Genomic DNA, 72,089 nt, shown 5'->3' with positions numbered 1-72,089 from the left:
TGTAAGATTGTTAAAATAAAAATATCTCATGCCAGAGGTTGGGTCTTTTGTCGAGCCACCGTTGTTCCGGCCGGCCGGCCGGGGAAGCTTCCGTTCCAAGCCGAATCACTCCGAGACAAAAAGCTGTAACAACCGGTCGGTTAATCCAAAGCCACACACTCCAGGCAAGCGACCCCTCGCGTGGCTGGCTCGCGCCAGCGGCCGGTCGTAGTTTCCGACCGATGCGTACTATTCTATACGTACGTTTCTACGAACCCAGAAGAGCTTTGCAAGTAGCAGCAGGGAGGAACAGTGGCGTGACGCGATCACAGTCGCCTCATCGACGTCGATGTGAACCAGACGTACCAACACGCGCGAGACGCTTTTCTTGAGAAAGTCTTCATGTACTCCCAAGTCTCCAACAAAGTGAGAAAGTCGAGTAACCATGTGCACATGTGTACCTAGACTTCGCGGTTCGTTGTCAACTTGTTCAAAGCTATCGTGCATGTCTGTTACCTTAGGAGAGAAATAAGACAGGCTAGAGCAGATGCGCAATTTTACGGCGCCGTCTAAAAAACCGTCAATATACGATGCGGCGGGGAAAAAATCGCTTCTATAACATACGCCATATAATGTTGTGCGTCGTAAAAATAAAAGGCACGCCGAATATTGACGCAACCTACACCGTATATTTGTGGTGTCGGCTTGTGCAAATTGCCAATCACACGCGTAGCCTAACTATCATCCTGAAACCTCGTGTGTGTGGCCGCCTGATTCCCCTGCCGCCACCGTTACCGGCCAAATTCTTGACATGTCAGGCGGTTCCGTCACTCCCCAAACCTTCTCGTTACCTCCGCCCATGCAGCAGCCACCAGATTTGTCTTGGCGCCTTTAGTTACCACCCCCTCCCCCGCAGCAAAACCCTAGCGCTGATGTCTTTCGCGGGCAGATGTTTGTTGCGCCACGACCCCGCGGCGTGCCATTGAATGCCGGCGCCAACACCGACCATTGTGTGCCCATGTGGGAGGCATGAGTGCTTATATGGGATCCTATTGGAGGCATGAGTGGCTTTGGATAACCCATGGGAGGCATGGGAGCTCCAATAGGTGCTCCTATGGGAGCCATGGGTGGCATTGATGGTATGAGTGGCTTTGGATAACCCATGAGAGGCATGGGAGCTCCAATGGGTGCTCATATGGGAGCCACGGGTGGCATTGATGGTATGGGTGGCTTTGGATAACCCATGGGAGGCATGGGAGCTCCAATGGGTGCTCCTATGAGAGCCATGGGTGGTATTGATGGTATGAGTGGCTTTGGATAACCTATGGGAGGCATGTGGGAGCTCCAATGGGAGCTCCAATGGGTGCTCCAATGGGTGATCCAGTGGGTGACATGAGTGGAATCATGACTTTTATGGTAGCTTCCATTCCTTCAACAAGTGACGGCTTTGGAGCTTCGACGGGTGATGGCATGTGCTCCTTCAATGTTTTCAAGACCACCGACGTTCCTAATAAAACACACAAAATGGAGTAGCCAATGGAGAAGATTAGGCATGAGCACCATTTGCGGTGTTCATTTGTTTTTTTTGAACTTTGATTGTGTTCGTGAAATTGTTTGATTCAAACTATGCTATTCTTTTGAACTATGTGTCATGCTTTTAAAAACATGCTATGATAATGGAACTCCGATCTTAAATTTATGTGTGTTTGTGCGATGGTTTTGTACAAAATATTTGGTTCATATGTTTGTTTGTGTTTGCATTTTGTGTGTGGCAGCTAGACGATGACGCCCTAATTTATGGCATCTGAGACTTTTTTCTGTAAATACTGCATATTTGATTTTGGTGGAAATGCTCTTAGGCCGAAAGAGAGATCGATGATTATTTTCAGAATGCTCAAACAACAAAAGCCATATACCTACATCAAGATAAACAAACTAAAATTATGATAGTCCAAGAGACGTGACGAATCTTTGGAAAAAAGAAATGTCGGCCCAGTGTGAACATGCTACTACTTTGTTTAATCCGGCGCAATGCAAATCGGAAAAGGATATCTTCTCAGCGTCTTTGTGATCGTGCTTCATCACCGACCAGTTCAGATAGTGGACTTGATAACAATAAAGAAACGAAGATGATTAACATATCTTCTGGTATCTCTGAACCAATCCTGATTCCAGACATTTTATATTTAGTCCTAGAGCAGCGCTTCAGAAACATTTTTGTAATCAAACTTTTGCGTGCCGTTGTGTGGGTAACCAGTAGAAATGCGACTGAAGTTTGTGTTAGTTTCAGTGCACTGTAAAATAGACAGCCCCTTTTCTTTTGCACTTGCACAATTAGAGTCCTTGCTTAGCTTCGAAGAAGGGAACAGTCGATGTAGAAAATGAAAGCAATCCTAAGCCAAAAAACTGAAGCATCCGGCAGGATGTCAGTTGGACGGTGCGACTATCACTGAAAACGAAAGAGGCAATCCCGAGCTACAATTCAAATTAAACTTCCTCTGATGATTTCCATATTCACAAGCTGTTCCAATTACAACTGTTAGAACGAAATCTCTGCATCCCTCCTCCCCACATAAAAACAGGGGAGAAATAACACAGTGGCATTTCAGCAACTACGGCGAGAACCACAGCGTGCACCGTGCACGCGGCGGCCGCTGCAGAGCTCAGAGGTCGGCGAACCAGTCGTCGTCCTCGTGGAGGTAGCGGCGGTACCGGTCGAGGTCCTCGTCGGCGAGGCCGTAGCGGGCGCGCCAGTGCTCGAGCGTCGCCTCCGCCTCCCGCATGCTGGCCATGACCCTCTGGTACGCCACGTTGATCCTCTGGAAGTCCGCGTTGCCCTGGTCCTCGCCGCCGCCGTCGTTGTGGTGGTGGCGCGCGACGTCCGGGTGGTACTGCAGCGCGAGGCGGTGGAAGGCCTTCTTGACCTCGCGCCTGGTGGCGCCCGGCGCCAGCCTCAGCGTCCGGTAGTGGTCCTCCTCCAGCCCGCCGGCGGTCCTCGCCGCCGCCGCGCCGCACCTTATCGACGGCGCCCTTCGGCTCCGCTGCACCGGGGTTGAGGACGAGGAGGATGAGGGGACGCGGAGCTCCGGCGACGGTGGCCATGGGTTCAGAAGCGCGCAGAGAGAAGAGGATCGTGAACGGATCGATGGAGGAGAGGAGCTGGGGCGGAGTTTGCCGGAGCTTTTGGATCTGGATCTTGTTGCTTCGGTTGACTGCTCGAGATGGAATGGGAATGGATGAGGCTGCCGCGTGGGTGGTGGAGTTTATATAGGATAATAGGAGGCGGTTGCCTCCCACATTGGCGTTGCTCGCACGTTCGTGCACACGGACAAAAACCCTATCCTTTCGGTTTTCCTCACGCGGCGTGCGTGCGTGCTGGGTTCCCCATTTTCCATAGGATTTTGCTGGGAATAGGGGCGCTGTTAATTTGTGGTTCTGGAAGAAAATATGTGAAAAAATAGTTTTTAGCACTCACAGGTTCGCTGGGTGCAGATATTGCAAGCAATGACCCCGGTCAAATGTTTTAGATTTGAACATTTTTTTAGGAAAGAGTAGCAACATCATATTGGTATATTATGACTTAAGATAAAAACAGAAAATACATTTATTTGCGGATGGAGGGGCCGAGGGAGTACTCCCTCCTACCTATTTTATGTTGCGCATAATTTTTCGTGCAAGTTAAATTATGCAAACTTTGACTAAGAATATAGATAATAATACTAAAATCTACTATGGCAAATGCATATAATATGAAAATATGTTTCATAAAAATTCTAAAAATATTATTCTTTTATGTTTATATTTTTATCAATATAGATGATAACACTTTATGGAGTTTGACTTTGACCAAACCTTATATGCAACATATTTTGGGCAGGAGGGGGTACTTCACTTCTCGAAAACGGTAAAACACAAAACTCCCCTTACCACATAGTTAGACCATTTTCTTTTATCTGAATCTCAAAGTAAAATGGATAGCGATGAAAACACCTACACTCATGCGTGTAAATACAGAAGTATTTCCGTTTAAAAATGATGTCGTTGTCATGTCGTCGAATTAGCTAGATCACGTCACATATTAATTTAAGAAATATACAAAACAAAAGGTTGTAGTTTTAAAGCTTAACTATACAAAAACCCACTTTCCTCATAATTTGATATGGATAGTACGGTAAAAAATGAATTTTCTCATCATTTTTTGATAAATTCTAGAAACAATCCATCCAACCCTCCTGAACACACTTCCACAAAACTATCACCCAAATGACAATGTTTGTATTATAATCTTATCATATTTTTTAAAATCTAGAAAATCACTTATTTCTTTTCTCGTTTGACATCTCATGAATTTTATTGACTCCCTAACTATTGGCATAATACCAAGGTGATCTAGTGTGCTCAAGTCCTCCATAACCACTTTGAAATTATTTGACGATCGAATGTTGTCATCTATTGAGATTAGTGGGTTTTAGAAACGGTATCATTGTCACGTCCTCGTGTCAGCTAGATCGAAAAAGTATAAAAATAAACAACGAATTTTTTTACAGTTCAACAAGAGGCAAGTTCAACAAGAGGCAAGCGAAAGACGCCATTTCCTGCTAATTTTAATACTGAAATCGAAATCAACTTTGAAAAACAATGCAAGTATGGATTTTGGAAACACTAAGCTACTGTACCTGCGAGTGCCAAGTTCTATATCCCATTATGACCTGGATACAGATTTCCTGTGCCTATATATCCTCACCACTAGGTGGCCGGAGATGAGTCCGACGTTGCCATCCAACTAAGTTAAGATTATACGATGCACTATCTGCAAACTGGATTTTCTAGGCACCTGACAGATTGGCACGGATAGAAGCTTCCGACCCGGGCCGTATAGACATCACAGACGCAGCCACGCTGTAGCGACTGGTTAACCCAAATTAAGCGACACAGGCGACTCCTCGCGTGTCGGGTTTTGCACGCGGCAGGCAGGTCGGAGGTTGGTACATTCTCCCTGGTCCACTCCGACCGACGGGTACTATTCAATCAACGTGGCACTCCGTTGAACAGTACGTTTCTACGAACCCACGAGAGCTTGGCAAGTAGCAGCAGGAGCGCTGCCGTGACGCGATCACATTCGTGCCCGCTAGACGAAGACGTCGACGTCTATGTATATTATTCTTTTAAAAAAGGTCGTCATCTCTTCATTAGAAGATTTTATTTAACAAAGATAAAGAGCAACAAACTAATTATGTTATGTTAGTCTATGAGACGTGACGAAACGTTGGAAAAGGTAGGCGCCGTTTCAACATGTTCATTTGTTTAATACAGTGATCAGAAACGAATATTTTCTCAGTGTCTTCTGATTGTGTTTCGTCACCAACCAGTTCAGTAGAAGCGGACCCTGGTAAATAATCCGGAGTATCATATCATTTCATATCTAGAATCAATCCTGATTCCAGACATCTTCAATTTGGTCATGCAGTAATAGCCCATCAGATACATTTTAAAATTTAGTTTTACAAACTTTTTTATGTCCATTAAGTGCATGGTGTTGTATTGGTCGTCAGTAGGCACAATTACAGTCCTTGCTCAGCTTCGAAGAAAGACGTAGCAGAAATGAAAACCTGAGCCAGAAAACTGAAACATTTCACCTATAATCATCCGGCACGATGTCAGTACGAGACTGCCACTATCAGTGAAAACGAAAGAGGCAACTCTGAACCACAATATAAATTAAAATTCCTCCTACTTTTTTTTTTCTATATCCACAATGAAAAGAACCTGTTCCGAGTACATTTGGTAGAACCCTGAATGCGAGTCTTCTCCCCAGAAATACAGGGGAGAAATAATGCAGACAGTTACACTAAATTCACAAATTTACAACGCTAGCTGTCGAAGTGTCATGGCTAGAAGCACGGCCCGTCGTTTCAGGATTTCAGAGGTCGGCGAACCAGTCGTCCTCGCCGTCGTCCTCGTGGAGGTAGCGCCGGTACCGGTCGAGGTCCTCGTCGGCGAGGCCGTAGCGAGCGCGCCAGTGCTCGAGCCTCGCCTCCGCCTCCCGCATGTTGGCCATGACCCTCTGGTACGCCACGTTGATCCTCTGGAAATCCGCGTCGTCCTGGTCCTGGGCGTCGCCGTCGTTGTGGTGGTGGCGCGCGACGTCCGGGTGGTACTGCAGCGCGAGGCGGTGGAAGGCCTTCTTGACCTCGCACCTGGTGGCCCCCGGCGATAGCCTCAGCGTCCGGTAATGGTCCTCCTCCATCGCCGGCCTCGTCCCGGCCGACCCGCGCACCGCTGCGCATCTCACCGACGCCCCTCTTCGCCGCCGCACGGGCTCGAACGCCGATGACGAGGCCGACGGGACGCGCATCTGCAGCATTGCTCCTCCGGCGACTGTAGCCATGGGCGTTGATCGTGGATGAATCGGGAGGAGCTGTGATTTGGATCCGGAAGAGGGTGCAGGTTGTGTTGACCGTCGTGCGGTGGATGAAACAATGGAATGGATGAGGCTGCCGCGTGGGTGGTGGAGTTTATATAAGAGGAGGTGGCGGTTTGCTCGCACGTCTGGGCTACGCGCGGTTGCCTTGCCTGCCGGTGTTTCCCACGTTGGCGTTTGCTCGCACGTTTGGACACGGACAGCAACTTGGCGGGAGAGAGCCTCCACTATTCCTTTCGTTCCCACGTTTGGGCTGGATTTCGCTGGGAAAAAGCCGGTGCTATTCTTGTTGTTCTCCAAGAAAAAAGATATGCTTCACGTGATTACATTTTTGTAAATGAGAGATTTTTTTGCTTTTGTTTTCCAGCACTCACAGGTTGACCGGGTGGATGTATTGCAAACCTGAGCTGTAGAAATGGATATTAAACTACATCTTCGTTCTAAAAAATGGATAAATACAACCAACCCTTTCCCACGGTCTTAATCCGAAGCGGTTTAAAAAAAGGTGTCGTTGTCGCGTCGCCATGTCAATATGATCACTCCCATCATCATTTATCAAAGCTACAAAACAAAAGGTCATACTTTTAAATCCAAGTAGGAAACATTAATTGTTTTCCTCCTAATTTTGATATGAAAAGCAAAGTCATAATTCAAAAAAGGATATATTTTTTTTGACAGAAACTACTATTTAACATTTCATAAATTCTAAAATTCCACAAAAACATGCTAACTTATTTTCTCAATACTATCACTCGTAAATGGACGTGATATTGGTTTCCACTTTTCCTTTCCGAATCAAGAAGAACTTTTTCTTGTCCTGCAAATTCTTGGCTTTCTTGTTCCCCTAGCTTTTGGGACGATGCAAATGCGATCTAGCTGATATATGTGCTCAAGTCATCTAGATCCACATTGAAAAGGTCAACGTTGCTTTGAAATTGTGCGACAGATGGATGACGCCATGCTTTGGGATTTAGGTTGTTTTAAAATGGTGTCACAATCACGTCGATGTGTCAACTAGATCAGCTCCACATATTTTAAGAAGACCACACACAAAAAAATTGATATTTTTTTTAAATTCCAACGGAGGCAAACAAAAGATGTCATTTCCTCCTAATCTTAATACTTTGATTTTAAATTTTGTAAGAAATTCAGATAACAAAACTTTGATTATTAAGCTTTCTGAGAATTCTTGGAAAATAAATGAACAAATATCTTACCTATATATGCTGTTAAAATTATCAAACCAAAAAAGCACATATTTTAAGAAACTCGTAAATTTAAGCATGTTCTACTATTCAAAAAAAATAGTATGTTCCAAATGGTATTGAGTACACTATATGTCATCTGCTAGTACTTATTTTCAAGGATTCCATTAATTGTTCTAGCTACAACAATTTTAACGAACACTTAAATTTAAGAGCAGCATGTTCCAAATGGCATTGAGTACACTCAATTTTGAAGCTAGGCTCCCGGAATCTGGCTTCCGTTCCGGGTCGTATGTATCACCCATGACATATATAGCGACCGGCCGGTCAATCCAAAGCGACGCAGGCGACGACCGCTCGCGTCGCATGGCTGGCTGTTGGCTCTTGCACGGCAGCGGTATGTCGTAGGTACATCCTCGTTATTCCGACCGGCGCGTACTATTCGATCTACGGTAGATCTATACGTTTCGTTTCCACTTTCCACGAACCCACGGAGTAGCAGCAGAGCAGGAACAGTGGGGTGACGCGATCACATTCGCCCCACTCGACATCGACGTAGACGTTCGTGCGCGCTCCGTTACTGTCTGTGCTCCGCGGTACGTATGAACCGGCTCTCTGCGTCTGACGAAATCGACCAACTGTACGTGTAGTTTCGCCGGCCGTGGTGGTCCGCGGTGAGCACACGAGAAAAACTCTCCAAGTGATTCAGAACCAGAAGAGATCAGCTGTGCAGATATCTCCATTCCATAAAAAGTCATAAAAAGTAATACGTTGGCTTTTGACTAAGGACAGTGCTAGGAATCCTCGGGATTTGATTTCCCAGCCTCCTGGTTCCGTACAGACACGTGTCTTTTTGCTGCCGTAGCAAAAAAAACTCACTTTTGCTTCAGTGTAGCAAAAAACGGTTCGATCATGATATAAAATAGAAAAGATGAGCTTGTCGGAAACCTCGTTGGAACCTGGCCGGAGACCTCGTAGCAAAAAAATATGCTATTGTAGCAAAAAAAATCGTCGATGCCGGAGACCTTGCCCGAGATCCCATAGCGAACATATTGTGCAATTGTAGCAAAGACACAAAATAGTTGTAGCAAAAAATGTATTCCTATGTTGCAAACTACACAAAACGGAGACCTCAACTGACACGTCGCCAGAGACATCGTAGCACAATTTTCATACTAAAGTAGCAAAACAACGGAACAATTATAGCAAAAAAAAGTAAACTATCAAAGACGGACACCATCTTTTTACAATTATAGCGGATCTCGCTGGAGTGGCCAGTCGACGGGTGGGAGCAGACGCTCGCTTGCGTCTCCGCGAACATAGCTACCCTCCAGGCCTCCCTTAGCCACCGACACCTAGGGGTTGTGGGTTGTGTTGGCGTCAGAAACCCACCGGCGGGCAGCGACTGGCCAACACGGTAGAGCCGGGAACGACTAGGGCTGCGGCTGGCCCCAGTCCCTCAGAGCGACGGCCCGCAAAGCCTCCTGGTCGCGCGCCGTCTGCTGGGTCGCAAGGGCGTGCCACCGACCTATACACGGTCGGGAAGGTGTGGATGATGCCTCGCTTAGTTTCTGCAGGGGCACACACGTACACATTAAATACGAGCCTCGATCGGCTCTCAGGTTATCCTGTAAATCGGCTTAGGGAGCCGATTCACCCATGATTCGTCCAAGGTGGCCGAATATATGGTGGTCCTGCTTGATCGACATAAAGCGTATGAGATCCACGACGATTTAGGGTTTTCACCGCATAATCGGATCATCCTACTCACGATTGGGCCTCGCACTCACGCACGGTAAACGTAAGCCAGCCCTAGACAAGGCCTAAAAACCAACACTAGGTTGATCCTCGGAACGTCCTGTCTAGGGGCAGCAAACTACACCACTGCATGCCGCTGGATCCTCCAACCCTTTGTAAGGCCTAACTATTGCAGATATTAAACTAATCCTTGATGAATCAAGGATCGACCATAACGGATCAGATCTACTAAACAAAGATCAAGCGGGGTGCCGCCCCTGCACCCATGATGAGGCACAAGGACGGCTAGACGCGCAAGGGTTGCACTACGCGAGCATATGATGCTAAGAACGATGCTAACCCTAACGCGTCTATGATAACTACGTTGCTCGCCATCAAAAACGCTTCGGTACGAGCAACGCATGAACAACGTAGGCAGGCTCGTGCTGCCTAGATCGCGAGATGCGATCTAGGCGGCATGATGCTTACCGGAGAAACCCTCGAGACGAAGGGGTGGCGATGCGCCGAGATTGGTTTGTGTTGAACGTTGGTTGTTGTTTATTCCATAAACCCTAGGTACATATTTATAGTCCAGGGGACTTTCTAATGCGGGCGTGCACTAAACCGTGCACGAGATAAACTCTAATTTCTAAACTAAGATGCGATCTAATATGTTACAGATACACGGGCGGTTCAGCCCAACTTGGTAAACCAGGCCGATTCACGTATTTCTTCCACGTACAATCTTCACGTCCATCTTGATCGCGGCCCACCTCTGACTTGGTCAAATTCTGGTGATAACACATGCCCCCCTGGTTTTGGAAATGACATTTCCAAAATCATTATGCTTTCTTTCGTCAGGTCATGTCGTGGCAGAACTGCTGCAGCAACCGTCATCATGACGCCTTGTCTTCCCCACTCCTCTGTGAGATTTGACGACTTGACACCACTTCCTCGGAAACTGCGATGGCATTGAAACTCCACTAGGCTCCTCATTATTTAATCACGCCAATTGACCAGTCCTCTTCATCCCCTTCCTCCGTTCTAGCGGTTAACACCAAAAAACCCCCTTCTTCCGTGGCAATGTCTTCCTCTACCTCCTCCGCTTCCAGCCTCTCCATCCAATCGGCGCCGAAGAACAAGAAAGGGGACGATCCCCGCCCCGGGGCAAATCCCATTCCATCCGACAAGGAGAAGAAAGAAGAAAGAGCGGAAGGGACTGAAGTCCCTCCCTTCACCAAGCTCCCTCTGAAGAAGCGCTCCCGCATGTGGGCGGACAGCGAGGACGACGAGGACGACGAGGAAGAGGAGGATGAGGAGGAGGAAGACGATTCCTCCTCCGCGGGATATCCTCCAACGAAGCGCCTCCGCACACGGGCGGACAGCGAGGATGATGATGATGACGAGGAAGGAGAGGAAGCTCCAGCCGACAGCTGGGATAGCGATGGCGAGGAGCTTCCGGGGAGCAGCGCCGATGATGACGGCGACGATGAAGACGGCGACGACTGGTAGAGTAGGAATAGTAGTGCACTAGGCACTAGATCCCTCTTTTGGGAGCCACCGGCTCTTCTTGTAAAGCCGTATCTTTGAATTAACAAGAATCGTTCGTTCAATTTTCCTTTCATTAATTCAATCTCCATCTTCCTGCTCGCCACACCAGGGCCGATAGCAAACGAACCGGATTATCATTCTTTCCCTGACCATGGACTCTTGCAATTCCATAGCCGATAATTGTTCATCGGCTAAATCCGAAGCAACTCCAATCGGCTCTTGAAAATACCGAGCATCCACTAGATTAACTGCCCCCCGAGCCTTAGTCAAGGCGAGGACACCAGCAAGGACGCATTCCAGGGCACTCGTGAGGCCAAACTGAACACCATAATTGTTCTAGAGTCGATGGCGGCGACATCGGCTTTTGTTTTTTTTTTTTTTTTTTTATTTTTACGGCCGATTGTATCGGCCCCCACACTTTGGATCGTCCCTTTTTGCTGGCCGACTCTAATCGGCCTCCCTATTTTAGTACCTATCATCCCACATGCTTGGGAAATATTTCTTGAGGTGTTGACCATTTACGGCCACTGGGAACTTCTGTCCATCCAATTCTTCCAACATGTATGCATTACCTTTCAAGGCCTGGATGACTTTATACGGACCGTGCCAATTAGGAGACCACTTGCCATATGCCTTGTCCCTGGTTCCTAACGGCAACACAGCTTCCCATACCAGGTCACCAACCTGAAACTCCTTTGGCCTAACCTTCTTATTGTAGGCTCGAGCTACCCGGGCCTTGTTTTCCTTGATCTTTTCCAACGACCAAAGCCTCAGCTCTGTTGCGTCCTCAATGGTGTCACTCATCAAAGTCGCATATTCGTCTGCCGTCAGGTCGTCTCGAAACGTGACACGTCTAGACCCAGCTTGTAATCTCCCAAGGTAATACGGCCTCTTGCCCATAAACAAGCTGGTACGGCGAAGTTTTTATAGCTCCATGGCATGACATGCGGTAGGCCCATAACGCCTCGATAACTTCTCATGCCAATCCCTCGGGTTTTCTTCAATCTTTCTCTTGATCGGCTTGATCAAACTCTGATTAGACGCCTCGGCTTGCCCGTTTGCCTGGGCATAATACGGAGATGATCGGATCAGCTTAATCCCCATGTCATCGCAAAATCCCTCGAACTCTTTAGACACAAAGACCGAGCCTCCATCGGTCGTGATAGTTTGGGGAATCCCGAACCTATGAATCACGTGTTCTTTCACGAACTTGATCACATCTTCTGATTTCACCTTCTTCATAGGGACGGCCTCCACCCACTTGGTGAAGTAATCTGTGATGGCCAAGATAAATTCGTGCTTCTTGCTCGAAGCCGGATGGATCTTCCCGATCATGTCCATGCCCCATCCTCGGAATGGCCAAGGTTTGACGATCGGATTCATTGCCGATCTTTGGTACCATCCGAATCTTCCCGAACATCCGGCATGCCCGGCACCCCTTATAGTAATTGAAGCAATCCTCAAGCATGGTGGGCCAATAGAACCCTGAGCGTCTGATCAGCCACTTCATCTTGTGAGCCGACTGATGAGTCCCGCAAGCGCCTTCATGTACCTCGTGTAAGAGCCGATTAGACTCAGTTGGTCCTAGGCACTTGAGTAGTAACCCTTCCAACGTCCTGTAGAACATGTCGTCTCCTATGAGGACATACTTCATGGCTTTGTATCTTATCCGCTTAGGTGCCCCCCGAGCCGAATCTTTTAAATATTTGAAGATTTCGGCTCTCCAATCATCTTGTTCCGGGAATTGGACTCGGACTTCGACCCTTCAGGGGTCTCTATGTAGCCTCGACGCCATTTGCGCGAGATTGTTGGCCTCGGTATTACGGGGATCTCGGGACCCAATTGAAGTTGATGTATCGAAACTTTGTCATTAGCTCACGGCATTCCATCCAGTGTGGGAAAAGCGATTCACTTTCGCACTTATATTCATCCGTGAGCTGGTTAATCACCAACTTGGAGTCTCCAAAAAGCTCTCATCGCTTCCGCTCCAGCTTCTAGTAACACCTCCATCCCCTTTCGTATCGCTTCATACTCCGCCACATTGTTGGTGCAGGGGGTCGACAACCCGATAGAGAAGGAGTACTCCGCCCCCTAGGCGATACGAGCAGAATGCCGATGCCGCAACCACCGTCGCAAGCCGATCCATCGAAGAACATAGCCCACGCACGTACGGATAGTGCTGCTATATTGGTATTGACTCGCTCGGCTATGAGATCGGCTAACGCTTGTCCTTTGACTGCTTTCGCAGGCTGATACCGAAGGTCGAATTCCGACAACGCGAGCATCCATTTACCCAGTCGGCCCTTCAACACGGGGGCCGACAGCATGTGCTTGACCACGTCGGATTTGCATATGACGAAAATTTCTGCCGTTAAAAAGAGGTGGTGCAGCTTGGTGCAGGTAAAGACCAGACAGAGGCACAGTTTCTCGACCTCAGGGTATCTTGTCTCCGTGTCCAACATCCTTCTGCTGAGGTAGAAAACGACCCTCTCGACGCCCTCGTAGAGTTGCACCACCACCGAAGCAATGGATGTTTCAGCTACTGACAGATAAATGTAGAACGGCCTGTCTGGCTGGGGCGGCACTAGCACGGGTGGTGTCGTCGAGTACCGTTTAATGTCGTCAAACGCCCGCTGCCGCTCGCCCCCGGTGAAATTCGTCATCGGATTTAGTCTTTACTAAACCCATGAACGGCTCGATCCGTCCCGACGGGTTAGAGATGAACCGGCGGACGAAGTTGATCTTGCCGATAAGACGCTGGAGTTCTTTCTTCGTGGTGGGCGGCTGCATGGTACGCACTGCCTCCCGACTCTTCGAGCCGATCTCAATCCCTCGCTCATGTACCAAAAATCCTAGGAACTGACCGGCCGTCACACCAAAGGCGCACTTCTTCGGGTTCATTCTCAATCCGAACTTTCGAGTTCGGTCTAGTACGTGTCGTAAATCTTGCAAGTGTCCCCCCATGGAGACGGATTTGACTACCACATCATCGATGTAGATTTCCACCAGCTTGCCGATCAGATCGTGGAATATATAATTCATGGCTCTTTGATACGTCGCGCCGGCATTCTTCAACCCAAAGGTCATGACCACATACTCAAACAAACCTACTGCCCCTGGTACTCTGAATGCGGTCTTGTGTATATCTTCCGGAGCCATGAAAATCTGGTTATAGCCAGCGTTGCCATCCATGAAGCTTAAAACCTTGTGGCCGGCAGCTGCATTGATCAAAGTTTCTGCCACAGGCATCGGATACTCATCTTTTGGGGTAGCTCTGTTAAGGTCCCGGAAATCGATAGCCACACGCCACCGGCCGTCCTTCTTTTCTACCGGAACGATACTGGATATCCATTCCGCGTACCTGCATGGTCTGATAAATCCGGCAGCTAACGTCTTCTCGATCTCTTTCTTGACCTCTTCTAGGATTTCGGCCTTCATTTGTCGTGCTCGTTCTTCGGAAGGGCCGGAATCCTTTCTTCGAGGGAGTCGATGCTCGATGATGCTCCTGTCCAGCCCGAGCATCTCGGTGTAGTCCCATGCGAAGCAATCCGGGTACTCTTTCAAGAGAGCAATCATCCGACCCCCGAGCTGCGGGTCTAACTTCCTGCTGATAAAAGTTGGCCGCGGCTTATCCCCGGGGCCAATGTCGACTTCCTCTAGCTCGTCAGCCGATGTGAACCCGAATCCTAGCTTCCCGTCACCTGAGAGGTCGACGCCGAATACTGGGAGAGCTGGTGGTGCGCGTGGTATGGTCCGACCGCCGGGATCGGCTCCTTTCTCACCCCTGCTGTGGGAGCAGCCGCCGTCATCACTACCCTCACCGGGGTGGTACCCCAGCTCCACCACGTTGGTGCCGATGCCAGGGGAGCGGGTGTAGTGGGAAGAGCCGATTAGGTCGGTTTCGAGGGCCGCCCTGGCCTTGGTATGCTCCCTCTTGAGGTCGTCAGCCAGGCCCTCGTGCTTGACCGGAGTGCTTTCCGTCATCTCTGATGTGGATGGCGAGATGGTTGTTGTTGAAGATTGTCGTTGAAGATTGTCCCACCGGGCGTGCCAGAATGTGTTGGCGTCAGAAACCCACCGGCGGGCAGCGACTGGCCAACACGGTAGAGCCGGGAACGACTAGGGCTGCGGCTGGCCCCAGTCCCTCAGAGCGACGGCCCGCAAAGCCTCCTGGTCGCGCGCCGATGCTGGGTCGCAAGGGCGTGCCACCTGACCTATACCTGGTCAGGAAGGTGTGGATGATGCCTCGCTTAGTTTCCTGCAGGGCACACACGTACACATTAAATACGAGCCTCGATCGGCTCTCAGGTTATCCTGTAAATCGGCTTAGGGAGCCGATTCACCCATGATTCGTCCAAGGTGGCCGAATATATGGTGGTCCTGCTTGATCGACATAAAGCGTATGAGATCCACGACGATCTAGGGTTTTCACCGCATAATCGGATCATCCTACTCACGATTGGGCCTCGCACTCACGCACGGTAAACGTAAGCCAGCCCTAGACAAGGCCTAAAAACCAACACTAGGTTGATCCTCGGAACGTCCCTGTCTAGGGGCAGCAAACTACACCCTGCATGCCGCTGGATCCTCCAACCCTTTGTAAGGCCTAACTATTGCAGATATTAAACTAATCCTTGATGAATCAAGGATCGACCATAACGGATCAGATCTACTAAACAAAGATCAAGCGGGGTGCCGCCCCTGCACCCATGATGAGGCACAAGGACGGCTAGACGCGCAAGGGTTGCACTACGCGAGCATATGATGCTAAGAACGATGCTAACCCTAACGCGTCTATGATAACTACGTTGCTCGCCATCAAAAACGCTTCAGTACGAGCAACGCATGAACAACGTAGGCAGGCTCGTGCTGCCTAGATCGCGAGATGCGATCTAGGCAGCATGATGCTTACCGGAGAAACCCTCGAGACGAAGGGGTGGCGATGCGCCGAGATTGGTTTGTGTTGAACGTTGGTTGTTGTTTATTCCATAAACCCTAGGTACATATTTATAGTCCAGGGGACTTTCTAATGCGGGCGTGCACTAAACCGTGCACGAGATAAACTCTAATTTCTAAACTAAGATGCGATCTAATATGTTACAGATACACGGGCGGTTCAGCCCAACTTGGTAAACCAGGCCGATTCACGTATTTCTTCCACGTACAATCTTCACGTCCATCTTGATCGCGGCCCACCTCTGACTTGGTCAAATTCTGGTGATAACAGGTTGCCGCCTTGACGGAGTCCTAGCCAGAGCCATGGCCACACCTCGCTGCTGCAACCCGCCAAGGACGCGTCGGCAGAGTCCCGCACGGTATATCCGGAAATAATTGTCTTTCGATTAAAATATTTTAGACATTTCACTACTTCTTCCTCTATATATTCTGCTTTAGTCTATATTTTAGAAATTTCAGGACTAATTAGGAAGTCGTTTAATAATAGAGAATCATTAAAATTAATGACAAACAATAGAGAATATGATAGCCTTCTTCTCTGTGTTATTGTTGATTACCAAACTAAAATATAAAGTTATAAACTAATATGGAATAACAACTTATTCTAAAATGTAGAATAAAAGAGAATGGAGGAAGGACACATCATTTCAGAAATAATTCAAATTATTTTTCATTTTTTTGGTTTAGATAGTATTTTGGCCCTTTGGTCAAATAAAAAAATCAGACACTGATATTTCCGTGATTTGGACAATGGCTGAATGTTTTATGAAACTCAAATCTAGGGCTATCCCCCGGTACGTCTCTGCGTTTTCCTCTTCTCAATCTACCTGGCCGCTCAAATCTTCAATCCATGTATTCTTTCGTGTGTAGACCAGGCGACAGAACCCAAGGCAATTGCAAGATATGTCGCCATAGCTCGCCGATGTCGGCGTCGCTGGACCCTCCTCCTGCTCTGTGCGCCTCTCCTAGGGTAGGTGAACCCGTCTCGCCTTCCTCCTCAATTTTTTTTGTTTGTTTCCTTTATTTCTCCAATCTAAGCTGGTTGACGCCGTCTGGAGTAGTTAACTGTCAGCGCAGCCCTCAATCCGAGCACTAATATCAAATCTTTCTACTTAGTTCTAGCTCGCCGCCTCGACGATGCTGGACAGGAGAGGCGCGACGATGCTAGACGACCTGCCGGACGAGATCGTCGTCCACAAGATCCTCATCAGCCTGCCGCCCAAGGACGTTGGCCGCTGCCGCGCCGTTCGCAGGTCCTAGCGCGACACCACCACCACGCCTGAGTTCACGCTCGCGCACCACCGACGCCAGCCCTCGCTCCCCATCATCGACGGCCTCCCCTCCCGCTTGTTAGTTTTCTTTAGTTAGATATGATTAGCTCTCTGGTCTTTATTGATTATTATCTATGAGAGTCGTTTCAAATAAATTGATTGATATTGGAGACGAGTAAAATGTTTCATGCTTTGGTGTAAAAGGAAGCTTGTTTAGACTTTGTTGGAGACGAGTAAAATGTTTCATACTTAGAGATCGTCGTCATACTTGTCAGTCTGCGGCCCAAGGACGTTGGCCGCTGCCGCACCGTTCGCAGGTCCTGGCGCGACGCCACCACCACGCCTGAGTTCACGCTCGCGCACCACCGTCGCCAGCCCTCGCTCCCCATCGCCGGCGGGCTCCCCTCCCGTTTCGTCGTCCTCCGTGGTGGCAGCGGCGACGGCGCCGTCTCCGACCAGCAGCTCTGGCCCTTCCACCCGAACCCCACACTCAGTGGCCCGATCTGCCTACACGCTTCCACGGACGGGCTCCCCATCATCTCACATGGATGCCGGTTCCACATCTACAACCCGGCCATCCGCCGGCACGCTCTGCTGCCGCAGCCCAAGCATACTCTCCCCTGCAACAGCATACTCGACCTCTACCGGCACGGCACAACCGGGGAATACAGGGTGCTCTGGTCTTCAACAACGGGGGATGAAACAGCGTTGCACGTTCTCACCGTGGGAGACAACGAGTCGAGGAGCGTCAGGGTCACAATGCCGTCCTCGCCTTCCCTAGAGCAGGCAGTGCTCCAGGGGCTACCCCGGGACACCCATTACACCGGCGCCGCCACCGATCATCCGCCGGTCCACCACCGTGGCAATCTGCACTGGATGCGCAGACATCGTGGCGCCACGGACACGGCAGATATTGCGGACATCATCGTGTTCGACGCACAAGCCGAGTCATTTTGGTTGATGCACACCCCTGTCAAGCTCGCTTATTTGGATAAGCTGTTAGACATGGAAGGGAACACTACTAGAAAAACAGGCTTCCGGTGAGCCCCATAAGTCGCGAAGGTAAAGGAACCGCGACTAATGGTACCTTTAGTCGCGGTTCGAGAGGCGAACCGCGACCAAAGGCCTGGGCCCAGGGCGATCGGTGGCCAGCCGTTGCACGTGGGGGGCTTTAGCCGCGGTTGGCCAGGCCAACCGCGACTAAAGGTGCCCGAAGGCCTTTAGTCGCGGTTGGCTCGGCCAACCGCGGCTAAAGCCGCCCCCTATATATACCCACCCAGCAGCCAACACTTAGCCATTTGGTGCCATTTTCTTCACAAGCTTCACAAGTGGGTGTTAGGTTTGCTTTTGGTTCCTCTTATGCACATAAGGTGTTTGATGAAATGCCCCAAGAGCATGAAACAAACATGATATGAAGTGTTGGAGCCACACTTGAGCTTTCTCATTTATTTTTTCCTCCTCGATCGCGGTTAGCAACTTGAACCTTTGATGTGTCGTTGATAAAATGTGCATGTGTGTGTAGTTCATTGTTTAATTTATATTGTTTGTAGCTAGTTAATTAGTTTAACAAATGCATGATGGTTAATTATATATTTTATATTATAATAATGCGGATGAATCGACAATGGATGTACGGTAACCGACTCTCCGGCGAGTTCAGTACGGGTTTGAATGATTTCCTCGTAGTGGCTAATGCGAACAAGCAGGGGGTTTTGTTATCTGTCCATGTGTTAAATGTAAGAATCGGAAGGGTTACTCTTCCTCAAGAGATGTTCAGCTGCACCTGCTTCGGCACGGTTTCATGCCAAGCTATAATTGTTGGACCAAGCATGGAGAAAGAGGGGTTATAATGGAAGAAGATGAAGAAGGGGATGATTTCATCGATGAAAGCTATCTTGCTCATTTCGGTGATACTTTCATGGAGGATGCTGAAGGTGAAGGGGAAGGTGAAGGGGAAGGTGAAGAAGAGGCACGTGATGATCCCGTTGATGATCTTGGTCGGACCATTGCTGATGCACGGAGTCGCTGCGAAACTGAAAAGAGAGGGAGAATTTGGATCGCATGTTAGAGGATCACGGGAAGGCGCTGTACCCCGGATGCGATGATGGTCCGAAAAAGCTGGGCTGCACACTGGATTTGCTGAAATGGAAGGCACGAGCAGGTGTAGCTGACTCGGCATTTGAAGACTTGCTGAAAATGTTGAAGAATATGTTTCCAAAGAATAACGAGTTGCCCGCCAGTACGTACGAAGCAAAGAAGGTTGTCCGCCCTCTAGGTTTAGAGGTTCCGAAGATACATGCATGCATCAACGATCGCATCCTCTACCGCGGTGAATACGAGAATTTGAATGAATGCTCGGTATGCACCGCATTGCGTTATAAGATCGGAGGCGATGACCCCGGTGACGATGTTGAGGGCCGAAACCCAGGAAGAAGGTTCCCGCCAAGGTGATGTGGTATGCTCCTATAATACCACGGTTGAAACGTCCGTTCAGGAACAAAGAGCATGCCAAGTTGTTGCGATGGCACAAAGAGGACCGTAAGTCGGACGGGGAGTTGAGACACCCCGCAGATGGAACGCAATGGAGAAAGATCGACGGAGAGTTCAAAGATTTAGCAGCTGACGCAAGGAACATAAGATTTGGTCTAAGTACGGATGGCATGAATCCTTTTGGCGAGCAGAGCTCCAGCCATAGCACTCGGCCCGTGACTCTATGCATCTACAACCTTCCTCCTTGGTTGTGCATGAAGCGGAAGTTCATTATGATGCCGGTGCTCATCCAAGGTCCGAAGCAACCCGGCAACGACATCGATGTGTACCTAAGGCCATTAGTTGATGAGCTTTTACAGCTGTGGGGCAGACCTGGTGTCCGTGTGTGGGATGAGCACAAAGAAGAGGAATTTGACCTACGAGCGTTGCTTTTCGTAACCATCAACGATTGGCCTGCTCTTAGTAACCTTTCGGGACTCGTCAAATAAGGGATACAATGCATGCACGCACTGCTTACATGAGACTCAAAGTGTACATTTGCCAAATTGTAAGAAGAACGTGTACCTTGGGCATCGTCGATTTCTTCCGAAAGGTCATCCAGTAAGAAAGAAAGGCAAGCATTACAACGGCAAGGCTGATCACCGGCCGAAGCCTGCGGAACACTACCGGTGCTGAGGTATTTGATATGGTCAAGGATTTGAAAGTCATCTTTGGAAAGGGTCCTGGCGGACAATCGGTTCCGAAGGGAGCCGACGGGCACGTAGCCATGTGGAAGAAGAAATCTATATTCGGGAGCTAGAATATTGGAAAGTCCTAGAAGTCCGCTCCGCAATCGACGTGATGCACGTTACGAAGAATATTTGCGTGAACATCCTAAGCTTCTTGGGCGTGTATGGGAAGTCAAATGATACAAAGGAAGCACGACGAGACCGAGCAAAGTTTGAAAGACCACGATGACCTGTATCCGGAACGGTTTCAAGGTCGTGCCGGCTACGCTCGACCAAAGAAGAGAAGGTCATCTTTTTTGAATGCCCGAGCAGTATGAAGGTCCCGTCGGATTCTCGTCCAATATAAAGGGAATAATAAACATGGCGGAGAAAAAGTTCCAAAACCTGAAGTCTCACGACTGCCACGTGATTATGACGCAATTGCTTCCGATTGCTTTGAGGGGCTCCTGCCGGAAAATGTTCGAGTAGCCATTGTGAAGCTATGTGCATTCCTCAATGCAATCTCTCAGAAGGTAATCAATCCAGAAGTTCTACCACGGTTACAGAACGATGTGGTCCAATGTCTTGTCAGTTTCGAGTTGGTGTTCCCGCCATCCTTCTTCAATATTATGACGCACCTCCTGGTTCACCTAGTCGATGAGATTTCCATTCTCGGTCCCGTATTTCTACACAATATGTTCCCCTTCGAGAGGTTCATGGGAGTATTAAAGAAATATGTTCGTAACCGTGCTAGGCCGGAAGGAAGCATCGCCAAGGGCTATGGAAATGAGGAGGTAATTGAGTTTTGTGTTGACTTTGTTCCCGACCTTAAGCCGATTGGTCTTCCTCAATCGCGGCACGAGGGGAGACTAAGTGGAAAAGGCACGATCGGAAGGAAATCAACGATATGTATGGACGGCCATTCTCCGACCGAAGCACACCACACGGTTCTGACCAATTCCAGCTTGGTGGCTCCGTACTTTGAGAAACACAAGAATATTTTACGCTCGGACAACCCCGGGAAGCCCGAATCCTGGATTAGGAAGGCCCACATGGAGACTTTCGGCGGTTGGTTGAGAAAACATTTAATGAGTGACAATAAGGTTGTAGATCAGCTGTACATGTTGGCCAAGACACCATCTTCGACTATAACGACTTTCCAAGGGTACGAGATAAATGGGAATACATTTTACACGATCTCCCAAGATAAAAAGAGCACCAACCAAAACAGTGGTGTCCGCTTTGATGCAGCAACCGAGAATGGGCAAAAGGTCGCATATTATGGTTACATAGAGGAGATATGGGAACTTGACTATGGACCCTCCTTTAGGGTCCCTTTGTTCCGGTGCAAATGGTTCAAGCTAACAGGAGGTGGGGTAACGGTGGACCAGCAATACGGAATGACAATGGTGGATTTCAACAATCTTGGTTACCTTGACGAACCATTCGTCCTAGCGAAAGATGTCGCTCAGGTTTTCTATGTGAAGGACATGAGTAGCAAACCGAGGAAACGGAAAGATAAGAAAACGATCGAGTACATCATGCGATGATCCAAAGCGCCACATTGTTCTTTCGGGGAAAAGAAACATCGTGGGAGTGGAGGACAAGACAGACATGTCGGAAGATTATAATATGTTTGCTGAAATTCCGCCCTTCAAAGTGAACACCGACCCAAGCATTAAGTTAAATGATGAGGATGCTCCATGGATACGGCACAATCGTAAGCAAGCAGGGACACAAGGGAAGAAATGATGTGTAATAATTTATTATTGTACCAAACTTTGTTGAATGAATCATGTGAATTATATTACCCGTGATGTGTTTGGTGTCCATTTTCGAATGATTCAATTGACTCGAGATAGCACTGATGATACTGTTATCACCAGAATTTGGCCAAGTCAGAGGTGGGCCGCGATCAAGATGGACTTGAAGATATATGCGTGGACAGATATGTGAATCGGCCTTGTGTATCAAGTTTGGGCTAGTTGGCCCGTGTATCTTTATAGTAGGTTACGTAGAAATTAGAGTTTATCTCGTGCACGGTTTAGTGCACGCCCACATTAGAAAGTCCGTCTGGACTATAAATATGTACCTAGGGTTTATGGAATAAACAACAACCAACGTTCAACACAAACCAATCTCGGCGCATCGCCAACTCCTTCGTCTCGAGGGTTCCTCCGGTAAGCATCATGCTGCCTAGATCGCATCTCGCGATCTAGGCAGCACAAGCCTGCCTAGTTGTTCATGCGTTGCTCGTATCGAAGCGTTTTTGATGGCGAGCAACGTAGTTATCGTAGACGCGTTAGGGTTAGCATCGTTCTTAGCATCATATGCTCGCGTAGTGCAACCCTTGCGCGTCTAGCCGTCCTTGTGCCTCATCATGGGTACAGGGGCGGCACCTCGCTTGACCTTTATTTAGTAGATCTGATCCGTTATGGTCGATCCTTGATTCATCAAGGATTAGTTTAATATCTGCAATAGTTAGGCCTTACAAAGGGTTGGAGGATCCAGCGGCATGCAGGGTGTAGTTTGCTGCCCCTAGACGGGACGTTCCGAGGATCAACCTAGTGTTGGTTTTTAGGCCTTGTCTAGGGCTGGCTTACGTTTACCGTGCGTGAGCGCGAGGCCCAATCGTGAGTAGGATGATCCGATTATGCGGTGAAAACCCTAGATCGTCGTGGATCTCATACGCTTTACATTGATCAAGCAGGACCACCATATATTCGGCCACCTTGGACGAATCATGGGTGAATCGGCTCCATGAGCCGATTCACAGGACAACCTGAGAGCCGATCGAGGCTCGTATTTAACGTGTACGTGTGTGCCCTGCAGGAAACTAAGCGAGGCATCATCCACACCTTCCTGACCAGGTATAGGTCAGGTGGCACGCCCTTGCGACCCGCATCGGCGCGCGACCGGGGAGGCTTTGCGGGCCGTCGCTCCGAGGGACCGGGGCCAGCCGCAGCCCTAGTCATTCCCGGCTCTACCGTGTTGGCCGGTCGCTGCCCGCCGGTGGGTTTCGACGCCAACACATTCGGCACGCCCGGTGGGACAATCTTCAACGACAAATCTTCAACGACAACCCTCTCGCTATCCACATCGAGAGATGGCGAAAGACACCATACCGTCTTCATCGAAGCGGCGAAGAAACTCCGGTCACGTACGGGGATCTCACTCGGCGAGCTCAAGAAGAAGTACGACGAGATCAAGTCCGCCCTCGAAGCCGACCTAATCGGCTCTTTCCACGAGACCCGCTCCCATGGCATCAGATGGAAGGGGTTCACACCTGAAGGCGCGCTTGATGGAGTGGACCTGTCCACCCCGTCCGAAGAACGCACCAGGTCGCTGCGTCAGGAGATCAACTTCATGGTGGCTCACTCGCTGCACCGCCACTCTGAGAGCCTGGTGAACACGTTGGAGCGCGTCGCTCTTCGCGTGATCCAGGAAATCATGAGCCATCAGTACTCTCCGTCAGGACCAGCTCTCGGGACGTATCAAGGAGAGTTGCCACTCCAGTCCCGTCCTCCGCTGCCACATGCGTTGGCAGCACCAGCTGAAGTGCCGGCTACACCGGCATTCGTCGTCTACAAGATCGGTGGTGACCCTAGTGACTACCAGTTCTTGGCTGAGGCGCCCAAGGAGATCCCGCACGGATACGCATGTGCATACGTGCCGGACTCGCAGCACTCGGGCACCCTCGAACCAGGTTACAACGAGCGGGGACTTCGGAACAACGGGAGGAACGTCGGAGACGAGCTCGAGAAGCGGACGTGGCTAGCTAAATACGCCACCCCGACAAAACTCCGCAGCCCAGCTCCTGCAGCTTGGCTCGGAACCGGAAAAACAAGCATGGCTGGTTAAGTACGCCACTCCGACGAACCTTCAGGGTTCGGCACCTGCAGCCATCACCGCGGATCAGATTTGTACGATCCTTAAAGATCAGTTCGGCATGATGCCGAAAAGAAAGGCGATCGGCTATACCAAGCCGTACCCCAATGAGTACGAATTGATCCCGCTACCACCCAAATATCGGCTCCCGGACTTCACAAAGTTCAGCGGATCAGAGGGTTCCAGCTCCATCGAGCATGTGAGCCGATATTTGGCGCAGCTGGGCATGATCTCAGCATCAGACGAGCTGCGCGTGAGGTACTTCTCACAGTCCCTCACAGGATCGGCTTTCGGTTGGTACACTTCGTTGCCACCGAACTCAGTCCGAACTTGGAAGCAGCTGGAAGAGCGGTTCCATGAGCAATATCACTCGGAGGCTTCCGAGGCCGGCATTGCCGATCTAGCACAAGTACGACGAAGCGCGGGGAAACGGTGTCGAGAATACATCCAGCGCTTCGGGACCGTTAGGAACCGATGCTATTCGGTTCACGTAAGCGAAAAAGAAGCGATCGAGTTGGCGGTGGTGGGTCTATCATCATCGATCAAGGACGTGGCCTCCCAAGCGGACTACCCTTCATTAGCACACATGGTGCGAAGGCGTCGGCGTATGAACAGCGCCACCCGGATGTCTACCAGGACAAATTCAAACGCGTGGTTACCATGGTGGACGCAGGCGAAGATGAAGGCGCTACGGGAGAACAAGAGGTTGCGGTGGCTGAGTGGACTCGAGCGGCGAGCCCGATAACCTGCAAATGGGTGAAGCCACCGGGGCCTCCAAGAGGGTTCGACTTCGACGTGACTAAAACGGAGCAGATTTTCGATCTATTACTCACGGAGAAGCACATAAAGGTACCCGAAGGCCACAAAATTCCTACGGTGCAGGAGCTGAACGGAAAGCCATACTGCAAATGGCATAACACGTTCACCCACACCACCAACGACTGCAGGGTGTGGCGTCAGCAGATCCAAGTGGCGATAGAAAATGGGCGATTAATTTTTAACCAATACGCCATGAAGGTCGACACACACCCCTTCCCGCCGTCAACATGGTGGAGTTTACCCACCTTGGAGGGTGCCAGCCTGATTTCTCAGCCAACATCGGTATGGTAGAGCTTGGACACCGCTCCGAGAAGGACGGGGATGAGGACAGACTGCTCTCGGAGCAAGGACACCGAGGGGGCCGCTCCATGCGATCGGCTCCGTCAAGATGGCAAGCGCTACGTCACAGAGGGGGAAGTGAAGAACATAAGATACCAACGACCCCTCTCTGATCACCTCCTCAACAAGTATGTTAGTCGATATGACCAACGCCGGCGATGCAACAACAATGATGAAAGAGGTCGTCCGACCAGAAACGACGAAAGGCATCACCGGTATAATCATGACGAGGAGCGACAGGAGCGCCATGGCAGGGAGCAGGACGATACGGACAGGCATTGGCATTGCCCCTTCTTCAGACACTGCTGGGATTCAGGAATGAGCCGATTACCAACAATCGGCAACTGCCCAGAATGCAACCGGAAGAAGAAGGAGACAGCCAACTTATCTGTGTTCGAGCGCTTAGGGCCTCTCCCACCACAAAACAGACGGGCTGAGACCCCTCCGTTGGAAGATCTCGATGATTCAGAAGACGAAGGGGAATACGAAGAAGACGAGTGCCACCGTCCAAGGTGGTGCCCCGACGGTCTCGAGCCATACACAAAAACGCAGGGTTCGGCGATTGCGCGGTCCGGAGGAAGCTGAAAGGATGTACTTGCATACGCCGAGGAAGGCGCGGCCTGATCCGGCTGCGAAAGTCCGGAGGACCCCGGATGAGGAGGGGCTACCGCAAAGAAAAGAGTGGCGCCCCAAGCAAAGAGAGCCGATGGTGACACATCGGCTGGCACAAACATGGTGTTCATTCGTCCGGCGGGGTGTAGTGCTCCACGATTACACGGTGCACCCGACATGGATAACAGCAAGCACACCAACATGCTAAAGTCAGAGATTGGGCTGGTTTTATCCGCCGACATGGACGAGTAGCAAGACTACGTCAATAAGCAACATGGCGAGGCCGATCCTTGCGATCGGCCCTCCGAAACTGATGAAGGGATATTACAAAACCTTCACCGAGCAAGCAACATGGAGGCCGATTCCAGCAATCGGCCCAAAATTATCCTCACCATCCATTCTGCCTAGGATCAACGATTAACCCAACAAGGACGACCTGAAGAGCCGATACCATCAATTCTCTTGACAGAATCGGCTCGGGGGGCACCTGGATGGATAAAACACGAGGATATGAAATAATACTGAGTATGGGGGCCGATACACAAATCGGCCCAAAATTTTTAAACTTTTTTACAGCCGATGCGAGGGCATCGACTTTAGAATTGAGAAATAGCAAGAGAAGCCCCCATGAAAGAACTCCTCAAGAGAGTAGGTTAACGGCTCAGATCTTCTCTTCAAGAACAATGCTAAGGGCAGCTGGGGTGCCCAGATCAGGTTAAGGGTGGGTCGCATCAGATCCACCGAAAGAAGGGAGCCGATCTGGCCTATAGGGACGAAGAGGCGCATTGAGGAAACACAGGGGGCAGCCCGCCTTGAAGGCTCTCTGCAAGCCGATTTACGTGCAGATCGGTTGGCTCTGCACGATCAAGCCTGGGCTAATTCGGCTAAATCTCGCCTCGAGTGAGGCTCGGGGGGCAGCAGGCCTGGTGGATGCTTTGTTTTTGCTCAGCAGAAAAGCCGATTGGGGTACCAACGGCTGGTCCTTCATTGCAACCTTCTTCACGAGTGATGATTATTGAAGAACATTGTTAGGTTTGGTTGGGAAAGTTCGAAGGTTTCCCTGAAGATACTGCATTTTCTGCCAAATTTAGAAAATCATCGTTTGGAGAAGGGAAGGGCGAATCTTGAAGGACCGATACGGTGCTATCGGCTCAGTATGCATTGGCAAAGGGGACGAATCGGCAAGGTCGGTGGAGAGGAAATCGGCAAATCAAATTAGGGAAAGGTTCTTCATTAATAAGAAAGATTTTCTTACATAGTAGAACTGATTGCCCTCGAAAGGGGATACATTGCCCGCCTACTTCTACGGATCCTGCGCTAAGGGCCCTATCTACGGGCTGTTGCTGCCCTCGTCGTCGCCATCGTCGCCGCTGTCGGCGCTGCTCCCGGCCGGCTCGTCATCACTGCTCCAGCGGCCGCCGGCGGGACCTTCATTGTCCTCGTCCTCCTCGACGTCGTCATCGTCGCTATCGAAGTCACTCAAATTTCCTGGCCAAGGGCAATGGCGCTTGGCCGGCGGCTCGTCGGGGGAGCTGTCGTCGTCGTCATCCTCCTCTTCCTCCTCCTTCACCTCCTCAGAGGTGGCCCCGTCCCAGGGGAAGTGATCATCCTCACTTTCTTTTACCGCTTCCTTATCGGCAAGGAAGCGGAGATCGCTCTCCCCGTCGGTCAGGGACCTGTCGTCCTCTGACCAGATGGAGAAGTCATGATCTGACTCCTCCCCGGCCGCAATAGCGCGGCGGATGTTGGCCGCGTGGACTTCTGCTGGGTTATACTCCGGCGTCGGCTCGCGGGATGTGGAGGACTGGCTGGAAAAATCCGATGGAGCAGAGGAGGAAGAAGACATCGTGGCGCAGGAGGACTTTTCGAGATGCTAATGCAAAGAAGATGCAGAGGAGAACTGTTCGTAGCAGTTAAATAAAAGGGGACATAATCAGAATTCAATGCCACAGCAGTTTCCGAGGAACTGGTGCCAAAACTGTCAAATCGTGCGGAGAAGTTGAGAAGGCAAGTTGTCATGATGAGGGACTCTGCGACGGTTCTGCTCTGCCACGACATGACCCTTCGAGAGAAAAGCATAATGATTTTGGAAATGTCCTTTCCAAAACCAGGGGGGCATGTGTTATCACCAGAATTTGGCCAAGTCAGAGGTGGGCCGCGATCAAGATGGACTTGAAGATATATGCGTGGACAGATATGTGAATCGGCCTTGTGTATCAAGTTTGGGCTAGTTGGCCCGTGTATCTTTATAGTAGGTTACGTAGAAATTAGAGTTTATCTCGTGCACGGTTTAGTGCACGCCCACATTAGAAAGTCCGCTGGACTATAAATATGCACCTAGGGTTTATGGAATAAACAACAACCAACGTTCAACACAAACCAATCTCGGCGCATCGCCAACTCCTTCGTCTCGAGGGTTCCTCCGGTAAGCATCATGCTGCCTAGATCGCATCTCGCGATCTAGGCAGCACAAGCCTGCCTAGTTGTTCATGCGTTGCTCGTACTCGAAGCGTTTTTGATGGCGAGCAACGTAGTTATCGTAGACGCGTTAGGGTTAGCATCGTTCTTAGCATCATATGCTCGCGTAGTGCAACCCTTGCGCGTCTAGCCGTCCTTGTGCCTCATCATGGGTACAGGGCGGCACCTCGCTTGACCTTTATTTAGTAGATCTGATCCGTTATGGTCGATCCTTGATTCATCAAGGATTAGTTTAATATCCGCAATAGTTAGGCCTTACAAAGGGTTGGAGGATCCAGCGGCATGCGAGGTGTAGTTTGCTGCCCCTAGACAGGACGTTCCGAGGATCAACCTAGTGTTGGTTTTTAGGCCTTGTCTAGGGCTGGCTTACGTTTACCGTGCGTGAGCGCGAGGCCCAATCGTGAGTAGGATGATCCGATTATGCGGTGAAAACCCTAGATCGTCGTGGATCTCATACGCTTTACATTGATCAAGCAGGACCACCATATATTCGGCCACCTTGGACGAATCATGGGTGAATCGGCTCCACGAGCCGATTCACGAGACAACTCGAGAGCCGATCGAGGCTCGTATTTAACGTGTACGTGTGTGCCCCTGCAGGAAACTAAGCGAGGCATCATCCACACCTTCCCGACCGGGTATAGGTCGGGTGGCACGCCCTTGCGACCCGAGCATCGGCGCGCGACCAGGAGGCTTTGCGGGCCGTCGCTCTGAGGGACTGGGGCCAGCCGCAGCCCTAGTCATTCCCGGCTCTACCGTGTTGGCCAGTCGCTGCCCGCCGGTGGGTTTCTGACGCCAACAGATACATGAAATTTGGAGTGACTAAGTCATACTCCTGCATACATGAAAATTGGAGTGACTAAGTCATACTCCTGCATACAGGAAATTTGGAGTGACTAAGTCATACTCCTGCATACATGAAATTTGGAGTGATTTAGTCATACTCCTGCCTAGGCGTATAATATGCATACTCGTAGTCTTCATAGCCGCCGTCGTTGTACTGGTAGTCGTCGCCTTCTAAGTTGCCGGCGTCGTCGTCGCCGCTGCTTGTCGTCGCCGTCGTCGGGCGGCGCTCGTGGCTCGAATCGAGGGTAGCGCAGGCGGGGGATATCGCCGGCCGTGATGTAGTCCATGACGCTCGCGGAGTCCGGCCGTACCACCATAGCCGACGGCCGGCCTCGTGGAAGTTTCCAGGAGGCGGACCGTCCTCCTCATACCCGGCGAGCGCCCTCTCACGCCGATTGATGAAGAAGGCGTCCCAAGTATGCTGGTTATCGGGATGCCGGCGGGGATTCATCCGCTCGCTCCGGCGTGAGGTCGAGGTAGTAGTGGTTCGTGATGGCTGCCCGGCGCGCGGTACCCGAGGGAGGGGAGGGACCGGCACGCCGCCGGCGCTTAGGCTCCGGCCGGCGGGGACGCGGTAGCCCGGTGGGCAAGGGTAGTTCGAGGCGCAAAGCTCCTCCACCTGCTGGTAGGTTAGAGTGGGTGCGGTGGAAGCCATGAGAGAGTGATGAGAGATTGTAGAGATGTGATAATGCTGGCCAAGCCGGGCAACATATATGTAGTGAGAAATGGCGGGAAGAAAGAGGCGGGAAGAAAGAGCTGGCGGGAAGAAAGTGGCGGGAAGAAAGTGGCGGGAAGAAAGTGGCGGGAAGAAAGAGGCGGGAAGAAAGAGGCGGGAAGAAAGAGGCGGGAAGAAATGAATTAGTTTTATTTTTATGAATTTTTTGATATATTATTTGTATTTTTAACATTTTGAATTGAATTGGTTTTATTTTTCTGAATTTTTTGATATATAATTTATATTTTTAACATATTGAAATGAATTAGTTTTATTTTTCTGATTTTTTTGATATATAATTTGTATTTTTAACATATTGAAATGAATTTGTTTTATTTTTCTAATTTTTTTGATATATAATTTGTATTTTTAAGATTTTGAATTGAATTAGTTTTATTTTTCTTAATTTTTTGATATATTATATGTATTTTTCACAATTAGAAATGAATTATATGTATTTTTAACATTTTGAAAAAGAAAAGAATTTTGAAAAAGGCCTTTAGTCGCGGTTGTCCTGGCCAACCGCGACTAAAGGTCATTTCCGCGGGAACCAAAAAAGGGGCGAAAAAGGCCTTTGGTCGCGGTTGGCCTGGCCAACCGCGACTAAAGGGGGACCTTTAGTCGCGGTTAGCCAGGCCAACCGCGACCAAAGGGTGGTCCCTATATATTCCCGCGGCACGAACCGCCGCGCCAGAGTCTCATCTTCTCGATCGATCCGTCTTCGTCGCCTGCGCCGCCGCTCGTCTTCGTCGTCTGCGCCGTCTTCGTCGCCTGCGCCGCCGCTCGTCTTCGCCGCCGGAGAAGCGTCGTCGCCCGCTCCGCGCCCCCGCCGTAACCGCCGCCGCCGTAAGCGTCCGCGCCCCCGCCGTAACCGCCGCCGCCGTCGACGGATCGAGCCGCGCGCGCGCGCGGGCGCCGCCGCCACACACTGTCGGGGCCACCGCCGCGCGCCGCCACACACAGTGCCGGGCGCCACCGTACACGTACACGTACTGCCGGGCGCCACCGCCGCGCGCCGCCGGCCGCCGGCGCCGCCGTACGTCCACCATCGGCCGGGAGAGATCGAGAGGGCGCCGGGGCGCCACAGTGTACACGGCCGGCCAGGGTTTTTTTTTCTTTTTTTTTAGTTTTTTTTTAGTTTTTTTGTTCTCTTTAATTTTAAGTAGTTAATTAATTTAATAAAAACGGTAAATTTGACTTAACAAAATTTGAGTTATAAATTTCAGTTATAAATTTCAGTTATAATTTTGACTTAATAAAAAAACATATAGTTAACAAAAAAAACATATTTTGACTTAATAATTTTTTGTTTTGTCCACTTATAATTAATGAATTAATTAGTAACTATATATATAGTTAACAAAAAAACATAAAACTTGATAATTTTGACTTAATAAAATTTTAAGTGGACAAAAAATTTCTGAATTTTGACTTAACAAAAAAATTCACTAGCAACCCACCGCCACCGACCCCGCATGTATACGGAGGGGGCGGCGAGGCCCTCGCCTCCCCCTCCGTATACGCGCGGGTTTTTTTCTTTTTTTACGAGAGAGAGGATCGGCACACCGCTACCGCCCTTTCGCCCCTGCCTCGCCGCCCCCCCCCTCCGTATACGGCGAGGGAGGCCTCTATGTGTTGTCCTCGGCACCGCCACCGCCCTTTTGACACCGCCACCGCCCTCTCTCCTTTTGCCACCGCCCTTTCGACACCGCACTTAAATAATTAGTTTTGACTACATGTTTTCAGGACTGACATATGGCGGACGATAGAGCTGACCCGATTCTGGACAACTATGATCTGGACGTTGAAGACCATATATTCGGCATCATAAAAGGCGATATTCCATATGAGCCGACCGGACAAGAAGAAGATGATATCTCTTCTTATCTGAACCTTGACGGTGAAGATGAAGGGCGCCGTCAGCGAGATGATGCCGAAGAAACGTCGGTAAACGACGATCTTCAATTGGAAGTAGCAACCACCTCCGGCGCCGAGGTATATATATACATTGAGCCTCTGGTGATATACAAACTAACTGATTTGAATAAATATGTGTGTACTAACGCGCGCGACTCTCTTTCTTATTTTAGCCCTCGGCCGGATCGTCGAAAAAATCGAGTACGTCGTCGTCAAAGCGTGGCGCAACCAAGACGATGAAACCAAACGAAACATGCACCATCGAGGTTGTCGACGAAGCAACCGGCAGGCCGCTGGAGCCCAGCAAGAACGCCACCAAGTTTATCGGCCAATGCGGAGCCGTTGTTAGAGAGAACGTCTCGATCACCGTCCAGGAGTGGAATGAGCCAAAGAAGGCACGTCTTGGTTTCACTTTCGTCGATAAGAGAACAAAAAAAGATTGCTTCAAGAAGCTTATAGAACATTTCGTTCTACCTCCGGAATACCGCAGATACGATGAGGCGGGTAACAAGATTCAGGAAAACAAGGAGAGGTGCAAGCTAGTCAAACAGTTCGCTCTTTCTAAGATGGCCGACGCATTCCGGAAATACAAGCAAAATCTAGCCCATGACTTTGTCAAGCAGGGCAAGACTCCGGATTTCAAAGGACAATATGAGAAACTGCAACATGATTGGCCAGAATTTGTGAAGCAAAAGAAATCGGAGCAGTTCCTTGAAATGTCGAAAAAAATAAGAAGAATGCGGCCAAGAAGGAGTACAATCATATTATGGGGCCAGGAGGGTATCGCTTTTGGCAGCCTAGGTGGGAGAAGATGGAGAACGAGCCGAGGGCGCGAGGAATCCGTCCAGGTACGGAGGGATGGGACCCAAGGGCCAAAAGCTGGTGGTACGGGCATGGGGGATCGCTGAACCCGGAGACAGGGGAGTGTGTTTATCAGGGCAAAATAATTAAACCCACCCAAAAGCTTATTGAGGCAATGAGGGATGCTCAAGAGGGGAGGATCAAGTTCAACAGAGAGAACGACGCCCTGACAAAAGCCCTCGGGAATCCTGAACACGGAGGACGTGTACGAGGCATGCCCGGGGACATTCCGTGGAAAGTAGGGTTCCCCCAGAACGATGACCCGTACGGTTACAGAAGCCGTAAGAGAAAGATGGATCGGGATGCAGATGTTGTGGCGAAGCTGGTAACGGAAATGGATGTGATGAAGAAAACCGTGAGTGTACTAGTAGCCGAAAGAGATGCATCTCGGGCGCATCATGAAGATCATCCAATGGATCTCGGAAGCCAGCAGAGAAGAAGCAGCGTGGCTTCCACGGAGGCCTCACCGGCTGGTGCACCGGAGCATCCGGTGGTCGAGGTTACTCGCACCGGAGCCTCCTCGCTACCCCGTGGACGATATAAAGGAGATGAAAGCATGTCATCTGTATTATCCTATCGGGAACATGTCCATGAAGGTAGCCACCGGCGGTGCTTTACCACCTGGAGCACTCCACCACAACAACCCCATTCCGGATGGCTATGCTCGTGTCACGGTGGAGGAGATAGTCCAAGGGTTTGAGGACCCGGACATTGACATTGCTACACCCGAAGGGGCGACAAGACTTGGAGATGTCAAGCGCCGGTTCATTCCGTGGCGAAGAAGTTTATCAAGTTTCCGGGCGAGGCGCCAAGGCAAACAAGTCCACCCCCTCCGGTGGTGGTGGCGGCGGCGGTGGTGGTGGTGGTGGATCACCTACACCTCCGGCGGGTAAGCCGACGCCGCCCCCAATTCACCTCCGGCGGGTAGCGAGACGCCGCCCCCGGTCCTCGTCCGGCGGGTGATCGGACGCCGCCCCCAATCCACCTCCGGCGAAGAAGCGAAGCGGTCCTGGGTTATTAACCCGGACCCTTACGTACCTGCAACCACAAACATACCGGAGCCATCACTTAAGCCTCTCCCCAAGAGGTCTTGGGAATGTAGTGCCGAGGAAGTCGAGGCGGGCGCGGCTGCTGATTTAGAGAAATGGAAGGCGAGCTGCAAGAAGAAAATAGAGGGCGAGCCCAAGCCAGTATTTTCTGATGAGCAAAAGAAGTGGGCTAAGACATTTTTGAACACACCGTCCCAAGCCGCGAAGAATCTCCCTGACGACTATGAACGTGAACTTCGTGCGCAAGCACTCACGTTCCGGAGGAAGCAGGAGGACGCGGAGAAGCGAGGAGAAGAAAGCCTTGGAGGAGGCCCGGAAAAAATTAGAAAGGGGGAAACAACAAGTTGCCCAGCTCGGGGAACAAAGTAAACGGTCGATCCCCCGCTCATAGTGAAAGCCGCAGGTCCGGAGGACGAAGCCCCCGATGTCATAGCAGCTGCGGCAGCGACGGGGATTGACCGTAGCGAAAGCCAAAGAACAAGCGGCAGACTTAGGTCCGACTCTTCGTGTAGCATTAGGCCTTGATGACGTGGCAATGAAGGACGTAGTATTTGGATATGTGAAGGATGGTCCTCTCGTCGAGCCTGCGCGAGGAAGAGGATCTACCTCGACAAATGAAAGGTCTGCTAAATTGGTACAAGGGTTACATAAAACTTAAAAACGCCGAGAGAATATATTTATGCGGAAGTTAGACCCGAGCATCACTTCAAACATTACTATATAACAATTCATCGGAGTGAATTGTTCCAGTTGTTCAATCTGCGCGAGCTCGACAAATCTATCATCAGCTGCTATGTTCTGTAAGTGATTTATTAATTTCTACCCCATCTCGTTCATTGCCTGCACTATAAATATATATATTGTCCTAACTATCTTGTTGTGTACGCTATTATGCAGAATGAAGAAGCGGGAAATGCGAATAAGGCACACCCATGATGTTGGGTTCATTGACCCACAAATCGTTAATTCATATGTGTTACAACACCACCCCGGAGACGTGGAGGGTGACTCGTGGATGTTTCTTACAAAACAGGAACTCAAAAGTGATATTCTATTTCCTTACCATTTTGGGTGAGTGTTTCGTCTTGAGCACATTCTCTTTTGTTTACTCCATGCATGGTATGTGGCTAATCGATGAGTTATGCATGACTGTGCATGTATCGTGTCCGCAGGTTCCACTGGATTCTGCTAGTAATTCAAATTCAGAACTCCACAGTTATCGTCCACGACTCTCTGAATATGGATACGAAGCTTTGGGCCGACATGAGAAAAATGATGCAAAAGTAACTACTTTCATTCGTTTGCGCTCTATATCGATCGGCCTATTACATTCATCATTTCCTAATATCAAGTAACTAATTAATAACTCTCTTGTTCATTTAATTTTCCTTGCCTCGTAGGGTTTGGAGACGGTTCGTAGATCAAAAGGTCGGTGAATTCAAAAAAGAGCTACATTTTAAAATGGCAAAGGCTGCGACCGGGGACATTCAGCCACCGGGGACCAATCTATGTGGATACTATGTTTGTGAGAGGATCCGGAGATACACCACTGAGCGGCAGCCGTCTGAGAACAACACCAGGAGGAATAACCTCCGGGCGACGCTTACTCCAGAAGCTCGCTTCCGACCACTTCAAGAGGAACTAGCTGGATGGCTGGCGAACCAAGTCATCGATCCTAGAGGAGAACACTATGTAGAGGACGTAGAACTTTATATGCACTAAATATGTATGGAAACTTGTTCAAAATTGTATATGGTCATCCGATATTGAATATATATTGTATATTCCTCTTGAATTCTTTTTGGTTCTAATTTCAAATTTGTTTGAAATTGTACATTCACATGCATGTATACCGTAGAATATGTGAAACTCCTTCAAAATTAAAATAAAACACAAAAGAAATAAAACAATACAACTTAAAAAGTAACCGGGGGTTAGGGGAACCGAGGTTAGGGGGGGGGCTAAAACCCTAAACCTGCGGCGGCCTTTAGTCGCGGTTGGTGAGCAGAACCGCGACTAAAGGTCCTCCGCCCTGGCGCTCGCCTGCCGCCCACGTGGACGGGCCTTTAGTCGCGGTTCGTAAGGAACCGCGACTAAAGGGGGGGGGCCTTTAGTCGCGAATAATAGGTCGCGGTTGCGCAACCGCGACTAATGGCAGTTGCGCACCGCGACCGAAGGCCATTTTTCCACCAGTGGAAGCTTGCTCTGTACAGCATCGACCACCGCCTCACCGCTATAAATGTCTGGGTGATGCAGGAGTACGAGGGTGAGATCTGGGCCTTCATGTTCCGGATTGACGTCTCAATGATGTTGGCATCACAGCAACTTTACTTAACTTCTTACACGAAGAAGAAGAAGAAACCACTCAAATCAACGGTGCAGTACTTCACTCAAATGGCTGTGCTCAATGAGCGTGAGCTGCTCATCAGGTTTAACGAAAAACATGTGCTGCGCTGCGACGTTGTTGGGAATTTCTTAGGTATGCTGAACATCGGAAAGTTTCAATCTTGTATGTTGCTCACTCAGCACCGCCTCCAGGATATCATCATTCCGATACCACCCCATACGTGAGTGCAAGCAGAAGATAAGGAGGCTCTGTTCCAGTGGCGACGCCAGAGATGAAGCGCTAGGTATTCATTTTCAACCTGTGTATTCATTTTGCCAAAATTCTCATGTATTTGCCAAATTTCTCTCCGATTTATGAGAAAATTCTAAGGTTTTGTCAAAATTTTGGGTATTCAGCTGCATACGCAAGGATACTCCTGACGCCGCCCCTGCTCTGTTCTCCAAATGGCGGCACGATTGGATGTTCATCGTTTGATTCATTATGCCCTTTAGGAGTATCTTCATATCCTAGGCTCCAGCTATCCTATATGAGTCATGTGTTTTGTTCTTAACTTTTCTGCCTTATTAGTGATACTGCTAGTACAATTGGACATTTTGGATGGTTGCAATTGCAATAGCACCTCTTCTATCATCAGTTGGTGCTTATGATTCTTTGTGTCCTTTGTTGGACATCATTTTAATGTTATGAACTATAAAGTATGTATGATATCAGAAACGTTTCTACCGTTCATCACTAAAATTTCCTTTCAGTTAGGATTGTTAAATATGGACTGACTGGAGTTCACACTTTTGTTAGAAATATGCCATTTTTATAAGTTGAAATATTTCTTGGGGCTGATTGTTTGATCTTTGCTGTTCAGTACTCAATTTGGTCTTAACTCTTGCATACTTGCACCTCCTCACTAGTACTACCTCCTTTCCAAAATGTATGCCGTTTTGTCGAACTATTTTAATTAGCCAGAACAGCTTATATTATGGAACAATGTGATATTATATATGGCACTCAGTTAGCACTGTTTTGTGCGTGCTTGTTACTCCACTTCAGTAGTTGTCTGTACATTGATCTGTGTTGCTCCTGGAGTCCTGTAGCTTAATTTGACATTTCTAGGTACAAGCAAATGACCGAAGATGTGCTCTCCTGGAGGAAGATCGATGAATGTGCTTTGTTCTGTAACTTGATTACACCTCAAAGTGACAGTTGGGCCGATTTAGGACTGGGCACATATCTTTTCATGCGGTTAACGCATGTCTTGGGTCGCATGGAAATTCCATCAATTTCGATGGTGACATACTGACATCTGAAATACCCTGCCCGCACTCACAAAACAATAATCCTAGACTTACGGACTGATAGGCTTACGGAAAGATTACGGACGAACGTGGCCGAAAATGGCTGGGTGAAATTTTATCCCTTGCTGAAAAACCGGGAGTGGTTTGTAGTTTCACCCATTCATGCTATGCCACGTTATAGGTCCGTAAGAGATTTCCGTAAGGCCTGTCCGTAGGTGTAGCATTACTCACCAAAAGTGGTTCTCTCTACTCCGGAGTAGATTTCTCAACGCAACTTAAATGCCGGAGTGAACAACTAGCATTGCAAATTCACAGCTAGCATTTTCTCTTGTTTCCAGAATTAAAATCGAACAACTAATAACCTGACGCTAACAATAACAGTTGGTGCTTATGTTTTTTTTCTTGGACATCATTTTAATATTATGAACTATGGAGTAAGTATTATGAGAAACTTTTCTATTGTTCCTACACCCAAATCTATCTATTATATACTAAAAGCAAAATAAGGATGTTTAAAACAGAGGCATCACGTTAATCCACATAGGCTCAAAATAGATATACCATTTTATTTATTGTTTGAAAGTAGCTTAAATAGATATACCATTGATTTAACTATTAATGGTTAAGATTTAATAGACCTAAAAGTTACGTAAAGCTACATATACGTGACAAGTCACGTTTCTGCACCATCTCAATGATATCCCGTGTTTCAATAAAAAACATGTGGATCCACACGTAAGAGGTAAGGAAAGCTCACGTTGAAAACTGGTCCGCACATATTTTTCAAAAGTACCAAATCTAATAACAGACCTGTTGGTTCCGATGCAAGGCAAGATTTGTAAAACAACATGTAAGAGGCAAGGAAAGCTCACGTGAGAGCTGGTCTACCAATGTTTATAAAAACATACAAAATTTAATCATAGAAAAATATAATTGTATAGTTCCGTTAGAATGATGCAAGGAAAGATTTGCCAAGAAAGAATAACGGAAGGAAAGCTCGCGTTGAAGCTGATCGATCAAATCGTATGTGAAGCACTATGTTGATACTTTTTCTCTCTTCATTATGTGTAAAATAAACATGTCCAATAAAAAACGTACATAGTATAATGGGAAACTAGGCGCGGTGTAACTACATGATTCTGTTTGAAAAAAGTCAAATAATAATCATATCTAATTTTCATATAATCGTGAAAAAAGAAGAAAAACTCACAGCTCAACACACTAACAAAAGGTTTTCATATCGGTTGAAAAACATTTCCGGTAGGCATCGGTATTCGGTTTTCAGAACTACTGGTCATAATAGTGCCCAAGATTTGACAAAAGAATTTATAAGTTCGACCAAAATTTATCCAAAAGATTTCAGTTTGAGCAATTTAATAAATACCGATACATTTCGTTCGGTAAGATATTTTTTCGGTGATAATCGGAATAAGCGGCTTTCGGCGATATTTCGGAAATCTCGGCTGAGGAAGAAATGCTTCCAAGTTGGCCCTCTTCATGTCAAACAAAAGAACTTACCTTTAATTTGATATCTAAGTATATCAAATTAGAGCTACGTTCATGTACTTGTATCTTTTTTTTTGAACAAGATGTACTTGTATCCAAACTGTTGTTGGAAGCCTGATTCGATCGGCAACATATTACACGATTCATATACGAGAATCATGCATCTTGTGTATGCATCGCATAAACCAATGTGAGATCGTTCCTTGCTTTATATATGTTGGGTACAGACAGTGACTAAGATTAACCATAAATGTGGTGGTGATGGTGATTTTCTAAAATTCGCCTCAACTATGCAAGTTTATTAGTGAAGACGAATGTAAGTTTATATATAAAGTATGAAATTTTAGAAACAGAACTACATTTAGTCCGACTTATATATGAACCTCGCGACTAATTTGTATGACCCAACAAACTTGCAATACACAATGATAGAGTGTGCGTTGCAATACGAGAAAATAATGTATTATCCCGAGTTTCTATAAATGGGAGAAAATATCATTTAACTAGACATATAGTAAAGCATGTCAAAATCAACTACCTCATAGGGATCATGCCGTCTTAGTTTTTTTTGTCAACAAGTAAAAAATTAGAGCAGTAAGATATTGATCGCATCATTGTGTGTTCATTGCGAAAAAAATCATACTGTGTCAAAGAACACTAAAAGTCACATATTCATATTGGAGAAATGGGGTACATTTTGTGAGTGTATTTAGTTATGCCAAAAAATGCAATGAATTTTCAGAGACTTGGTACAATTAGATATATGAAGCAAGGGATGTTACGGGTTAGAGAGAATTTGTTGCATTATTTAATGAATATAACCTGGTGTATTTTACATCACGGTGATGTGAGAATGCGGCTGATGGAATTAACGTAAACGAGAATGTATACAGAAAACTTATGATAGTAATAAAACCACTAAACAGGTAGTTCGAAAGAAGAGGACACAATTATTTACAATGATTCATCAGTGTTCATGTGCAATCATTGATCTAAGTTCTATACCACTATTGGTGAACATTATCAACAATTATTGATAAGATTAAAGATGAAATGTAGATATCAGTACACAAGTCTGTTGTATTACTTCAAGGACTTTGGACTTCAGTTCCATCAACTTTATGTTGTTCGAAACCAATATCGTTGCAAAGAATCTAATAGAAAAATATTGTAGAAAAAAAAGATCATTGTTTATGTGTGGTTCACAAATATGTGAAATAGCTACAATGTTCCATCCTTATGTTTTCAACTTTTATTCTACACTGTTAACAAAAGAAGAATATGTGTGCCATGCATCGACATTGACATATTATCTTAAAACTGAATGCTTGGTAGTATTAAGATTTTCTTATAAGATCATTTAGATATTATATAGTAATAATTACTTACTATATAAGTTTCGCTACAAAATACAAAATATCTAACATAACCAAATGTTGCCCTCACATTTGCGGGGGCCACCATGCTAGTTTACTTGAAGATTGCATGGTTAAGATGCACTTTTTGGATAATCACTAATATGGTTGTGGGCATGGGTCATCCTCCTCCCAAATTTTATTTCACTATTTGTCCAGACTATGTGCTACATCATCCGCATCTCGCTTAACAGCCACAAAGCCGACCACTCTCCACTCCAGGAAGGAAGAAGGACCCCTCCTAAACCCCAGCGCTAGAGTGCCGTTCTTCACCTGCAATTTCGCCACAAAATATGGAAGAAAACCCACTTAAATCCATTCATAACGAGCCCTCACTGACTCCTAGTTGCTATGAATGTTGTGTTTGACAAATACATGCATGCATTGCTTCCAACAATCTCAAAGCATACATATGCGCAGCATCAGTATATCAGGTAAAAACACTTCTTATTCTTAAAAAAAACCAGACTCCCTAGGATTTTCTATTTTTTTTAAATAATACTCGACCGAGATGAGGAAAGAAAGATGATTTATTGATTATATGAGTTCTCGGGGAAGGCGGTGCCGACAAACTTGAAGAAGCGCTCCGAGTAGAATCGAGGTTCAACAGCAGATATTGACAAGGGGTTATACTTATACTTGATGGACTTATATGCATGCTCAATCTTCTTCGTCATGTTGTACTTCTGCAGAATATCAATGATCCCTATGTAGAGTACGACATCATAAACATGATGGAGCGATTTGCTGCCATCCTCTTGTTTATCTTCTTTCTCCGCTCTTGCCGGCATGTTGACTCCTAGCTGGATCGGAAGCCTATCAAATTTCACAACAAATTAAATCATCTCAGATCATATATTAGCGTTGGAAGAACATGAGTATTGACCTAGAGAAATTAACTAATGATGACCTTCCTGTGCCTGGAAGCAGAAGATCAACTTCCTCGAAACATGCCGATGACGAACGCAGGCGGCTTCCCCTGATGTGTGGGCCGACAGAAGCTGGACCATTTTTGTTGCTGCCTCGCTGCAGCAAAATCAGCCCGTCTTGATAGTTATAAACGGAATTCTCCTCTGCGACATCTGCATTACCGATTTCAGTAAGGAAAAAAAATGCTTTTGCAAAATAGATTAACTGGAGAAATAAAGATACACATTCCATGCTTACCTGCTTCTGAAAGAACGGTTAAGTTATCTGGCAAAATGCTTTCACGACATGATGATCCTATTTGTAGGTTTCGACGAGCTCGGTAATGGAAACTAAGAAGTAAGCTGTAATCCATTATACCATGGTTCCTTAGAAATTCGCTGTCGATTTCAATCTGCCTACATAGAGTAAGAACAAAACATGATTGTTACAAACAAAAACTGGTCATGATAATATACAATCTGTTATTTCAGAGTAAACATGCTTACTTAAGCAAAGCACCCCGCCAAGAAGGTTCAAGATAAAACGAATAATTCAGATCCAAGTCTTTCAGCGTCGTGTTCTCGTCGATTTTAATTTTCTCTGTAGAACGTCCCAAAGATGAACCTTTTAAGTCAAATCTTCGATGAATTCTTAGTTCTGTGCAGAACATGTTGCCCATTACTACAAATTGAAACTGCACATATAAACAACAAAAATCAACAGTTCAGTTTCTACATTATTTCAGAAGAAGTAATTAGAATAGGAAATATCATATATAACAACTAATATTCTTTTAAGATTGAACGAAAAGTACTACCTGTTAAAAGATATATAACAAGCTTTAGACAGTATATGTGCAACTTTGGCTGTCATTATCAACGGTGACATGTTATCTAAATTAAAAAAGTAATTATATTATTGAACTATTTCCCCAGAAAAAATCAATAGTATTATTTGATATGATCAGATTAAAGAGTTTTGTATGTAGTACCAGTTGAAATCATTTTTTTTTGGTTACAAATTTGAAGATATTTTTACTTTTGAAATAAGACATTAGGGAGTAGAAATAACAGTTAATAATGCATGTCACTAGCTACCTTTCGACCACTGGAAGGTGTCACCCTGTGGAGGCCAAAAAATTTAGTTACGAGCGTATTCTCATAGGTTTGGACATGACGATAATAGTATGGGAGCATACGCAGAAGAACCTGCATGGTATCAAGTAAATACAATGTCTCACATGTAAGAAATTTAGTATGCAAGAAAGAAAAGTTTAATTCAAATGCTAATATGATTCATAAGGTGAACTAGGAAACTAATTCAGATAAGCTAAAAGCTCAATGTCCATTTAGGATCAAGTGTTTTGGGTGAGACAGGCAAGGTCGAGATCATTGAAATCTTCCTATTCCTACATATCAAGAGCTGAAGTTCAGTAGACAATGAGAACCTGCACTTCTGATTTCCGAAGAGTCTTGATCATGAACCGGTCGTCCTGCGACAAGAAAAAGATACTCCCACTCTTTCCAGGAGAAGATAGCTCCCTAAGTGCATCGCTTCCACTAATGGAAATCATGTAGTCTGCTGTATCAATCTTGAACATCTCCCTCAAATTTCTATAATCAAACACTAGCAATAAATTAGTACGTACGTCGTGTAATGTACTGAAAAAGAAGAAAAGTAGTGCAAGGAAGCAATCAATAGCGCATTGCAGAACAAGGTTCAAAGATATATACTGCACAATATAGCACGTTGAAAGAAAAGTGAGGCGGGCACACAAACCTGAAAACCATTGGGCAGTAGTCCTTCCACTTAAAATCTAGAGCACGATGTGAAGGAGTAAGCTTTGATCCGTTTTTGGGGAAGTTCATCCAGAAATTAGCTTTGTGGCCATAATCAGAAGTTCGCACTTCACGCTCCGGGATGGGCGTAATCTTTCCAACTGTGTACCTGAGTAGTGCGATTCAACCTTTTACTGATCGCGCGCGGCCCTTCTGAGGCCAAGTTTCAGTTTCTTGGAGGACGATTCCGGAAGGCAGCACAATCTCGCTGATTAGAACTCCCTGCGCGTACTCCCGCTCGAGGATCGGGGAGGAGCTACAATCTTCGGGGACGTGGACGTTACGGTCTTCCGCGGTACGACCTGACCAACCAACCAACCAAACCCTAACCCATCCCCACCAAAGCGCCGGCGCCGACCCAACAGCCGACCCGCCTGCGTCGTCGCGCGCGCTCGCCGGACCATCAGCCGCACCCACCACAATATGCCTCCGGTGGCCGCCAGATCCGGGGCGGCGGGGCCCCTACCTTCTCCCCCTCCACCTCCACGGCGAGCCAACTCCACCCGCCGAGCCCTCCACCACGACGCATCAACCTCCGCGTCCAGGCCTCCAAGGTCGCCGTCCGGAGCGTCCACCTGCTGGACCTGCGACTGGACGCAAGACCAGCACGGGGGCGGCCTCGCCATCACCGCATACCAAAACACCAAGTCCAGCCACGCAACAAAACTAAAGAGAGGTTATTTTTCTGACCCCTCTTCCCTTGATCTGCTCCCTCAGATTGATTCGACCCAGGGGTAGCTGCAAGGATGCTTCGCTCTACGGTTTATACTTTTTTTCACACGCAACATGTGTAGTTGGATTTTGAATCCATTGTTCCAAATACATCCACTCCGCAATCCATTCTTCACGCACGATCCTACAAATACGGATCCAATTCTTCTTAACTACTAGTCCTAGTAGTAACATTGCCAGATGGGAGATCCTACCAACACCTCATTGGATGAACAATACAAGCCATGCTAGCTACTCTTGTTTCTCTGTCCACTACTTCACATCAAACCCTGTTTTGTTTTGTTTTCTAATCTTTGTATACTTTTTTTTTTTCTTTATTCAGGTTAACTCACTGGAACAAGCCCAGCTGAATACCAAACTCTGCAACCATGTACGGTGACATCCAAGGTAACATACAGAATTTACAGAGGACAGGCACACATTCGTTGCTGTTGCTACTCCATCTGCTCCCTTGTGCCTAGCAGCACCAACTCAGTTACTTGTGTTTTTATTTATGCAGCATCCTGTGACCCTGCCCGCCTACGGCTGCTCCCACCAGTCGGCGATTCCTTCCGGTGCCACCCGGCCGTTCTTGCCCCGCCAATGTCGCTCGACTTCAATTACCTAGTCGCTGCTGGTACAAGAGTGATGGTGTACCCACCCACCCTACCCGGTGAGCTCCTCGGGTTCCCTTCTTCCTTTTCTACGTTCTCCGTGGTGCCACGGCTGTCCCGATTCTGTGCTCCCTCCTATCTAGCTCGATTCAAGTTCAGCTCTTTTGTTTGTTTGTTTGTTTTTTTAGTTTACATTCCCATTATGTATATGGACTGTCTAGCTGATCATTGGGCAAATTAGATCACTATATAGCTGCTATTAGTAGTGTCTCTATTCTGTCCTGATGGTTTGATTTTTCAGCACTTGCTTATTTGGTCGAATAAGAATAATCTGATATGGGAAAATGGGGACATATCCATGTATGACACCCATGCATTCTTAGTATACATGCGTCACCTATGATTAGCTCTTTACTTCTCATCTTGCTGGAATTATATATTGTTTCGTTTGGTGTCATATTTACTTCAAGTCATTGTTTTCAACTCATGTGAACCATGGAACCTCAGGGTGGGAAAGATGCGGCGCACGTGTTTCTGGCGTGGCGCCCGGGTTCACCTCCAACGACAATTACGTCCACGGCATACCTGATTCTGCTGATACATACTAGCACCGGGTAGTTATAACTCTGCCCTACTATTTGTGGTTAGTGCTATATATTAGGTCTGGCTAACATATTAGCCTCCACAGGTCGGAGGCGCTGGAAGTTTTGGTACCAAGGGGCTTGCAATAATATTTGATTCTTCTTCCTCTAGTTCTGAATTCTGATGTTATCAATCAGGTTTCTATAACTGGTATACTTTTGTTTTACCTCTCCTGTGAGCAGCAGAGCTGGACCTAACTCGGATTTCACATATGAATTATTTGAAGGTACAATTAAGCTTTGAGGTTGACATAAAGGAGCTCATCGCTGATGCGGCTCCCTGGTTGGCCGACCTGCACCTCCACGTGGACTATTACGTTCCTGGTCAATGGCCTCCTTACTCGGGCTCCTACTTTTCTTCCTGTTGATGGTCACCACCTCCAGCAGGTGAGACCGATTTCTCAATCTGCTGCTGGGATCTGTACTGTACACTCACATTTTCCATGAAATCTTTTGAGCATTGAATTCTCATGAGGATACTTCTGCATTTCCGAAATAATGAGTATGCACATTACGAGAATTGATTCTTATTATTCATGTTATGATCTTTCACTGCAGCTTAACACTGTGATTGCATTCCATTGGGTGTAGCTGGATGTTGTTAGATATTTGCTGATGAAAGACTTCTGGATACTTCAAAATGTGTGAAGGTACTTGCTGTTAGAAGCTACATGTTTGATGTTTATTATTGTTCATATGCTGGGGGCAACTTGAACATTTCAAAATGATGTTAAACTTGCTTTCTTGGTTGACTTTTTCTTATCTCCTCACAGGGTGATGCGGACTCTGGGTATGGTGCAAAGGCACATGAGATAATTGGCCAAGTTAGACGAAGGTTGGAGACTTGCTCTCTTTCCTCCGTACTTTGCTGGATTCGATACCGCCAAACATGTTCTCATGGTTGTTGCGCAACTCTCTTTGCAGGTGCTTTAGACACGAGAATACCAAGATGAAGTGTGTTGGTCGTGCTGCCCACTGGAGCTGCTGCCGGCGTACACTAAGGCTTCCTGCCCCTGCCTTCTTCGACTGTGACCTCTCCTACTGCGGTAGCCTTCTTCTTCGACTCCTTGTGTTCAGGCGGTAAGATTCTGGTTCCAATCGATCCAATGACGTCACTGTTTAGGTCCAGCTGTGTTGGCTGTTCAATTAGTACTTGGGCATGGCACTAATAAGTGTTGTTATAAGTTAATTATTTGGTTGGTGTTTATGATTAAAGAGTAAATCAAATCACATCGTCTTCCTTTGCACTGTACATGTCCATCAACATGTTCATATTAGTTACTTTGATGCATTTGTGACATATTGGTTATCTTTATTCTTGCAAGGATTAGATTTACATTCCATGTTCATTTCTAGCAAAGATTGGTTAGAACTATCATTAGTCTTGCTTGCTTTGAACTCATTTGCACCTGTGCTGAATTCCTTCCCTGTACTGATTTTATTGATGTTTCTCAGATGCAAGTTTTAGAAGGCTGGTAGCATCGAAGGCATGACTGCAGGTCTGGAGGGTGGGAGAATAGCAAGCGAAAGCTGAACTCCTGTTGCTTGCGAAACCAATTGTACCTGAGTTGTATTGGTTGTGGACTTTTATTTGTGACTCCAAATCTGGAATGTTGGGTGGTAGTTGATGAAGTAACATCATTTTTGTGATGCTCCAGACTTGTGCTGGAGTTGGGTTGCCCTGTTGCACTTTTATTGATTATTGTTTAGATTATGATCTGATTATCCCCAAAACAGGGTAGGTTATGCTGAAATTTTCTGAGAATTTGACTAACTTCCCCTCCAAATGGCTAGAATCGATCAGAGTAGTGGGCTGAGCATAAAGTGGCCATCAGATCGGCCTGCATATGCAGTACATGTGCTAGATAGCTTGTGACAGTCCACGCTCTAGATGGCGCGTACTCCCTCTGTACCACAGGATGTGGTGCAGCAGAAACTGCTCGTGCGTCTTCTCTTTGGCGCCATGTGCAGCACTCATGCTCCCTCTTTTGCATGGCTCTATTGATTCTCCAGTCTCCCTCTATTGATTGGCCATGGCGAGCTCTTTTGGATCTCCATTAAAGAAACCAGCATGGAGGTAGAAAAAATGGCGCTGAAATCAAACTGAGACAAGGATTTGGGCGACGGAAACAAAATATTTGAAACATTGGCACTAGATTGAAGCTGTTTGAAGGTTGCCGCGAGAGTCAAATCATGGACGTGCTGCATGAAAAAGGCGATGGACAGACACGACTAGTGCTGGCGTTCTCTTCTTCATCTTGGCGATGGAGAACTTCGATTTTGAATCATCCACCAGCCCGATCGACTAGCACGTGATAAAGGAGTACTACGGGGAAGGCCTAAATTTCTATCTCGAGTGAGGGAATGCCATCAGAGGTTAGAACATGATCTAGTTCATCCAATTTCTTGCAACATGGGATGATTTTTATTCGTGTCTGGTTTCATTGCTTGCAGATGTTCTGGATAGTAGTTCGAATGAGGAAGACGATGATTCTGACACGAATGAAGATGCTGGAGGTGCGGGAGAGAGGCATGCAGAAGGCAGCGACACCCTCGTTGGAGCTGGGAACGGTGTATTGACCTATGAGCAGCAACCGAGCTTGACCCAAGCTTTTCAAGATCAATCAAACTCAACAAGCCCTTTTTTCTTCTATTGGCTACTTGGCTAGCTACGGTGGCCACAACTTGATTTTTCAAGTACTTTTTTCTCTTTCTTTATCGATTCGATCTGTAACACAGGAGAGTCCATGCATACTTGCTTTTTTTTCATTGACTTGGATACTTGCTTTTCTGGAACGCTGAATCGGGAGCAGTGTTTTTCAGATTCCATCAGACCAATAAATAGAAGTTATCTACATGCTTTACTTTGCGAAGAAAATCTACTTCGACAAGGTAGCTAACTAGCTGGAAAATTTGCCATCAACTATTCCAATTTCTAGACATTTCACTAACACAGCAAAACAGCATATGCACAGCTCTACATGCATTCTAGATTCAACTCCATCAATTAAAGACGACCGCAATGCAAATTCATATATTGCACACATGCAAACGAAACAATTACACTCCATTACAACCTTCTGCTCTGGTTACAAAATCTTCACCGGATTTTACATGACTTGAAAAACTGCACCAGCAGCACAAACCCAGAGACAGCACATCTCGAATTTATACCGGATCCCTCCCTTGCACCAGAACAAGCATAATCTGCATTCACATAAGACAAAATTCAGACACTATCCCTTGGACTAAAACCACACGGTTATTGTAACTTAACAGACACAATCCAAAGTTGTTTTTTTATTGACTCACACATACAGTTAGCATTTTGGAGGTTACGTTAAAGGAACCACAAACTTGATCTGTCATGACCTAGTCATAGTTACACAACTTCCAAAACTGATCCTAAACCAGAGTGTCGTCATCGACGGCTCCATGGCCGGATCACACTTCAGCCACGGCTCTACATGGCCACTGCGCAGACCATTTAGACGAGACAATGTGATACTCACCTGAACCACCGAGACATAGAGGAAGAAGGCCACCGCCGCTACCTCCTGTGGCTAGCTCCAGCCCTGCTTCTCCATCCCGCAAATAGAATGTCCAGGCTTAATTGCTGCCAGCAATCACATGTTCCCAGGCATGCCAATGAAATGCCAAGAAATAGTTTGAGCAGCAGTGGCAGCAAAAAATGTGATGTTGATTATTCTGGGGAGGCAAACAAATTGCAACTGATGACAACTGTCAACTTGGTCAAATAAATTGTACTGGCACACCACAAAGTAATTTAATGGTTGATGTCATGCTTTATTATATATGGATAAGTAACTGTGGCAACTACCAGGATAGTAAAATTAGTCAAGCGCTAGAACCTGGCACTATATTACCAGCAGCAACCAAATATTATCAATTCACAGCTGCTACGACTTAAACAAATTAATCACTGGAAGTTCAATCAATGATGATCTCAAAAATAACTGCCATGACCTTTGCCCTTTTTTGGACAACCAGACCACAATTCAAATAACAGTAAATGTGCATACAACACGCCCCTAGAGACATTCAAACACACAATCCAGTTCAACGAGTATGTTCAATGTTGACAAGATCAACTACACCTGCAACAGCACATTCCAGTACCAGCAAAGCACAAAAAAACCCTAAAAGTCCAACAGCTAGATGGCCGTACACAGGGCATCAAAGGGGAACTCAAGGAATCACCTGAGAGAATAATAGACAAAGCCAAGATAGCACCACGACGGTTGTGGCGCTGCGAACTCGCCGCGAAAGCAAGCCCACAGCCAGCAGACCGCACACACTTATGCACCTCACATATAAGAAGAAGTCCATATGTTAGAAAAGAAAGTAGGATACAAGGATAACTAAGCTAGTATGAACAAAATATGAACTAGATCAATGGAATGCACCATATTCACAGGGATGCAGGTAGACTTCTTTAAAAAAATTATAGTTGGGCAATCTCATCTATCACGGGAGCACCATTAGAGTAGGTACATGCCATTCTGTGCAGATAGCTAGCTAAAGACGATATAGATATGCCCATGTGAACACAAAATATAATTGAGCAAAACTAAACGGAGAACAAATGCTCCTGGATATTCTAGGCCCTCAGTTTATGTCTAACTCATGCTATTCAGGACCTCAATATAATATTGCTATGTTGCAACATTGCACAGCATATCAACTTGGTTAAAGCCCAAAAAGACACATGTAGCTGAAATAGGCACAATTCATAATGAAAATGTCAACCAAAGAATTTGTTAGAACAGTGCTTAGTGCCAGGATCACGTCCTAGTTACACAACTACCAAAACTGAACCTAAACCAGCATCGTCATCGCCTCGATGGCCGGATCACACTTTAGCCGTGGCTCTAGATGCCACTGTATATCACAGCAGGGAGACTCACCTAAACCACCAAGACTAGAGGGAGAAGGCCACGACCGCTACCTCCTTCAGCCACCTCCGGCTCCGCTTCTCAGTCCTGCAAATAGAATGTGCACGCTTAATTACTGCCAGCAATCACATGTTCACAGGCATGCCAATGAAATATCAAGAAATAGTCAAAGCAGCAGCTAGCAGCGAAAATGTCATGTTGAATATTCTGGGAAGGAAAATAAATGCAGTTGATGGCAACTGTCAACTTGGCCAAATAAATTGTAGTGGAACACTACAAAGTAATTTAATGGGTGTTGTCATGGTTTATTAGATAAATGGATAAGTAACAATGGCAAATATCAAGATAATTAAAGTACGTGATCGCTAGCCAGCTAGGAGCAGCAAACCTGAAGCTATATAATGAAATCTGACATTATTTCATCACCAGCAGCAGCCAAATACTATCAATTCAAAGCTGCTAAGAGTTAAAATTACTAAATCACTGCAAGTTTAATTAGCAAGTGTTCATAAGTTTTCCATGATATTTGCCTTTTTCTGGACATCCAGACCACAATTGAAATGACAGTAAAAGTTCATACAGCATGCCTCTAGAGACATTCAAACATACAATCCAATTCGACTAATATGTTAAACTTTGACAAGATCAACTACACATGCAACCATACATTCCAGTACCACTAAAGCACATAAAAATTCTAAAAGTCCAACGGCTCAATGGCTCTACACAGGGCATTGACTCCATGGCTAAAACAGCTATTATTGGAAATCCAGTTCATCACCAACTGTACATATTCATGGTCATGCAAGAGAAGCGAAGCGAAGCCCACAGAGCAAGCATAAAGTTCTTAAGCCCATAAACATTAAAGGAAGAGACAACATGCTAGATGATCAAAAACAACAGGGCATCCTAGAGGTCATAAACAGACCTACCAATATCCAAAAAAGCAAGTAGAAAGTGACCCAGAACACAGATTTGCAATTTGCTGTAACATTCATGCAAGCAAGCCAAGGAAAAATATAGAGAATGCAGTGACTTCCAATCAAGGATAGCCAAAAAGGAAAGAAAAGGTAAATAATGAAATACTCCGTCCGATTCATATTAATTCATTCAACTTTGTCTAGACAAAAATGATTCTAGTCAACAAACACGTCTAGATACATCTAAGTTAAGTCAATTAATTTGGATCGGAGGGAGTAGCACAGGTTTGGCTCAATATAATCAAACTGCAAACAAATGTGAACAGTTGAGATCCAAATTCATGACCATGGCCATGATCTCTGTACATGGGCAGCATCAACCAACCAGAAAAATCCTACTAATTCAGATCAAACAAATAGGATAACAGAAGGAAAAAAAGGACCATGCAAACATTCTCACTTGCTTAAATTCCCCTAGTTTATCCCTCTCATTTGGCAAGAACACAATTCACAGAGAACACCATATCCAGCAACCAGACCAGCAGGGTTAGAAAGAGTGAAATTACCTCGACCCTGAACTTGCTGGTGATGCCGACAAGGGTGCCCATCCTGGAGACCTTGTGCTCGAGGTCGTCCACGGCCAAGAAGCAGGACAGCGACGTCCTGTCCCGCTTCAGAACCGTCGGTAGTGAACATGGGTAGCAAGGGCGCCACACATGAACCAACCAACAGGACAATCTTTAAGTCCTTCTAAAAGTAGAGGTCCTACTAGTAGCATGCTGACAACAGTAGTAGCGAGATCTGCCACAAGTTGCTCCATTGACCTACATCAATAATATATCAAAAAAATCAGTAAATGTTCATGCCTACAGAACAATGAAGAAAATTAAAGTCCAAGCAATTGGAAGCTGGTATCTTCACTTAGGATTTACAACAAGAAGACTACATTGATATCCATGCTATCATCAGAATCAAACCACGGAAAGCAAAGGAGCTATTCTCCCAAAACAAAACGATCAAGATTACACAGCACCAATCCATAACATACAGTAAGAGCAAAAAGAGGCCTTTAACAGAAAATTCATGAATTACATTGACTACCATAAAGCTCCAGATCACTGTTTCTCAATGTTTGGGTTATATTAAAACCTAGCATGTAACAATTTTAATTTGCTTACTGCGTCTCCTGAAGGATAAATCTCCTGAATATTTTCTTATTCAACCGTTCAAGTCCTAGGAGCTTTTTCAAATGTTGCAAATAAATTTTGAATATGCTACAAAAAAGGAGAGGAAATCATCTATCAAATCAGACCATACATGCTGATACCACAAATAAGTTAGTAATGTCTAATGTAGGCCTACTGCTGCTAAACAGGACTAATGGAGGCCTAGTGATGATTAATCTGAGCGTCCAATTAAGCCAAACACTGAAATGTTGCCAATGCATTAGAAATCAACGGAAGTTGATCTAAAATCTTGATTTGGCAGACTAGTATAAACATGCAGTATTTTGAATTTGTTTTATTAATCTGCAATGAAGAGCAAATGGGTAGCAGTGGCCTGGTGTATTCATGCATCTTGCACAGCTCAGACTAGCTGATTTTGGTCACCACGAGTCCGTCCATGTTAAAATCAATTTCCACAAAGTTCTGGGTGCACACACGGACATGGACACCTAAAAATCTGAACCTTTCACCTAATGTTCTCTACTGATGTGCTAGTTGTTAGCACACATCGGATGCAGCTTCTAAATACGAATGCCAGTTCTTGGCAGATCCACATCGCACCAAACCAGGGACCAAAGAGAGGGGAACAGGGGTCCTCACCTGCACTGCAAGCTGGACGCGAGCTCGTCGTGGACGAGGTCGCCGGCGGCGATGTGGAGGAGGGCCTGGAGCTGGTGGCCGGCGAACCGCACTCCCATGGCCGCCATCTCCTCCTGCTGGTCGGCTCTCCGGTGCTTCGCTGCCGGCGGAGGGAACGAGGATAGCGCGGTGGTTGGCGACAGATCTCCGGGGCTCGCGTCGCCGCTGGCGCGTCGTGGCTGCCGGCGTTCAGCAGCCGCCCCGGCCACGCGCGCGACGCGGGCAAGGCGAGATCGACGGAGCCGCTCGCGTAGAATTACGCACGCGGGCGCGCTCCGGCGAGCAAGCCCAGCCGCGCCGCCGTGGTCGCAGCAGTGGAACGAACGGGGAGAGGGAGGAAAATATGCGTGCGTTGGTTAGGGTTTCGTTTTTTCTTACGATTAAAATGGGTTCTTTTTATATATTAAAATGCGTGCATTTGGACCCTAGATTTGCAAACCGGGCTGTTGGGCCAGTTGGACTGAATTTCGGCTGAGTTTTCGCCGTTGAACTTCTCCCGCTTGAATTATGTTGCCCTGCTGCTGTAGCTCGAAAACATCTCGCGCGCCATCTCTTGCACATGTAAGTTGCACTATCTATCTCTTCTATTTAATAAAAAACAGGAACAGGAACCGTATCCTACGCACGTGGTGCAAATGAAGAAATTTTCGCTCAAGCATGTACTAGTATGATTCAGCAAGAAAATAATGGACCTCTTCTTTTTCTTAGAACTAGTACAAAGAAGTATCGTTGAAGGGGGAGTATGCTCGGGCTCAGGCACCGGCGAAGGAAGAGTTGACGGCGCTGTCCCTTTACCGAGTACTTGCGTTCGAAACATTCGGCAAACCTCTACGCCGTTAAGCTAGCGTTTGCCGAGTGCCCATGTATGCCACTCGGAAATCTAATTCCCATATGTTTATTCTTTTCCCTATTTTGTGTGGACTCTTAGGTAAACCAACACCTTTTAAGTTCATCATATGCCTCTCTTACCTTCCACTTTCTCATGACATGTCTGTTGTCTCTCTCTTACTTTCCCACAACTTTATCCCTCCATCCTTTTGTAAGGGAACATTGCCCATATGCATGTCTTTGGTAAATAATGACAATCTCTATGGACTAATATTTTCATTAAGTTTGTATGAAGGAATATTTCATAGATAACGTTTGTAGTCCATGTGTTGGATTTAACCATGGATTTCATGAAGTTAAAGATTGATTTGAGGAGATACATATGATATGATCAAGAAGAAGAAATGAAGATGGATCGAGTTCTTGTGTGGGACTCAATTTAGCCATGCTCTAGCTTATGTGTTAAGCAATGGATGATCAAGATATTATGCTAGAGAATGAGGAGATACAAGGTTTACCAAGACTAGGAGTGAAGATTGAATTCAAGTTGGTCAAAACACAAAGCATAAATAATGTACCACATGACATCATGTGATCATGTGGTATGGTAAGCTTTGTAAATTATGCTTCATGAGCTTACCCATTATATATGTACATTTGTGTTGTCTATGCAGTTCAGGTATCTTTCCATAGGAATGCATCAAAAGTAAAGATTTTATATAGCTCATGAGAGGATGACATTGATCGTTATCAAGGTTGAGAAGGGAAAGTTCAAGATGAGCACCTCGAGAAGATTTTATGCTTGAAGCTTGTCGTCCATTACTTGATAATGGACATGTAAATATATGCTTCAATGAAGTTATCTCATAGTGGTGTATGTGAGCAATTGTGAGTCTTCACGAAGCAACAATGATCAAGTGAGACATTTCGCTTGAATGAAACTTTAAGTGTTTTTATCAAGTTCAAGTGGATGCGCAAGGCAAAGGTATGGTCTTGTTAGGTTTTACTTTTACCGGTCTCAAAGTCATTGTTGGCAGACCGGATTATAGGATAGATGGCCGCAGCATCAAGAGGGGCTTTTGGTTGGGTAAATTGATCACATCATCTTAGGAAGATCAACCCTTTGCATACTTTGCATCCACTATTCTTTGTTGTGTCTTGGTGTTTCTTTGTGTCAGGTTCTTGGGTTTGTTGCTGGCTTTTCAACAAGCCCAAGTTCATCGAAAATGAAATTTGTATGCATCTTCTATTGCGTTTTTTTAGTTTGGATGGTTTTACCAGTTCTTCGCGTAGAGAGGTTTCCTCTCTAAATTCATTTAAAAATGTCCTTTGATGATTCCTAGTATTTTCCAACAAAATTGGTTTCATCTTAATCGAAGTTCGGAAACATTGTGAAAGTTTAGTTCTATTGAGAAAAATCCATTTTCAAAGAACTTTGTGAGACCGGCGTACAAACTGGAGGAGCCGAACTCGTAGCCGGAACCAACCGACCACCGTCGGAATTTTTGGTATATGCCAAAATGCTGAACATGGCGATGTTCCTGTTGCCGCCGAACTGGTGCCGGCTCACCAGATTCGAATCGGTGAGGAAGCCGGCGTGCCTGTTTGAGTCGGCCCAGCCTTGTTTGTATGTTGCCATGTGAATCGGTGACTCGCGTGTGATTTTACCCACACGGGCTGGCCCAGAGCTAAGCTCGTTGGCGAGGGTACGGAGGTCGGCCTCCGCAGTCAGCGAGAGGCGCGGTCCAAAGGTGTTGCGGAAATCAGGTGTCAGAGCCGTGGGAACATTAATATTAAGGCGGGTGGAGTGAGAGAAAAGGTCAGGGGAACGGTCCTGAAGGGGGGTATCCCCAATCCAGAGGTCAGCCCAGAAGGCAGCCGAAACTCCATTGCCGACAAAGACTTTGGTAATGGAACGGAAGGCACCAAGACCTGCCGCAATGTCCTTCCAGGCGGGGGTATCCAGGTGATGGCTGTCCCCAAGATCCCTGGAGTCGTTCCAGCCGTATCTACGGCGGAACCAGGAAGCCTAGGGAGCAGGGGTGTCAGAGTGGAGTTTGGTGAGGAATTTTGTTAGAAGGACGGAGTTTTGAGATTGAACGGAGAGAATGCCAAGCCCCCCACGGTTTTTTTTTGGGACATAGATATCCTCCCAGGCAACCTTGCAGTTACCTCCATGGCATGTTTCTTCTCCGGTCCAGAGGAAAGCTCTCTGACGCTTGTCAATAGCCTCGACAACGCCAGCAAATGGGAAATTCCCAATCACATACGGTAGCGAGTTCATGTAATATGAGAAGAAGAAGAATTTTTTAGACATAAGGCTCATAGAGCCCGACTTTGAATTAACAAAGCCCTCAACCGGCCAGGATAACAACACCCCTCGAGCACACACACACACGCACACCGCTGGGGTTACCGACTTACAATACCAACACGGGGCGAGCAAAACGACTCCTAAACAAGAAGAAAACGACTACACTAAACAAAGAACTTGAAGCCTTGGGGCCGTCGTCTCGAACAAACGAAGAACGAGAGGAAGCCGCCGGCGAACACCACCGGAATCCCCACCAACTGACTACCGAAGTGCAGACGTCAGACACATGTGACCACAGAATGGGAAGCAAGAGAACGGCGAAGTCTCAGAAGCAACGCCTCCAGGAAGGGGAGTGACACCATGGTGACACTGTTGCTCGATCCATCAAGGGTCAAGGTTTTCACCTAGAGACAAACAACCGTGATGGGGCCAGAGCCGAGGCTCAACGAAGACGCCTCCAAGGAGGAAAATGGCGCCCACGGGCGTCACCGTCATCGGCTCCGGATAAACCGGCCATGGCTTTCGCCCGAGCCGTCGACTACAGACCCACACCAGCCACTCCACGAGCGGGGACATCAATGCCCACCCACCGAGATACCACATCACCGGAGAAGCACCGGAAGCCCGAAAGTTGGGACCTTTTCCTCGCAGGACCAAAGAGGGCCGTATGCGGGCCGAATAGAGGTAAGGACATCGCAGCCACTTGGCGACGCCGGTGAGAGCAGCCATGGGAGAAAAGAGGAGGACCGAGGGAGCCCCTGCTCCGGTCCTGGCGGCAGCGGCTCACCCTAGACTGCGCTGGCACAATCCTTCTTCCCATACCCTCCCAAGCCAGCGCATAAGGAAGCAGCCGCGCCGCCGGACCTCACAAGAACCCACCACAACAGCACCGTTGGTCCACGCCGGCCGAACCTACCTCCCATCGGTCCCAGATCTGACTCTGCGCACGCCGAGGTGGTCTCTCCAGCAGCAGGCCGAGCCACACCGGCCGGATCCCGGAAGGAGCCGCCAGATCCGCCGTCGTCCTCGCTCCCCTGCCGGCGCCCACAGCCAGGCCGACCAGCAGCCACCCCCCTGGGCAGGACAAACGCACACCACACGCAGGGACCCTTACCGCCGGAGCGCCCCGTAGAAGCCGACAAGACGCAGCCGACGCCCGTGAGGAGGCGACTGCGCCGCCGAGCTCCGCCGCCTCGACCTCGAGGAAGCGCCTCGCCACGGCGCGGCGGCCCGCCGCACAAGGTGCCGTCGCTTCCTCGTAGAGGATCTCCACCGCCCACGGGAGAGGCCCCGCGCCACCTCCACACGAGCAAGATCCAGGGGCCTGCCGCCAGCACCGCCAGGGCTTTGCCCGGCGGCTGACGCCGGCGGCGGCGGCGGGGGAGCGGGGAGGAGGGAGCTGGGGCTAGGGTTTGGTGAGTCGCCCGCCCGTCGCCCGCGGGGAGCGACATGTCGGGCCGAACCGTTCGACCGAGCCTTCTCCAGAAGAAGAAGAATGCGCATGCATTGACTCTATATACTTTGACTCTATGTGCACACAAGAAAATGAAGTGTGGCATAGACTTGTATACTACTAGCTACTAGTGGCCAAATACATGAGCCACTCACTACTGGAAGCATCCATATGTCCTCCTCGAAGAACGCTCGTGACATCATAATCCCTAGCTAACTTTTAAGATGGATAGGAGATGGTTATCACTCAGCATTTCATATTTCATATGTCATTTCATTGTTGCGCATTATTTTGTCTACATAAAATGATAGCAATTGTTCCGAAGTCAGATGATAAAATCTTATGGTCTCATTCCAAAATGATTCATGTTATTATTGCCTGCGGCAATGTAAACACGTGATTGGCGTTAGATTATGGATTAATGGCCGTAATTATCTCTCCCTTATTATACCGGAGGAGTTATTTCTCACATCTCGTTGTTGTCCCATAATTGAAGGATCCTATTTTTCCTCACGTTAGTTAACTGCGTTCCGTAATTAAAGCAAAAAAATCTCATCTCAAGAGAGAAATTGGAGAATTGGAAACACTAATAATCAGGAAACAGACAATTACTATAGTAGGTAAAAAAAGTGAAACAATAATTAACGCATTAATAATCCACGATTTGATTTGATTGGATGTTGTTAAGGGAAAAGAGAAATCAGGAAAATAGTCAACCGTTTTGAGGAGAGTAGCATTCGGGTAATAAAGAGAATTAAGTATCTCCTCAATTATCGTCTTGTAATTGCAGTAAGTATCTTCCAGTGATCCGACGGCCAAAAATAGCACAACCCGAGCAGTCTTCTCCCAAGATTCCCCTTTCCGCGAAGACCCCGGAATCCGTCGTCCTCAAGCCCTCGAGGACGGCCTGAATCCGGCGGAACGGCTTCGCCTCCGGACGACGCGGCTCCAGCCACGGCCGTCTTCTGCTCGTCCGCGGCGTCGACGGCCGCTCCCTTCCGTCCCCGGACAATGCCCGTCTCGATTCCATGGAGGAGTTCCACCGTCGACCCCGCGTCGACATCTCCTCGGTCAGTCCCTCCTCTTCCTCCTCCTGCTCCACGTTGTTTAGATTGCCGCCCTGCTCACGCCCGTGTCATTCTTTTGTGCCTTGATTCGGCGTATCGACCAGGAGGACGGCCACGATGCGGATGGGGGAAAATGGCCTACGGAGAGTGGAGCTAGGAGTGTACCACGCAGAAGGGGAGAAGGGGGACGGCCTGGCCACGACGAGTAGATCGTCTAGTCCCAACTTACGCTGATGGAGACATGGTCGAGCCCCGCAAAAGGTAGTACTTTCCCCCTGCTCTGTTGTGCTACCGTGGTGTCACATGATTGATCTGGTTGCTAATGTGTTGTCCTCTATGGTAAACATGTATTTGAGGCACACAGGGCGTAGGTAGATAACTTATAATAGTAACACGTATATTCTGCTTTAATATTGCTGGACAGCCACCAAATGACTAGCAGTAGCAGGCGATCCAAATTGGTGACGAGCTCGCGATCCATCTCCACCCACAAGCTGTGCAAGCTCGGAGCGGAGTAGAGTTAGCAGTAAATTCAGTCGTACATACTAAATGCTGACCAGCTCACTATCCATCTCCACACACAAGTTTTGCGAGCTCAGAGCAGAGTAGAGTTAGTTGTCAATTCAGTTGTACATACTCATACATACTAGTACTGCCTACCAAGATGCCAATGGTTTCTTTTGTGCATTTTTGGATGGTGATAATGCATAAACCGGTGATGCTTAACATGACGATGCAACTAAGGTATCAATGAATTAACGCGTGCAAATTTTTTCCAGGTTACTTAGTAATAGCCAGATTTATAATCTAAGATGATTCGTTTCTCTTTCTTTTTGAGAAGCACTAGATCTCCAAAATTCGTCTTGGGCAGGTTGTACGACTTGCCAAATCCATGACCATGACCATGGAAAAATATATATTTTTGTTGTAACTATGGGGCATGAATTCTGGATAAGGTTTTGCTTCTTCTTATATAGTTATATATATGTAGCTTTATATGTTTTTTCTTCTGAGAGAGGAACTAGCAGGCACAGTAGCTAGTTTTTGTCATTAGCTACTGTATGTACGGAAAATCGTTCTTCCGTCGTTGGAACACGGTGAACTGAATGTGCTCATAATGTGGCGACTTCTACATTCGTAGATCGAGGACAGCCGCATCCCGTGCCTCCTCCCTAGCAGCTTGGCCCGGATCTCGCTGAGATTGTTCCGAGTCCGCGACGCTATGCTTGGAGCGGATGGAGCTGGTGGTGGAAGCGAACGATGACGATGTCTGAAGCGGAGGAGGGGTCAACCTGGCCATGCTTGTGAAGTCCCATCTCGACCTTCAGGGAGACACCCATCAAACGGTCTCTTTTTTCCCCTGTTCTGTTGTGTGACAGCCTACTCTCCCCATGATTGAATAGGTTGCAAAATTGCTACTATACAAAAACTTTGTGGCTAGTAGTAGTATCAAGGTTCTTCTTGTCAATTACAACCATACGAGAAATTATGTTGATGTTTATTTGTTCAACATCAAGGTTGTTAATTTCTTTCATTTACGAAACAGATTATATATGGTCATGGACAATCAATCCTTTTTTTTCGGGGTAGATGGTAATGGCTAAATTTATAATCTAAGATGATTGGTTTCTCTTTCTTTTTGAGAAGCACTAGATCTCTAAAACTCGTGTTGAGCACAATATACAACTTGGCAAAAAATGCATGGCCATGATCATGGAAAAAATATATAGTTTTAATAAAGTATGTGGCATGCATTCCATATAAACATTTTCTTCTTATATAGTTTTTATATAGCTTTATTTTTTCTTTTGGGAATGGACCTAGCCGACACAATAGCTACTCTTCATTATTAGCTACTGTCTTTACGTAGAATCTCTCTTCCATCGTTGGGTCAGAGTAAACTTAATGTGCTCATAATGTGCCGACTTTTTCATTAGATTTAAGCGTACCAGCTCTTTGAATCGTTCATATTTGGTATAATATTAATGTAGTTATGTTTGTTAATATGGTGGAATAGTCGGTTTCTTGTACACCATGCCCCAAACAAAAACGTATCAACATTATTTCTGATAGTTGATAGTGTGACAATTGGGTCGAGGTAATTTGTGTTCATTTTTCTGATGCATAGTGTTTATGTTTTCCAAAGATGTATTTCTATCTGTATCAGGGATTCTTAAGTCATAGAGTCAATGCTTGATTCTACTATGTTCCTTGGAGCTACTGAATGGTTCAAGAAAAGCAAATGGAGGAAACAGTTACTATCAAGAACACGTAAGCTCTCCCTTCTTTGATCTAGTTTCAACTACAATCTTTTAAGAACTCCTTCCGATAAAAAAAAAGGTGTATGAGATTTTGTACAAAATCTATACTAAATGGATCGGAGGGAGTAGCATATTTTTCTTCATTGAACTTTTAATGTTGTCCTTTTGTTGATCATTTTCCTATTCTTGTTTATTTTGCGTCCAATTAGCGAACATATATACTATTCTCCTTGTGGTCTCTATACCTAAGGTCCTGGTACGTAGTTCCCTTTGCAAACTATACTCATGTCATGAGAATGTTCATACCAGTATTTCGATGTGGAATTTTGCGCTGTTCTTTGATGACCCTCTAGTATTTGAGTTTATGTTGTGGCATTTCATAGTTTCAGTAGACTTTTGAGAAAAAGAAATATATTTGACAATGCATTGAACTTGTAAATGTGCATCTACTTACTAATACTTAATTTCACTGTCTTTTCGTGTTACTAATGACATTGTTTTCTTAAGCTGCTTAAAACAACTAGATTACTTTTCATAGTTGATTGAATTATGTAATTTGTTACCTTCTATTGTTTAATGAGCTTATTCCGTGAATTGTACAAGGCCGCATTTTAATTAAGAGGGTTGATATGAATGTTTCCTCTAGAATTGTTTGGCTTTTTAAATTTCGAATGAATGTGGATGCTAATAATCACATCATAGAAAAGATGTAGATCATGATGCTACTTTATATTTTTTGTTTGTTACAGAATGGATCAACTCATTTAATTTGTTTTCTATCATTGCAATGCTGCTACTGAGTGCTCAGTGTACCCAATATGCAATTGAATCATACCAAACAAATCGAGTTTTGTAGAACTATAATAATCTTTAGTGCTCTCCGTTTCCACTTGTAGTATGCTTGCTGAAAATGCAATTAAGGTTGTTGTGAAAGATCGTAATTAAGGTTGTTGTGAAAGATCGTGAAGCAGTGGAGCTGGGAGACCTACAGAAAAGGTGCATGAACAAGAAGTTCCCACCATGAAGGGTATTTACCGGCTGCCATTCATCTGGTCGTAGTAAAAATATATGCTACTGGTATCTGAGGGTGCAAATTGTGTATAATGTATGTGCATCAGGTCCAAAGAGCTAATCTTCATGGTCATGTACAACCATCTGACCTTCTGGCTAGAGGAGGGCTTCACTGTCGCCGACGTGGCCCAAGGCTGCGCTCATTGATGAGACCATCGTCTTCACCCCCAGCTTCTTCACCAAAAACAACTCCAATCACTTGGACGTGAGAATTCTTCATGGATACAAGGGAATGCATAAGCTAGTGATATCATACTTCTCTTGCTACATGTCTTAAGCTTCACAGAGTTCTTGATGTGGTGTATGGTTTCCTTGCAGGTTACGACCACGCCTGCGACCGACACGCGGGTAGCTCAGCACGTTGTCATGAGGAGCTGGTGTGGCTGCACAAGGCCTTGTACCTCGGAGGTCGGCTCCCGTCATATAATGGCAGGAAGAGCATGTACACGTCCAGGCTGCTGCTGTTTACTTCGAACGAGTTTCATATCACCTTTCTCAACGAAGATGATGTTCCGGTACAGACGGGTCTGTCCTTTCTCATCAACATGGTTCTTTTTTCCTAAGGATATATTACTGTGTTTGCATTTCTGATTGTTAATTATTACTTTGATGTAGGCATGATAGGAATTTCAAGGTGGTGATCAGTTCGCGGCAAGGGACGATCTTCACCAGATCGAGCAGTACATAGTTGCAAGGCAGGCAAAGGATCGCCGAGAAGCCCTGTAGATTCTTCATATCCTCCTCCATGAGCTGCCAATTTCTAGATAGAGCACATTGATCTCTGGGTTTATCGTGTATTATGAGATGTCAGTGAGAAAATAGTACGTTGATATGCTTTCTTTCCCATTGATTGTTTCACAGGTACGCGCCGTATGGCCAATCCTTCTTCTCGCTTGACCTGGGGTGGAGGGGGTCCTTCGGTGATGGAGTGGAGGGTGCAGGTTTTATCTGAGCATAAGGCCTACTCAGATGGGACCGAGTATCAATAAGAATTGCTGCATTCAGAAATGAACTCTTATGATGTGATATGCACATTCAAGGTTTCGATAGCCAGTGGTCAGATTTTGTACTATCTAGCTAGCATAGCAAGTAGTGATAGTTTGAGGTTTAATGCAAGTGTTGAACTTCCGAAGTGATATGCATGAGATGTGTTGTTGTCATTTATTGTAGGATGCATTCACATAGTTCTGTTACTATGAACTATTTTGGTTAGGGATGCCTGGTTGCCTGTTTGTTGCTGTTTAATCAATAATTAATATTTCATATTTAATACTTCCCTCATTATATATGTTTGCTGCAACGAATAGGGGCTCCATGGTGCTCGGCACTGTGGTCCTTCGGTATGTGTTATCTGGAAAATTTGAAAATTTGTATGTTTCCACTTGTGTTCTTGTTCTAGACATTCAGAACTGAACCCTTATTGCAGAGATGCATATTTAAGGTTTGGATACCTCATCGACATCAGCTTCCAAAGGTCGAATCTTTTTCTTTGTTTTGTCAGCATTCGGCATCCATTACTGTACACTGTAAATTTGGATGCACAACACTGTTAGCCGCTATGGCTTAATTAGACAACATTAGGCCTGTTTGGAATTTTCTAATTGAACCTAGTTGAGATTCATGGAAATGTATGCTTAAAGTACCTACATGAGCATTTCTTCTTCATGGATGTAGGCTATGGTTCACATGGAGTTCCACTATTTTGTTTAATTAATTGCCTTGAAAATGAAAATCAGTAAAGATCTACACATACGCATTCCTGTACAATTGTGATGGTTTAATCATCTCTAGAATCTGTAGATAAGGTTATCAGCACTTTTTAGCAGGTCGATTTGAGATTCCTTGTGCTATAGGATGTGATTCTCGGGATTCGTATAGTCGCTGGTTTGATGCATTAGTGTCTTAAAATGGTTAAAATTAGTCCATACTGACAATTACAGAGATATTTTTAACAATGTAAAGTTTTAAGTAAAGCTTTCCACTGAAAGTGTTTGGATTTTTTGTGTTCTCTCTTTCTGTTTTTCAGATGCAGGACAACTTGCTAGGTATTCGAACAAGATTCCGAATGCTGAAGAAAATCCTAAATGTCTAACCCACGTAAGGGAAGAAGGTTGTTATCTCTTCCAAGCTTCCAACCCTTCAGATTCATATTGTTTCATGATTTACATGCTCATATGTTTTCTTAATTATGTTACTGGATCTTTAATCTAACCAGTAAGCATCACAGTATGCATCAGTACAAAGTCACTGCTAATTACATTCGATGGAATATTGAGTTGAATTTATCTATATTTTCTGGACATAGTTGAGACTTGAGAGGCAAATCATATTATAGTGCACTATTTAGAAGGGTGATCTTATAGTAAGCCTTGCAAACATCCATCCCCTCTAGGCTCATCTCCTCGAAGAAATCCTCAAATTCCCATTGATCTTGCTTCTTGGTGTCGTCCTCATTGTGTTCCTTCTGTCTGAAGGTGGATCCACGATCGTAAATTGGAGGTGACCATCACTGCTCTTGCTTTTGGTGCGAGCTTTTGATTTTATTGTTCGGTGTGTCAATGATGTGTTTGCTGGATTATCTCCCCGTCGTACAAACTGTATCTACACATCCGTCGGTTCTTGAGAAGATGCATATATAGTGTGCCTACTGGCGGTAATGAATTCCGCTAAATAGACTGCATTCAAATGGTTTGTCAAGGTCCCAATCTTAATGTCTTCTAAAGCTTGATTCTGCATGTTTCTAGCTTGATCCTAGGATTTGCTACCATCTTGAATGAGTTCGGCTGGAATTATAGTGCATCCTGTTAAAATTAGTGCCGCGTGCCAAGTAGGAACCTTGTTGACTGGATTTTTCTAGGCACTATTTTCTGGACATGCCTAGTAAAAGTCCATTATTCAGTAGGTTATGTAGTGTATGTTATTCAGTAGTCTGATTGATTGATACACTCTAAAAATGAACCCATGCTATGATAAGTGAACCCTTGCTGAACTTACCAACTTAAGTTTTCTTGTTGGATTTCGATAATAATTCAGTTTAGGTACCCGTACGTAGAAGTATCATTGGACAAATGCAGAAGTAAAGGCACATCTTTCTTACCTTTATTGAAAAAGAAAAGATAATTTATGATGTACGTATATGCCCATGGGTTAGTCCTGTTGCTTGACCACTTCTTTATCAGTATTTCACATTATTTTAAAAAATACAAGATGCGTGATTTTTTTGGGTTGTGATTAGTAGTTGTTTTCTTAACCCACCTCAACTTCCTATAGTTTTGTGAGGTACTGTGCATCTATATAACACTTACATGCTTGCATCTCGCCGTCAGCTTCATAGTAAACCTGCTATTTAGTTGGCATTTATACAACGTATCTATAAAGCACTTTGTTTTGTATCTCCGAATTAAACCAGGTACAAAGTCGGTGCATGAAGAAATGAAATGCCAACAGTTTTAGCTGGTCGTTGTTGAAGTTTCAACATATCAATGCATCATCTTTTTAATGTTTGGATGAAAAGCAATGATCGTGAAATATTGCCTCTTATTACTAAATGGTGTATTCTGAAGCCTCAGATGTAGATATCAACCTGCTTCTGTGTCCGTCGACACACGTCGCCATCTTGGCCACCAACAACTGCGTCGGTGGGGACAGGGCATCGAGGAATGGAAATGCATTTGCAAGTAGTCGAGTGATCCAGACCAGAAAGTTTTAATAGTCTTGTTTCCTTCGACGCGTATGTAATAATATTAGGTCTTACTGTATCTTCTCTGTTTCGAGTTGACTTGAATCGTACGCTTGAATGTGAGCTGTGATGTGTGCCCTCATATTATTCATTTTGTGTTATATGGTCTGAATGCCCCAAAATGTTGAAATGTTATGGCAAATTTTTGAGTTCTATAATAATAAGAAAACTTACATTGATTAATTAGCTTAATAATATTTTTATGTCTTGAAGAAAAATCTGAATTTTTGATTTATGCACTTTGAAAGCACTTGGGTGATAAATAAATAGAAATTATACCACGTAGCTAGCTAGCTATCTATAGCTGGAGTAGCTATCTAGGTTCAATCGATTGATCAAACCATTTGGGCAACATAATTTAGTTTAGCGCATCGCACCATTCACCTTGTAATTTGCTTTAGTCTTCTTACCATTTTTTCTCACGGCTGAACAACTAACATAGAAAGAAGAGATCTGCCAATCGATAATTAACTACCATATATAATTAACTGAGTTGACCACCTTCGCATGCACATATGGCAATAAATCCCCCCGATTTTAATGATGAGATACTACATTGTGTTCCTAAATTTATGGAGGATAAATCACCGTCCTGTAAACAAGGAAAGGAAACAAAAATAGCGGGTAAGTTGAAAAAGTGGCGCCAAGGACGAAAACTCAGCCCTGGTCTCCCGTCTATAAATATAAAAGAGTGGTGGAGCATACCTCTTATGACGTTGGAGGACAAAGATGACACTCTGAGAGGAGAGGCACTCCATCGCTGATTTGATATCCGGAGGACGGCCAGCAAGTTCTTCCGATCAACAAGGTAATGCATCGTACAACTTCATCTCAAAATAAGATCCAGTGTGTCCCCATCTTTAGATCTTTCCATTGCTTTCTGGCTGATCAAAACTTCATGTTATGCAGATCCGTCGAGATGCAGGTCGCTGGACGTGTTGAGTTGTGATGCATCGAATAGATCGACAATTCTGTTGGCATGATAGTTGACCGATTGCAGCAGCAGAGCAAATGCATGGTAGTTATGTAAGTGTGATTCAGTGGTAGCAGCCTAGTATTTGTGTGGCCGGGGTCTTTGGTTAGCACCATCTCAAATCGCATCTTGGTTAACAAGCACGTACAGTATTAGCATAAAAAATTCATTATGCCCCCAGTGACGCTCTTAGTCCAAAAAAATTAGCATCAAATTAAAGGCAGCATATTAAGGGCTAAATGATTTGCGATCCAGTCACCCAGCATCACCTATTCTCTACTACGTAATACTAATAATTAAACGTATACACAACTACGCGATACAAAATATAATGTGTCTAGTATAGTTGTCATCTATTACTGGTAGTCATATGTGTAACTACTATATGTTTGTAATTTCTTGATGAAAAGATAACTCCATATTTTCATATTACAAGATTCAAGTTGAGCCTGCTGCCATAATTTTTTTGATGCATTTTTGTAAGATCCAGCCGGGCATGCCTTTTTTTTTTTTGAAGTGCCTTTTTTTTTATTCTTCACCCATGCTTGTAGTGACTTTATTTCGTACTTCAATTTTTGTTTCTACTGTATTAGAGAAGTTTTTGATGAAGTGCAACCCAAGTTGTGCACAGCCGCATGGTTCCGTTTCAAAGAAAAAATAGAGTTTGCGTGCAATAATTTTGGCAACCATTCTTTAGTTCCATGTGTGTGCGCGATGGAATTGTTTCCACAACAGTCTGATTGATGCAAGAAAAAACCCGAGAGAAGATGCCCTAGATACGTCGATTTAGTCCTACTCCATACAAGCACAATCTACTAATACTAGATGCAAACATGCTTGCATGCTTTCCGCTGCACTTTCTAGATTGATTCATTTTAGCAGACTCATTTCAGACTAGGTGCTACAGGGGAATGATTCCTTGCACCAGGAGCTCAAGTGAAATCGTCCAAATCGACAAGATTTTCTTGCCCCTAACTAACTCAAGGTAAAACCTTGAATTAGGATTATCGATAAATCAGCCTTTTAAGATATGGCCTTAAGATATATGTGGTTGTTTATGTCTTGTTGAACATTTTAACTTTCTAGACATGCACCGACGTGATTATTGCTTCAGACGGGCTTTCAGCATTGAGAGGAGGCCGATTTGTTTATGTTAGTTTTAGATTAGACTAGCAGTTCTATGGTACTAACACATATGCTATATCATATGTCTCTGTTCCATTTTGCATACATTATTGCGATATTTTAGTAAATCTTCTTTGGTACATACGCAGGTTCTCAATATTATCTAGATTTTATTATATGGATCTTACCAACTGATACCTTCAACAACCGCCCATTATCTGTTCTTATGATGTAAAGCAACGCATGAAACGAACCTGATGTTTCTTTCCAACTGGAAAAAGGGTTCTGGCTCACACATGTAGAGCTGTTTTTCGGTGGAGTAGAGTGACAAATGTGTTGGGCGTATATTGTAATAATGTGTGCATGCTCCAAATATTATGCATGTGTGGCATTTACTTCTGGATTTGTATCTAGCTGCAATCATCTTTTCTCATTAAAAGTACATGCGAGCGTTTACTTTTTTGAGCATATGAGCCTATGACTGTCTTTGATCCTATAACTGTGTTGACCTTCATTGTGTATCGTATCTTGACATTTATATTTCTACCATACTTTATATTTCCATCTATGTACTTGTACCATCTATCACATATGACTTAAGACAACTTCAGATTTGTCAAAACTGCTTTTGAATTTTTAATGCTTGCTTCCCTCACAACACTTGTTCATAGCTGTTGATTTTGGTGGAGCTTTCCGCGGTGTTCTTTGTGTTGATACATCCATAGTACTTTCATGTATTTGCTTTTACATGTGTAAAAAAATGTGAATCGCAAACTTGTTTTCTTATATTCTTGTAAAGCAACTTACTAACCTGTGATTCTCGGTAGGATGATGTATGGCTGAGAAGGAGCATATTCCACAGGAGGCTTTGTGCAGTTGGACGCGCGGGTGGCGACCGCAGTGGCATGTCCCCACTCGCTCGAGCTGGCCAGACCAACAAGCCGACAGGCACGCTGACCTTGCTTGAACCTATTGGATTGCCAGTACAAGAAGGCATTTTGGGGCCTTGGTGAAAAAATGGGAGGAAGGATAGCTAGATATGCAGTACAAGACGAAGCCTGACTATCTATGTGTAGTTGTTTTTTGTGCGGATGGTCACTAGTTGAACGACATGCTACATCAAGAAGATTCATTGATCAGTTTTGATTCATTTCGTTCTAGACCAGCATGCACATGTGAATATGCATATATGAGTTTGACAAGGATGCATTTACATGCAAGTATATGAGAATCAAGAAATATGTTTTATACAGTCAATGCGTACATTGCATAGGTTTGAGAGGAACAGAAACGATGATATGCTTATATTATTTGCGTATATGTCCACATACAATTTCTTCGGTGAAAACCGATACACATGTATAAACCAACAGACTAATTCTCTTGTCGATCCCAAATTAACGAATGGCACGTGCAGAAAATATATGCTTTACAGGTGCCTTCTACCCCAAAATCCAAAATGATGGATTCTAATTTACAATTCCCACCCTCTTTTCTAGGCATCTTATCTGTATCCCTGGCAAAGTAAAACCTATAACTATCACACGAGGCTTTCATAATAATTTAATAGACAAATAAAAAGCTGTCGCAAGTAACGGGAATACGCTTCTAAATATAGATATATGCAGGGAACAAATGACACGATCAAAGGTCGATTAAATCATTAGCCGTTCCTTGTTTTAGGGAATTAAAAACTCTCATAAGTAGCGGGGATACGCTTCTAAATATAGGTATATGCAGGGGACAAATGTCATGATTAAAGGCCAATTAAACCATGAGTGGTTCCTTACTTTAATGAATTGAACCACGTACTCTATGAAGGAGGTTTTTTTTCATGCACCCATCCATACGCCTAGTTTAGGTGGCATCCATTGAGCGCTTTTTGCAAATTAAGACTCACGAGTTGACCTTTTTAGGTTGGGAAACAAATACAGAGAATACTACGAATGTACATAATGCTCGCACCCACTAAAAGTATCATCTTCGTGCTCCTTTAAATTTTGTCAAATCCTTGTGGTACTCCGGCGATGCTACTACAAAGTTTTTCACATTGTCGCTACTCTCTCTGGCTAGGACTCACGACCATCGATCATCGCTACAAAAATAAGGAGACCACCATCGCGATGGGCAGCCTCACCGGGCCCACCGGGGATGACCCCTATTGGCATGTTCCCTTCACCGCTGGAGGTATCGCACTGCCATGGACGACGAAGCCGAAGAACATGGACCCATGGTTGAGGAGCTTGACGGTGATGCGCAGGCTGAGAGCGATGCGCAGGCGTGCATACAATATGTATGGTGCTGGCTTATGTTCCAGATTTTTTAGTTTTTGCAAGCAAAATGTATGCTGGCTTGTAGTTGCAGCACTAGCGACAGTAGATAGCAACATGTATGCACGTCTAGATTATGTATTCAGATTTGTAGCTCGCGTGAATACTTTTTAGTTTGCAAGATTATGCATGTTGTATGGGATTGTTTTTTTTGTGTGTGGGGGCTGTATAGGCTTGCTGTTGACTAGACATATATGATATACATGTATCCGTGATATATTTTGGGGAAATCAATCAAGTAATTCTGTAGCTGATGGAAAGTGAATCATCATTTCCGATCCATTCCTATATTGAAGCTCGGTCTTATTTGGATGCTAGCTTATATTGTTTGAAGGAGAAATCAATTAAGCAATCCTCTAGCTTTTATCTTTTGGAGAAATCAATTAAGTAATCATCTAGCTTGATGGAAACCGAATCATCTTTTGCGATGCATTCCTAACTTGAAGCTCGGTCTTATTTCGATGCTAGCTTATTGTTTAAAGGAGAAAAGTCTGTTAAATTCACCAAGGAAAGATTCAGCACCTCACATAAATTCCACACGGCACCCAAAAGAAAGCCAACGACAGTATTTGGATGGAAACTAAAATAGTCTGGACGGATTTAATCACCCCACGCATGTTATTAGGAATCTCAGTAATTGCTGGCACTAGTTATTAGGAATCTCGCAAATCAAGCACATATTTATCTCCCCGCGCCCCTTAATTAGATGGCAAGTATTTCGTTCTTCCCAGTAATCAGGGTCAATGGAGGGAAAACGAAAGTAGAGCCGAGATGAAAAGTTTGGCGCTCAGTTTTGAATTTTAAACGCCTTGGCCTCTGCCTCCATGTCTATAAATATGGGGAGGGGGCATCCAACGCGTGCGTCGCGTGTGACTTAGACTTTGACTCTTTACTCGTCGAGGAGAGGAGAGGAGAGGAGAGGAGCAGACCCTTACATCCGGAGAGGAGATGATCAGTGTTTCTCGAGCAACTTCACCTCCCTCCCCGTGGATTCAGCACAACAGGTAATGGATTGATTCTTCCATCTTCCTTTCCTTGTGTTTCCGTCAACTGTAATCCCTCTTCGTTTTCCTTGTGGTTAGATTACGATTCCTCATCCAACAAATATCTGGGCGAGCGGACGGATTAGATCCGAAACTGGAGTGCATGCTTAGGTTGCAATCAGATCTTGTCGTTATCAATGGTTTATGAGGTAATCCACGTCTTTTTTTCTTTTCTTTTTGAATCATGGTTCCATTATTAGTGGAGGTGCGGTTTGATTTGGTTTGGATGGGCGTGCTAATGTGGCATGGCCTTTCTTTCTGTTGCACGTTTTGGGTTGGATGATTCCAACTACTATCACTTTGGATATGTTTCTTCTTCTTCTGTAAATAATAACACCAGCAGGAACATATAGCAGAGATCGAAGGAGTTAATTAGATCGAAGGAGAAAAATTGCAGATGTAAATTACCAGTGCTAGGTGCCCACATATGTCCGACGGTTCAGTAAGGTGGAGAAAATTGCAGAGTTCTAGTTATTGTAGATAGAAGCAATCAAGATCACACATCGTATAACCTGTTTCACACAAACATTGGAATCACTGTATTCTTCAACTATAATCTAACGCAAGAATTAACTACATGAAAGAGAACACTGGCCAGTCTTGAATCGGCCAAACTGACCACGTAAAAATCTTTATGCCGGTAGAGATGAACCAAGGACCAGCACAGTTATCTTGGTCCAGGAAAATGCCAGTACTTGGACCCCCAAAAAAACAACAGCATAACAGAGTTACATAATTTTGCTAATTATATAACATAACATACGAACAAGTACTTCACGCCAAGTGGGGGAGCCTGGAGGCGGCAACGCAGGTGTTCGCGGCCATGCTGGAGCGCGAGCGGGACGCCTTTGCCTACACGGCCATGAATCATGATTCAATTCATGATATCCGGGCTATCGGACCACGGTCGCTGCAGGGAGGCCGTCGAGCTGTTTGGCCGGATGCAGGACCGAGGGTGCGCCCCAACGAGATCACCTTCATCTGCGTCCTCGGCGCGTGCGCCCGCGCGGGCAACGGGCTCGTGGGCGTCACCAAGGAGATATTCCGAACCATGTCCACCGTCCACGGCGTCG

General features: G+C 46.0%; 2 protein-coding genes, 3 long non-coding RNA genes and 1 pseudogene across 5 annotated transcripts; 2 read left to right on the top strand and 4 right to left on the bottom strand.

The window, feature by feature from the left end:
- Positions 1-2,460: 2,460 nt before the first annotated feature.
- Positions 2,461-3,278, bottom strand: LOC124663234 (chaperone protein dnaJ 8, chloroplastic-like). Its single transcript, XM_047200961.1, has 2 exons — positions 3,270-3,278; positions 2,461-3,191 (listed from the first exon to the last, which is right to left on the bottom strand). The coding sequence occupies exons 1-2, from the start codon at positions 3,276-3,278 to the stop codon at positions 2,643-2,645; spliced, it is 558 nt and encodes a 185-aa protein (XP_047056917.1). The 3' UTR covers positions 2,461-2,642.
- Positions 3,279-5,805: 2,527 nt separating this feature from the next.
- On the bottom strand, positions 5,806-6,452 carry LOC124684375 (chaperone protein dnaJ 8, chloroplastic-like). Its single transcript, XM_047218698.1, has one exon. It carries the CDS (start codon positions 6,365-6,367, stop codon positions 5,900-5,902), a length of 468 nt encoding a protein of 155 aa, XP_047074654.1. The 5' UTR covers positions 6,368-6,452; the 3' UTR covers positions 5,806-5,899.
- Positions 6,453-40,928: 34,476 nt separating this feature from the next.
- LOC124663222 lies at positions 40,929-43,771 on the bottom strand (annotated as a pseudogene).
- A 1,853-nt stretch (positions 43,772-45,624) lies between these two features.
- LOC124684374 lies at positions 45,625-46,792 on the top strand. The gene is made up of 3 exons (XR_006996998.1): positions 45,625-45,946; positions 46,036-46,191; positions 46,567-46,792. It is a non-coding gene; the product is annotated as an uncharacterized LOC124684374 (long non-coding RNA).
- A 1,281-nt stretch (positions 46,793-48,073) lies between these two features.
- LOC124684373 lies at positions 48,074-49,054 on the bottom strand. Its single transcript, XR_006996997.1, has 2 exons — positions 48,624-49,054; positions 48,074-48,318 (listed from the first exon to the last, which is right to left on the bottom strand). It is a non-coding gene; the product is annotated as an uncharacterized LOC124684373 (long non-coding RNA).
- A 14,202-nt stretch (positions 49,055-63,256) lies between these two features.
- Positions 63,257-64,306, top strand: LOC124684372. The gene is made up of 3 exons (XR_006996996.1): positions 63,257-63,280; positions 63,839-63,916; positions 64,281-64,306. It is a non-coding gene; the product is annotated as an uncharacterized LOC124684372 (long non-coding RNA).
- Positions 64,307-72,089: the final 7,783 nt, after the last annotated feature.

Source organism: Lolium rigidum, chromosome 1 (assembly GCF_022539505.1).
Source record: "Lolium rigidum isolate FL_2022 chromosome 1, APGP_CSIRO_Lrig_0.1, whole genome shotgun sequence".
NCBI lineage: Eukaryota > Viridiplantae > Streptophyta > Magnoliopsida > Poales > Poaceae > Lolium > Lolium rigidum.
This window is presented reverse-complemented; position numbering and strand designations above follow the sequence as displayed.

What these genes read in the sequence shown, in the direction of transcription:
- LOC124684375 (XM_047218698.1), bottom strand. Translation starts at nt 6,367, where the DNA reads ATGGCTACAGTCGCCGGAGGAGCAATGCTGCAGATGCGCGTCCCGTCG.